This window comes from Sipha flava, unplaced genomic scaffold, assembly GCF_003268045.1.
Source record: "Sipha flava isolate LNK unplaced genomic scaffold, YSA_version1 225_pilon_pilon, whole genome shotgun sequence".
NCBI classification, from domain to species: domain Eukaryota; kingdom Metazoa; phylum Arthropoda; class Insecta; order Hemiptera; family Aphididae; genus Sipha; species Sipha flava.
Window position 1 is genome coordinate 728,762 of NW_020272859.1, and position 72,089 is coordinate 800,850.

The 72,089-nt window shown below is 28.5% G+C and overlaps 5 protein-coding genes across 6 annotated transcripts in view; 4 read left to right on the forward strand and 1 right to left on the reverse strand.

Annotated features, from left to right (window-relative positions):
• Positions 1-9,097: 9,097 nt before the first annotated feature.
• On the forward strand, positions 9,098-20,752 carry LOC112683432 (glucose-6-phosphate 1-dehydrogenase). Of its 2 annotated transcripts, XM_025554479.1 has the most exons (11): positions 9,098-9,743; positions 10,017-10,231; positions 17,632-17,750; positions 17,812-17,958; positions 18,045-18,262; positions 18,332-18,490; positions 19,018-19,237; positions 19,311-19,530; positions 19,594-19,799; positions 19,877-20,037; positions 20,103-20,199. In XM_025554479.1, exons 2-11 carry the CDS (start codon positions 10,180-10,182, stop codon positions 20,197-20,199), a joined length of 1,599 nt encoding a protein of 532 aa, XP_025410264.1. In that variant the 5' UTR covers positions 9,098-9,743; positions 10,017-10,179. The 2 variants fall into 2 exon arrangements, with proteins under 2 accessions (XP_025410264.1, XP_025410265.1); XM_025554480.1 differs by lacking the exon at positions 9,098-9,743 and having other exon boundaries at positions 10,180-10,231; positions 20,103-20,752.
• Positions 20,753-21,001: 249 nt separating this feature from the next.
• Positions 21,002-37,268, reverse strand: LOC112683433. Its single transcript, XM_025554481.1, has 6 exons — positions 36,866-37,268; positions 29,320-29,444; positions 28,272-28,496; positions 26,029-26,164; positions 24,668-24,800; positions 21,002-21,226 (listed from the first exon to the last, which is right to left on the reverse strand). Exons 1-6 carry the CDS (start codon positions 37,166-37,168, stop codon positions 21,141-21,143), a joined length of 1,008 nt encoding a protein of 335 aa, XP_025410266.1. The 5' UTR covers positions 37,169-37,268; the 3' UTR covers positions 21,002-21,140.
• Positions 37,269-43,038: 5,770 nt separating this feature from the next.
• Positions 43,039-45,336, forward strand: LOC112683385. Its single transcript, XM_025554409.1, has 2 exons — positions 43,039-43,632; positions 44,940-45,336. Exons 1-2 carry the CDS (start codon positions 43,158-43,160, stop codon positions 45,212-45,214), a joined length of 750 nt encoding a protein of 249 aa, XP_025410194.1. The 5' UTR covers positions 43,039-43,157; the 3' UTR covers positions 45,215-45,336.
• A 7,135-nt stretch (positions 45,337-52,471) lies between these two features.
• Positions 52,472-63,632, forward strand: LOC112683409. Its single transcript, XM_025554445.1, has 4 exons — positions 52,472-53,067; positions 55,947-56,224; positions 60,170-60,674; positions 63,256-63,632. Exons 1-4 carry the CDS (start codon positions 52,629-52,631, stop codon positions 63,549-63,551), a joined length of 1,518 nt encoding a protein of 505 aa, XP_025410230.1. The 5' UTR covers positions 52,472-52,628; the 3' UTR covers positions 63,552-63,632.
• A 6,325-nt stretch (positions 63,633-69,957) lies between these two features.
• LOC112683386 overlaps positions 69,958-72,089 on the forward strand; it is a 4,491-nt gene continuing 2,359 nt past the window's right edge. The window contains exon 1 of the mRNA XM_025554410.1: positions 69,958-70,597. Coding sequence (XP_025410195.1) covers positions 70,132-70,597 — 466 coding nt within the window. The 5' untranslated portion in view covers positions 69,958-70,131. The remainder of the gene's footprint in view (positions 70,598-72,089) is intronic.

Sequence of the window (72,089 nt, forward strand, 5' to 3'; positions counted from 1 at the left end):
GTCGGAGCTCGATTATTTGATTTACTTACAAGTACGATCATGTAGTTATCATATACTGTACTGTATCATGGCATTGCCTTATTAATAAATTAATAAATAGTGTATATTGATCAAATATATATCACTATCATAATAAATGTACCTAATTATGAAATTATGAACTCAATAATAATTAAAAACTATAAAATCATAATTATTTAGTCACTAAAGTAATATTACTAATTATTCGTAATTTCTAGCAACTGATAGGCAAAATACATTCGTTCATTATCAGTTATTATGAAGGAATACGTAATAGAATGAATACATTTTTACTTTACTGTAAAACAATTTGTTCGAAAAATTTCTATAAATTATAATTGAAAAGTTATTTTCAAAACAGTTAATTTTCAAAAAATATAAATCGATAGAACATTAAATGTCGCTTATTTAAAAACTAGGTTTTATATAAAACTATAGTCGTCTGTACAAGGTGAAATTTATGGTGATGATTGATGACTAATGCATTCGGCAATAAACTCACAAGATTTCTCGGTATAAATTTAAATCAATATAATTTACGTGTATAGGTTCTCACATAAAAATGAAATTAGGCCTTGGGTGAGTACGTTATAATAAGTCATGGACGAACTAAGGAAAAATTGTAAAAATATAAAAAGTAAGACGTTAATAAATTGCATGTTTATTATTATTACTTATGTTATACATGTATGTATTATTTGTATGTATTATTAGGTACTTATGTTTATTTATTATTACTCATTGTATATATATATATATATATATATATATAAAATCTAATCTTTAAAATAAGTGCATGTAAGTACATACAAGTGTATTACATATATATTAAATATTACATTTTTTTTTTGTATTTCGGGGGGAGGGTGTTTGAACCTCTAAAACTCCCCCTGCGTTGACACCTGCTATAAGTTATAACTATTTCCAAAGGAGGTAAACCTATTTATAATTGAAAGACTCTCTTACTTTGTTTAGTTAAAATAACTATAATAACTCAACTATGTTTTAGTAAATCTGACTAACATTATAGATTATTATCCCTATAGCAATTATAAAATACCGTCAAACCTACTATTTTTAGCTAATATATCCCTATAGCAATTATAAAATACCATGTCCTACTATTTTTAATGTGCAAATAAATGTTTTTTCGGTTTATATCAAATGGATATTATCATTCAATCATCTCTAATATCTAATGGATATTCAAATCAAAGGCGAGGTTAGAAATTTCATCAGGGGGGCACCAATTATCAAAACATGTTTAATGCTATTTATTAAGTATATTTTTATATTTTTTTACATGTCAAAATTTTTATCTTATTCTATGATCAACTTAAATTAATTAAATTATCAAGTAAACAGAAAAAAAAGTATCAATAAAATATATCAAAATACATTAAAAATATTTATGTAAAATTGTATTGTTAAAAAAAAAAAAAATAAAATTTGTGTTTAATAAAAAAATCGTATCATTAGAAAATTATTATTTTAATACTAAGAATATACATAGTTAAAAAAAAAAAAATAGAAAAATTAAAGTTTGGAAAAATTTAAACATTGGGTTATGTATGGGTCAAATTAAAATTCCATTAAAAATTAATATTTGTTGCAATTGCACCTCCCTGCCCCTTTAGCTACATTCTTGATCCAAGTGGATGTCCATTAACTAATAAAAAAAGGGCCAATTAGATATATAGTAGATGTAAAACACTCGTAAATATACAGTCATATCTAATAGATGGTATGAATATCTATAAATCATATCTATTATAAATCTTTATGTTGTACTTGTGTTAGTAATTGTGGGTAGTATATCATGTATATGCTTATAGAATCTACACTATATTATCTAAGCTCCAGAAATGTAAAATTTAATATATTCTATATATATTCTAAATTGATTGCCATAGATATTTATTTTAGAAACAATTTCTTATAAACTTAAATGTGTCATTATGTTAAAATTAAAATTAATGAACCTGTCTGTTCAACAAAACTATGCTTCTATTTATTAAATGTTAATGTATATTAAAGATAGGAATAACATTTCAAGGACTAGAGAGTGATATTGTTATAATAATTATAACATATAAGATTACTCATGAGCAGAGCTCGGGGCTTTATGTGCTTAAAATCTTAAAAATATACGCTTAAATATGCATTCATTTTTAATTAAAAAGGACGTACTAATACAAATTTAATTTAAAAAAAAATATATCTTGCAGATATTTACTACTACCAGTGCCGTCTTAAGGCATGGGCTCGTAGGGCCCCGAAATTTTAAGGGCCTCAAATTCACATAGATAACATTATTTACAAAATATCATAATTTTACATTTTCTTTTTCTTAAAATGTTTTTAATATTTATCTCGTAGACTCGAACGAAAAAATATTAAAATTAGCTTTGTATCAAAATACTAATAATACAATTTGATTTATTTCTAGTACACACGTATATAATTTTGACATGCACTATGTTATCGTTATTTCGATTTTTTTACCTAGAAGTATTTTCGTGTGAAGTATTAAACTGTTGCTAGAGAAAAATTTCCAGATTCTGATTATAGAGGTTTACATCAATGAACTAAGGAGTATATATTTAATATTCCCCGGTGAACAGACTAACGAAAGTATTACGTTTTCAAGTAGTGAAGAATTCAAAATAGAAACTTACTTTCCAATAATAGACACATTAATAACTCAGTTAAAAATTCGTGGTAAATCATACCAATCAATAAATAATCTGTTTGGATTTTTCTCTAATTTAAAAAAATTAGATACAAAAGAAATACAAGTCCATTGTAAAACATTTGCGAAATTTTATCATATAGGTAGATATTAATGAAAATTAATTGATTTTAGAATGTATACACTTAAAAGCGTATCAATCGGAACTTAATATTTCTGAATTTAGTATTTCTACTACATACATATATTTAAAATCAAATAGACTAGAAAAAACATTTTCAAACATAATAATTTCTTTCCGAATTTTTTTATCAATGATGATTACCAACTGTAGTGGGGAACGTTCATTTTCTAAGTTAAATTTAATTAAAGAAGAGCTTAGAATGACCATGAGCCAGAAACGGTTAAACTCTTTATCTTTAATGAGTATTGAACATGAACTACTATCAAGTTTAGATTATGAAAATATTATAGAAGACTTTGCGAATGAAAAAGCTAGGAAGAAACCATTAAAGAGTATTTAATAACTGACAAATTTATATCAATACTTATATTTTTTTTTTATGACGATTATTTTAGTTTTTGTTTAATGAATTACATTTATTTTTTAACTATATAACATATTAATGTATAAATAATTAATATCTTGACGTTTTAATTAATAGGAAAATATTTTTTGACGTATAGGCATATATTTTGAAATTATAATAAACACTAAAGTAACGGAGATTTACACAAAAATTCACTTTTTACTAATAAAGTATGATATTTATTAAATAATAATAGATTATGTGTTAAAATATGTATCATAATTTAGTATTATAAGGCCTCCGAAATATGTTGGGCCCGGGGCCCCATAAAACCTTAAGACGGCTCTGACTACTACTACCAAATTCCGAAATGAAACTTCTCAAGCAACTAATTTTTGATTGTTTTTTTTTCGGCATAATTATTTATTAATTTAAGAAAATTATACCACGAATGCGAGCACTAATAAATCAACAGACACAAACCACAAAAACAAATACGAACACGAAGACAAACACGACAAAATACGCAGTAACGCATTAACAAGAAAACGATCATCGTTCGTAGTTCGTCGATTACTGAGTACTGCAAATAAAATAATACTTTGAAAGACAGATAAATAAAAATAAAATTGTCTTCAGAGCTAAAAACAAAATAGGTTCCCCGAATAAAATAGGCGGAATAACGTTATTGAGTATCGCCCTATCGGCATTATTGCAGACGAATTCATATAGATAAAATTGATTTAGAATCAATAATGCATCAGCGCGTTTAGTTATCTAAATAACATTTTTATAACGTGTCAAAAATAAAAATTTTACATTAATATTTTTGATTTACGAGTAAATTATCAACAATTATTTCAAAATATGCAGTTTAAATCAATAAATCTCAAAAATATGAAATTGAAGAAAAAAAATTAAAAATATGCACAATAAACTTTTAAACTTCAACTCCAAACACCATAATACAAATTTGTACCATATCAAATTTATTCTATTTACTTCCTGAACAAATATACAAATGCATAAATTCCCGAGCCCTACTCATGAGAGATTTGCTCAATTCGATAATCATTAGTTCTACGCTTCTAAAAAAAATTAAAGACATTGAACATGATTATAAAACGAGTAAAATATGTATGTATCTATACTATATGGAAATACTTATTATAATTGTGCAACAGATGAAAATAGTACACATAATTTCTCATGATTTTTCAACAATAGTGGAGGTCAAATATTTTGTCATGGGGGGGATGTAGCTGATTTTTTAACAAACACTATATATAAAAATCTTTATTTTTAAACATGATAATTATATATTAAAGATATTATTAATTATTATTAATGATATTTATATTATTAAATCTATTTTTCTGGTTTTTTCGCCAATTCGTCCAGTATTTCGTCTGCAGTTATATTGACAACCCCACGGATGAACAGCCATAGTGGCTAAACCATTGAGACGACTCTAAAATATTATAATTACATAACTCGTATAATAATATAATATATTATGTTAAGCATTAAATACTAAATTTAAATTGCATACATTCTTATAATTTAACTATAAAAGAAATGAAAAAAACCTAAAAAGTTTGTTTCAATTAATATTTTAGTGTTTTATGTTTGAACTGTTAATTTTATTCCAGCCTAGAGACTGTATAATAACTAATAAGTACAGTTTATTTATTTTTTTAAATAGAAAATAAATGAATACCTATATTATATTATGTATAATATAGATGAAATATAAATATTTAAAAAAGATTATGAGGGGGTCTATCCCCCCTCCGTTTTACCTACACTGTCCAACAATAATAATAAGGAAAAACAATTTTAATTGAAATACTAAACGACTGTAAATGTTTATATATATATTTATCAAAATTTAATTTTTTACAAAATTATTGACATTTGTTTTGTAAAATTAATTAGAAAAAAAATTATTGAATACATCAGAATAATTTTTATTATAATAAACTTCTAGCGTATAGTCACCTTCTATAGTGGCACATTAAAATTTAGTAACTTCTTTTTAAACTGATAAATAACTATTTTTCTTTTATTATTTTTTATCCAATCGGTTTTAATGATAGAGGGGAGATATTGCAGTATAAATATTAAGGATGGGCCGATATCACTTTTTACCGACACCTAATATACTGCCGATATAAAACAGATACCCGATATTATAATCACAAGTAAAAACTAAGTTGATTTTTAATATATTACATAAAAAAATCAACTCTTTGGCAAAACCATGAACCGATATTAAAATTAATCCGATACCACAAACCGATAAAACCGATATGACATAATATTAGCATTGAATTATTTTACTGTGGCCTACCACAGTACTATCGATATTTAGTGATTAAAATATTGGTATTAATGTATTTTATGCTGGTGGTTCTTTTTTTTTGCGGTATTGATTCAAATATCGGTTTTGAAAATAAACCGATACCACCAATATCGGTTTTGAAAATAAACCGATACCACCGATATTGGTTCTAGGATCAGCCCACCACTAATAAATATTATAGTAATTTACTATCACCATTTATCGGGTTTTTCGTGCTCATACTATATTTAATGTTATTATTGACCACTAATCAGGGTTATAATTTATTTATACATACAAATATATTTTTTCTGAATTTAGTATTTAAATAAAAAATAATACTAAAAAAACATTTTCAAAATACGTTTTTGAATATATTTTTTTAATGTATTTAAAATAGTATTCAAATCTTTTGTTCAAATATTTTACAAGACTAGTAGTAAACCTACCTATAGGCACTTTTCAATACTAGTTCCATATCTTTACAGTGAAGGTTGTACCATTTATTATAAATACTATTTATACTACTATTTACTATTTACTAGTATTTATAATCAATGGTTGTATCCTACAGATACCTACCAAACTTAACATGGCGATAAGCATCTACCAAACTGCGGTTTTAATTGCGATCGTATTTCGTATAATAGCGTTCGGGCTTGTTTGATATGTGTACACGTTGTAGTTAGTTAACCTAACCTATCTTTCGATGGTACACAAAAAGATCGATGAACAATTAAATACACTATTTTGAATAACTTCATTAAATTCAATAAATTTAAAAGTAAAAATATAAAATAAAATTGCGGTTCTGTTAGTTTTGTCTAATAGCATGAATCATATTAGTTATCTGTTTCCGATTACACTAAACAAGAAGTACCTATGTCATTGCGCTAAATAATAGTCCTATAGAGGCTATAGTACTAGCCAACTGGCATTAGTCATTTTAGGCAAATGCAATGGTTTCATATGTTATCATAGAATTTTAATCAATATGTACTAGACTACAAATATGATTCTATTTCTATAATATAGATGCCAATTTTCAATGTTTTCGTAATCACTTAGCACACATTTTTTAAACAAGGTGAAAATTTTCTGAATACGAAATTATTCGAGAAAAAATATATTGCGTTTAGATAAGTTTCGTACTTATATTATAATGAGATAATATCCATAATAGGTACCAGTAGCGTGCCGAGATAAAAAATTTTTTTAATGCCAATTACAAAGTCTAGATTAGCCCCCATATTTAAATTCATCTTATTCAGAATTAATAAATCAATATTTCTCTACCTAAATATATACGATAATTATGTGATTTACAAATTATTATCCAACAACCACCCACCCCTTTTTAACTTGATGCCTGGGCTTCATTTAGACCTATATTCGGCATGCCACTGATAGGTACATTTATGGCGAGACCAATTTTAATTTCCATGTGGGACGGAATTATCTGAGACAAAAAAAAAAAAAGAATTCTGTTTCAAACAAATTTCTGCAGGCATTGGTATATGATTCGATTTAATATCTACATGATACAGTTTGTGATGTGACCTATTCAAAATTATACCGAAAACGTATCTTAGTACTTTTCACCTTCATCACATTTTACTGCATAATCGCGTACACAATGCTTATAATATTATTATAAAATATAAATTAATTGGTTATATCTACACTACTCGTAAGTTGATAGATTTCATTCAGCTACATTCTGCTACGTCCGCAATCACGTACATATTCATACATGTAACGTACAATTTTTTTCGGCTTAACAATACTGTATGTAATTAAGTCACAAGAGATTAGACAGGTGCATACACGTTTTATTTTATTATTAAAAAGTAAAGTTCATATTTCTAGATAATCATAAACAGAACGTCGATTTGGAAAATGTTTGAATGACTACGTAAGATCGTATTGAAAAATTGTTAATCATTGTGTATTTATGTTATTCAAAGTACTCGGACAGTGTACAGAGAGGTCGGATTTCGGTACAAACGAAAAATATACCAGATGAGAAAAGTAAAGTATTTTTGTCGCACTTGAATATGTAGATTTTGTTTAATGTGTACCAGTGGCGGATCCAAAAATTCATCAAGGGGGGGGGGGAGTAATTTAAATGTATTTATCAGATACTATTCATATTTAATAACATAATTTTTAATATCACAATTTTTAATTGATACTTACAAATTGGTATCAATGACAACATTTTTATACTTAAAAAAAAACTCAAATTTTATAAATCTGGTACAGCAAAAATAAAAAAATATCAAAATAATGAAAATACATATTTAAAAATTACAAATATAATAAGGTTACATATATTTACATTCTACACAATAGTATATAATACTTAGGTCAAAAAATAATAAAAATAAAATATTAAATTCAAATTTAAAGAATTAATTCTAGCTTTCTATTTTTGGTCTTGACAAACTGGTCAATGATTTCATCAGGCTTAATTTCGACATCATTATGTACATTTAACTAATCTCTCTTTATTCATTCTATTTCTTAACCAGATTTTTAACCTTTTCAGGGCAGAAAAACTTCTCTATGTCGATGACACTGTTACAGGTAATACAACCAAAATAATTAAGTAATATAACTCAAACTTTATAGGTAGAACAAATCATGTAGACAATAACGTATCATACTAAACCGGTATAATTAATTAACAAATCAAATTTATTCGATTGCATAAAAAATAACTTACCTTTAAATAGTTGCCGATGAAAAATAATTAGGTACCTATCTATACAACTTTTGCGTTAATGAACTATGATGTGAACATTATCGTGACATATGGACGGGTTCAAAATAAAACTGGTTCAAGTCGACATTCGTTTACGTCATTAAAGTTATTAAAATGAATTATACCAAGTAACAATAATAATTGAGTATAAATGGTATATTATTGTTAATTTGTTATTGATGACGTTGTTATTTCAGGAAAAAAATAAATACCAATGCTAAAAATAAGCTATCAATACCGTCGATCAGACAATGTAAACGATTTCGCCTACACGTCGAGACCATAACGTTGAACGTGTTAAACATTACGAGTCAAATAATATGATTAACTTTCAGTAGTATTACTTTGATTATGAAAAAGCTTTTGGCATTCGGTGCACACCCCCCTCCCCCTTAGCCACGGCCTTGGGCTCAGGACTCTTATAGCACCAAGTACACTTCAAATGACCCGGGACTCGATTCGTTCTAAAACGTCATACCGGGGCGGCTTTAATCGGTATGCATCCTAGTAATCGTATTTAGATCCGCGTGCGGATTGGACCGATGGGAACGCGGGGAGGAGCAGAGGGGATAAACGGAAAATCGCTGGAGCGTTAAAATTATGGAAAACTCTTCGGCGGACTAGCAGATGGCGCGGCTGCGGCGCACGTGCGGTTCTTGGCGCCGGAATCCCGATCGTCGGCTACGTGATAACGCGGCGACGGTTGGAGGTTATGTCCGGTGCGACGCGCAATACGACCGATCGCTGCGCCACGCACATCCCCGCGCGGCGCGGAATAATGTTGAAGACGATCGCCTCGACGAATACCGGTTTCCCCGTCGGATCGCCGCCACCGTGATCGAACACCGCTGTTTTGCGAAATCGTTACCGTGTCGCAGGCATTGCGCAGTCGCAACGTTTCGGAAACATTGACAACGGCAATTGTCGCGGCGGCACGATAATAACGCGAATCTTTTCGCTCGAGACCGTCCGGCCCTATCCGCGTTCCTGTTGTCCGCGTCGATGCGATAAGATTGGAATATTGCTACGCGAGCGCCGTCGACCGGCTTCTGGACTTTAGGCCCGTGGCACCGTGATAAGGTTCCGGCGTGCGACCGAGGAGGGGAACGTAGAATATAAATAATTATTGCAACACGACCGTCCGTGGGCGAAATCGGTGTTTAGTCCACGATCGCACGCCATCGCTGCTCAACTCCCGTCCAGGCAGCCGTCTCCGTACATTCGCCGCCGCACCAATACCAGTACCGACAGCGCCAACAGATTTTTTTGTCGACGACGGTTGAACTTGACCGGTCGGCCGGCGAAGGGGGAAAGAAACGAAACCGAGAGTGACTCTGTCGCCGTCGTCGGTGGTGGCAAAGCGAACCGCTCTGCACGCGGTAAAAGTAGGTCAGTACCAGTAAGCCATAGTCGAGCCGCGTGAGCCGGTACCAATCGCCTCGACACCGTCGTCCACGATACATCCGACTTAATATTATCGATCATTTCTTTATTTTTCCTCACTTTCTGACGCATTGCCCTTGTTCACCTCTACCACCACCACGTCCTACCACGTCTCCCGTGTCCGTCGTCCGTAGTACTATCGCTTCGACCCGTTCCGATTTATTCGTTTGGATTTCGTTCTCGTCTTAACTGTTGTTCTTTTCGTTTTGCATTGCTCAGTCGATCCATTGACGCGCGACTGCATCACTTGTCGTGACGTACGTACAACCGCTCGGCGAAAGGGAAGAAAAAAAAAACACCCTGATCATCATCTAAAATCATTCGTTCTGATCGTGCTTTCGCAGAAGTTGCTCAATCGTCCAACGGTTGTGGCTATTAGTCGATGTTTTTTAAAGAAAAAGGACACTACGATCTAGTCGACCAGTCCAAAATGAGTAAGTCTACCGTGATTAAATTGTTTGATTAAACAGCGCTTTGTATGATAGTACATAGCTTTTTATGTAGTTGTAACTTTATTACTACTATTCTTATAGTTTTAATATATATCAAACTAGGCATACAGACTTAAACTATTAAACACTAAATTCAATGCTTGAAAATAGAGCCCCCATAAGGGGCTGCTGAACCTTAAGTACAGAGGCCTGGCTATTTTAAGGACCTGTAAGCCCGTTAAAATAAATTGTAATTTTTAAAATTATAATAGAAATACTTATTTTATATTAAATAATATTATAAAATAAATTTTATATATTTATTATATAGGTATATTAAGTTATTTTGATAGTTTGAGGTGCGGGTTAACCATTGATTACCTAGAAATTATTGTGTTTGTGTTAACTCACTTGCTCTTTTATCTATGGAAAATGTATTGGCTTTGACAATACATTTTGATGATATAATTATTGATGATATAATAATTGAATTTGCTGATCTCAAAGCCCATAAAATAAAATTAAAACTTCAAAAAAAAATGTATTAAATATAAATTAAAATATACTTTTTTTCTTTCTTTTTCAGATAATATTGTAATAAAAAATAAAGACATTAATATTGTTAAAATATTTACGAATCTTGATTTTTTTTTAATTAATGGTAAATTTAATAATTGGAAGTTTTGTAAGGGGCCCGGACAAACCTTTGGTACAGGGGCCCAGAATTTGATGTGGGGTCTCTGCTTGTAAACATAAATCTTTAAATTGGAACACCTTTAATTATTTATAAATAAGAATATATCTATTAATCAGTATCTAATATGTATTATATATTAATTGTTTTTGAATTTTTATGTAAAAAGAATAGGAAAGAACTAGGTAAATCTCATAATTAAGAATATATTAGTATAAAGGTAATTTGAAGAGAAATTTAATGATTTTTCTATAAAATATTATTATTAGTATAGTTTATAATTAATCTATAAAATTGAATGTTAAGCTTGTATTAAAGATAATTAAATTAAAAATTGGAAATAAAGAAATTAATTAGTTGTGTTAATATAGAAAAAAACAAGTAATACATAGAATTAACTTATTTCTTAAAGGCTTATGCAAAAAACAAAATTATACATTTATTAGTATATAATACAAAGTATTTTTACTTGACATGTTATCTGAAGAGATTTTGTCTGCTTTCCAACGTTGCAGTAAAAATGTATTTGCATTGTAACTATAGTTTAGAACTCTGTAATTTTTTTTTTAAGATTTATAGTATTGTAGACAAGTATTTACAAAAGTAAATATTTAAAAAAATTATCTTATCTAGGATAAAGTGCTTTTTTTAATTTAACTTATATAATGAAGTATGACTTTCAATGATGTTCAGAAATATACTTTGATATTATGCACAAGTTAACATAGTAAACTATTTCTACATTTTATATTAACAGAATTCATAGTTTTAATTTTACTCATATTTGCCTATTTATAATTCTATTATTGAGTAGGTACCTAGTGGCTACAAATAAATAAATTGTTTAATATTCATTTAAAGGAAAATTAAGGATCTCATCAAACAAAGGTAATGTTCTATATTTAGTTACAATCTTATGACCACTAAACTACAGTTTGTTATAAAATGCTTTTTATTCATAATATATTTTACCATTATTGTTTATCATACTTTCTTTTTGAATTCATATAGATTTTGATGTATCAAAAACTATATTTACTATACAATTTATAAATGTATTAATTACAAATATATAAAAACCTATATAATAAATAATTTGTCAAATTACTATAGTTTTTCCTTACTTTTTTTTTTTATACATTGATGCAATTGTAATTTTATTATTAAAAAGTTAAATACTCTGTTAATAGTTTATTACCTATTATCAAATTAATATAAATGTTCCTTTATTATGTACAAAAGAATAATCAAATCTTTTATTATCATAATTTGGTATTAAGAAAGTTAAAAATTTCAAATATGTTTTTTTAGTTATTAAGTTTTAGGTTTTTATCGGAGATTTTATTAAGTTAAATTAAACATATCAAATTATGTTAAGTTTTATAAAAATATTTATTTATATTGAATAATAATAAGAATACAAGTACCTTGGCACAATAACATGCTATTTTAATATTAAAACAAATGATAAATTATTGCATTTAAAATACAATTCTAATGTAAAAGGTTTCAGTCTTTAATTCTAAAAATTTATATATATTGTAACCTGGATAAAATATTCTATCTGCTCAATACTTTTATATCATGTTAGCTATTTAAAGAAGTATTTTTCAAATGATAAGACTGGATTATAAGCAAAGGTTAATATAAAATAGTATTATATACTTAATGAGATACCTTGAAAAAAAAAAAAATTAGAAAAAAACAAATCATTAAAATTCGTAAAAATATTTAATCATATTTCTTAATTTTATACATTTATAAAGAAAATTGATTTAGTTGAATCTTTAGATTTTTACAAATATGTAAATTTATATTTAAAATGATCAATGTTCTAATACTTAGTAACTCAGCATAAGAATACTAGCTTTAACTAAACAATTATAAATCATTAATCGTCTAAATACCAGTTTATTGAATTTTCCTTCACATTATAAAAAAGGTCTTACTAATTTATAATTATTTCTAAAAGCAGAGGTTCCAAACCATTCAAATATGATTAGTTTTAGGAAAATTAAATATTTTTAATTTATAGCTAATGATTTTTTATTTTTACCTTTAGCTCAATAATTTGTATTATTATAATATTATAATATATTGTACTATTATAATATATCTATATTATTCTATAGTTAATTTTATATTTTATTATCGAACCACTCAAATTGACTTCAAATTGGAAACATCAGTGGTAAAAATCTGTAAGTGTCCAAATTTTAATCTTAAAATTAACAACATAAAGTTTTGATTTGGATCGAGGTACTGCTAATAATTTTGATTAGTTGATTTATTATTTATTTATTTAATTTTGGTTTCATACAATGAAATACTGGGCCCCACTGAGAAGACTTGTGTGGGGGCCCAGAATAAAGAAATAGCATTTTTATTTTACCAGTTAATTTACCTCAAATTAAAATGCTACAATTGTAAAATTAAAATATATGTTATTTTATACTTGTTTTATAAAAACGTTACCTTCAAATTGTTGAAATAATCTAACACATATGCACACATATATATAGGTATATAGTATATAAAACAACTTCTATGAATTTTTTAATAAGTATTTAAACAATTAAAAGTGTATTTAATTAAAAAAATAGTTTGATCATATTATCATTTATAACAGTTATAAAATAAATTATATTTTATTATTTTTATATCAGTGAACTAGTATTAGTTATTTTTATTTCCAATTAGTTATTATAATATAATATTTTACTTATGATACTTACTTAATATTAAAAAAGGTATTCCATGTGTTAATTTTATCCAGATATATCTATATTTAACCAGGAAATTTCAGTAGTAATTGAATTAATCAATTCAAATGTACATTGTACCCAATTAAATAAAGTAAATTATTAAAATTTTATATACAATTGAATATTTATTAGACTATATCTGGTTAAAAGTAATTTTTATATTTCTTCAAAATACGTAAATTTAATAGTATAACACAATTTTTGTTTTATGGACTTATCATTACATTATATTACATTTATAAATATGAAGTCTGGAAACTCAGAAAATATTATAAATGTTTAGTTTATAATTCCTTGATGTAAATTTTTCAATTTAGTATCTTAAATTATTATAAATGCATTTTGAATTCAAATATTTTATAACTGTTTCTTTTAAGAATTCAAAATAGAGACTCAAATTTATTTTGTCGAAATAGATTATAATTCAAATAAATTGTTGATAATTATTTATTAATCATTAAAGTTTTGCATTATTTGGTATTTTTGATAAGATATAATTTATCTATTAAATTGTTAAAAAAGATAATTACATAGGTATGTACACATTATAAATTTATAATTAGCATATCAAAATGCACTGTTATTTAAAATTATTAAATTTGCTAGTTTTTTTTTTTCATATCTATTTTTGTAATATTTTTCTATTTTTAAAATTGACCAAATTGAAGTAAATTAAAATTCAAAGTTTTTCATATTTGATTTTTTTTACAAAGTTTTACTTAAAGCACTTAATAGTAGTGTACTAAATAATAGTGTCAAATATTTGAATTTTATATTTAGTGATTTTTTTGTAATCAAAATAATAACTAACTAATTATAATAATAATAACAGTCATTTGTAACACAAAAATATACATTATATTTAATAAATGTATCTAATTGTAAAAATTGTTCCCGTTATGTTTTTTTTAAACATATCAAAATATCGATTGACGTATTCCTTTTGATTTGGTTTTTTTTAAGGGGCCTCGCTATAGCATTTATTTAAGGAACAACATTTAGGCAATTTCTAATCTCATCGTCACCACCTGAGATCTATGTATTAGTTGTAAATGATTATTAGTGTGTGTGGTGTTAATGCGGGTACCACTTCTTTCCGTATCATCATCCAGGTACTCGTTCATCGTAATCGTTATCGCAGTTAACCATATTTTTGTTGAATTATAGTTTATCTAAAATTAAGTACTCATGTTTTTTTATGTATAACAGTAATTAATAATAATAAAAAAAAAGCTGTAAATAGTTTGCAGAGCAAAGTAATTTGTATTATTTTTGTTTAGGTATTCAAATTTAGTCATCATATCAATAGGCAAAATTCATCTTGTCTGTTAGAGTATAAAATATATAAATCGTTGAATCTAGGTTACCTATACGACAAAAATACATGGAACCTAACGTAAAGGCTGTAATATAAAAAAAAAAGTAGGTATAAAAGGGAAAACAACAAATTCAGTTTAAATCTTACATTGCTTCGTTTTAGCCTAATAGGAAAAAAAAAATTCCTACAAAATACGAACTCTGATAATCATAATCGGTAAAGGTTATAATAACGAAATGTTCCGTTATTGCACTGCATAGTATGGGTTTGAAATGCTGTAAGAACTTTACTAAAAATATGAACATTCGGTTGACTTTTATAAAATTAATTTCTTAGATTTTATGAAAGGATACACAGGCACAACACAAAAAAAACTGGCGGAGTTTACAATAGACCTTTTATTACCTTTTTATTCTAGTGGACTTAACAGTCGCCCAGGTATATAATATTATGATTAGGTCACGGAAATATAACTATTTGCTAACATTATTATAGGATACTACGAAATAACGTATCTAATTATATTACACTGTATAGGTTCATTATCTTGACGCGGCGTGATAGCGGTACGGAGGGCTCTCGTACGCACATGTCAGATCTTTAATAGAGATCGCGAAAAAATGTTTACTTTTCATTCTATACGATTCTAATTCAAAAAATATGTTGCAACGATTATCTCGATTTGCATTCTGAAAAAAACATTCTTTTTTTCCACAACATATACGAAGGATCGATCGAGGCACATTTTAAAAATTGTATTTAGTTAATTAAATATTTAAGCTTGAAATTCTGTATTTTTTTGAATTTTCTACAATATTTATTGCAATTCAAATTAAAAAAATTTAAAATGTGGCTCGATTGTTCCCTTGTACATATTATGGAGAATTCTTATATTTTTTCAGAATGAAAATCGTAATAATTGTCGACACGTAGTATTGAAATTAGAAATAGTAGTTTTTGTTAATAAAAGACGTGGTGGTGAGGCCCTTTAAGAACGTCATTCTGTCTGCATTTTTTTTTTATGTCCTGGAGACTGACAGGTGAATCTGCGTAAACTGCAGTTTTTAAAAGTCCCCATAAAAAAAAAAAAATGTATTAAATTAAAATCTGGGGACCGTGCTGGTCAAGGAACAACGTCTTTAGTACGTCTTCAGCGTTTTGGAAACAATTTATCTAAATATTGTCCTACAACTATTGAATGGGCTAGTTCGTTATCTTGTTATAAGAACATATTGTAATGTTGTCGACATGCTGTTGCGTGTCTAATGGAACATCATCTAACACATTATTGGTAGTTTCATCTACCTTTCAGCTTTCTATCATAAAAGTACAGTCCTGCAAACTTGTTATTGATAAGTTCCCACCATTTTATTCCCAAACCGTGTGAAAATTAGTTTCACGTGACTAGTGGGGTTCGTTTCATATTCAGTATTTAGTTGGTTCATTTTATCATTGTTAGTAATTTGTGATTCATTTGTTCAAGGAATGTAATTAATAGTAAAAAGATAAATTCTAACTTATAACAGAATCTTTTGCACACAAAATCTACTTTATATTGTAAACAATTGGGTGAATTTTATTTATTTTTAGATTTTTTTTTTTTGGAAAAAACCATAAGAAACCCCAACTTCGCGAGGAATTTGTCCAATTAATTTGCTATAAATAATTTGTTTATTATTATTTTAACTACAAAAATATCACGTACTAAAAATAAAGTTCAATTATTTGTTAGTATTTTTAAAAATGTTCTACTTTAAATAAAAGTGTCGTAAAAACCAACTATGCACGACTTAAAAAATTTGATTTAATTTTATTTGGTTTATTTTAAAAATAAAAAAAACTTTTATACAAAAATTGTTTGAAAAAAAAATTAAGGTTAAAAATGAAAAAATTGTAAAAAATGTGTATTTCAATACCTCCTAAGCCCTCCAAAATATTAATTTCAATATAAGATCACCCAGCTGAGATATTTAGTGATATCTGAAATCGTGATCACATTGTATAAAATATCCATGAACTTTATAAGAATTATATGTATCTAATTTTTTATTCATTAAAAAAATCTTATGTATGAAATTTAAATGTTTTATGATTCATTCCTTAACGTAATCATGGACTTGAACAAATAAAGCAATACATTTAATTACTGTGTTAGAACCTACGAACCTCGTATATGATAATATATCACATATAATGTATTAAAAACCGTAACTGTATTATGCATTATTATGAATAGTAATGAATATTTGGTTTTTGTTTATAATACCTATAGTTTTAAAGCTAAATTTATTTGTATTTTACATTTTACTATGTTTAACTATAGTTCGTATTTAATATATCCATAGTATATATATATATATATATATATATATTCATAGTTATCTTTTAATATAGTCATTTATATCTGTTATACTACTATAACATTTATAAATAATTTGTGTGGTTTTTTTAAAAAACTTTTATTTTAACCTACTACTTTATATTAATTATTTATTATTTATTATTATTATTATTATTATAAACGGGTTGATACCCTTTGAAAGTAGTAGTACTGTAAAATCTTAACATAACAAAAATCAGAAAAATTATTGCTGCTTTTGTTTTTAATTAAATATTTAATATATAGGTACTCTAGAAGAAGCTCTTCGTCTAATAAGGACGTCCTTAAATTCTCCCCAAATGGACGTAGAAGGTGCCCACTATGATCAAAACATAACGCATCTTATCGTCGTGATGGGCGCTTCGGTAACATATTATTTCTGTTTCTGTTAAATTGGTCTTGTTATAATCTTATTTTACATTACAGGGAGATTTAGCAAAAAAGAAAATCTATCCTACTCTTTGGATGTTATTTCGTGACAAACTGATTCCAGAAAAGACATTTATTTATGGATATTCACGATCTAAACTAACCATGGAACAACTGAAAAGTAACGTTGCTCCATATTTAAAAGTACGCAAAAAAAAGAAATTTACCGATGTTTACGAAATTATTTTTTTTTTAATTTAATTTTTGAACGGTTTGATTTAATTATTAAGTGCAACGAAAATGAGAAAAAACGCCTAGCAGAATTTTGGTCTTATAATTTTTATATTGCTGGATCTTATAGCGAATCCGCTGATTATCGCTCTCTAAACTCGAAACTCGCTAAACATGAAATATCCGGGATTTCCAATAGGTTATTCTATTTAGCAATACCACCTTCGTTGTTCGAAGTAACTACTACTCATATCTACGAAACATGCATGGATCATAAGTTAGTATAATTGTAGATATATCTAAATATATAACAAGTGATGAGATTGTTAATAAAATTGTTTTATAGAGGTTGGACTCGTGTTATCGTCGAAAAGCCTTTTGGTCGAGATGCAGCTAGTTCATTGCAATTGAGCGAACATTTGGCCAAGTTGTTTACTGAAGATCAAGTGTACCGTATTGATCATTACCTAGGAAAAGAAATGGTCCAAAATCTCATGACGCTCAGGTATTGAATAATGCACGAAGAAGTTTCGACCAACGTTTTGATATACACCTAAATGAATAACTCTTATAACTAACTCTAACTCTCATAACTATCGTTATGACGAATCTCAAAGGGGAACAGGAAAAAAAAGTTCAAGATATCGAGATCTATTAAAATAAAAATAAATTTAAAATTATTAGTAATATAAATATAAAAACTTAAAATACGTACTAATACTTAAAATTACTTACTATAATATTTCATAAATTATTTATTTTTTTTTAAAAAAAATCTCATTAAAGTTTGTTTTTTATTCCGTATTCCATGACGTCATCTCAATTAAATGACGTAGAAAAATTTTTATTTTCAACTTCCAACATTTTGCCTTTTTTTTTAATAATTAATGATAATGTATTTGGTGGGATATTTAATTTATTTCAGATTTCCTATTTTTTACAGTGATATTTTTCGACTAACCTAACCCAACTTTACCCAAAATTGTAAAGATGTTTAATTTTTCATCTTACTAAATTATATTAATTGTTTAGGTTCGGAAACAGAATATTGAATACTGGGTGGAATAGGGATAATATTGCACAAGTGCAAATTACTTTTAAAGAACCGTTTGGCACAGAAGGCCGTGGTGGGTATTTTGATAATTTTGGCATAATCCGAGATGTTATGCAAAACCATTTGCTCCAGATTCTTAGTTTGTTAGCTATGGAGAAGCCGGCGACCATACATCCTGATGACGTACGAAATGAAAAGGTCAGGTTTACTGAAAAGATATTAAAAAATGTTGAATTGTAGTTGTTTAATAATTAGTATTTGTTTTATTTAGGTTAAAGTTCTTAAGTGTATACCTGACGTGAAAATATCGGACGTAATATTAGGACAGTATATTGGTGATCAAGAGGCTACAGAAGAACATAAGAAATTTGGATATTGTGATGACAAGACTGTGCCAAGTGGTTCAAAGACTGCAACGTTTGCGTCCGCTGTTTTGAAAATTAATAACGAACGTTGGGATGGCGTTCCTTTTATACTAAAATGTGGAAAAGGTAAAGTGTGTTACTTTTATAATTGTCACGTTTTGAATGTATATTTTATTGTTATTTACATAGCTTTAAACGAACGTAAAGCTGAGATTCGAATTCAATATCATGATGTACCTGGTGATATATTCGGCGGAGTTTTAAAAAGAAACGAACTCGTTATTCGAGTTCAACCAGACGAAGCCGTGTACATTAAAATGATGACCAAAAGGCCTGGTATAGGATTCGAAATGGAAGAAACCGAACTTGATTTGACCTACAATCATCGTTATAAGGTAAGTTAATTATTGTCATCTAAACAAAAATGTATGTTTTGATGCATGTTCTAAAAATTATAAATTTTTCTTTTTAGAATGTCAAGTTACCCGACGCTTATGAACGATTAATATTGGATGTATTTTGTGGTTCTCAAATGCATTTTGTACGTGCTGATGAACTCTCTGAGGCTTGGCGTATTTTCACTCCTCTTCTTCACGAAATTGAATTGACTCAACCCGAACCAGCATTATACAAGTATGTTGGATATTTCTAAAGAATTTTATGGCTTAATTGAATTTATGATTTTTGTTCTAAAATAGATATGGTTCTCGTGGTCCTGAGGAAGCTGACGAACTTTCACTTGCTCACAATTTCAAGTACTATGGGTCTTACAAATGGGTTAAACCTCATACATAAATCACCTAAAATGTATTGTTTTTTTTTTTTTTTTTTTTTTTTTGACCTGATTTTTCATTATGGTTACCTATAATATGTATTTATCTAAATTATATTATTAAAAGATCTGCCATTTAAACATTCCGTTAATGATTTGAATTTATAATACATTTATCATTTAAATTTCTATTAATTTTGTATTATCATACATTTAGGAGATGGTAGTGATGTAAGTTTGTTTTATCTGAAAATTATTTTTGTATAATTTTATTCTCATATCTACTTATATATAGGTTATAATAATACTTCTATTGTATTTGTTAAATTTATACATTTTAGCAATAATGTTGAATAATAATATTCATATATTGAATTACACGACTTTATGAGTTGGCTGTTTTAAGTTTAAATTTTTTTTGTAAATAATTATTTACAATCCGTTATCTAAAAAAATAAGTAAATTATATGTACATGAAATGTAGTTCATATAATTTGGATGCGGAAGAAGTAGTTCATTAACAGCACCTTAAATTCAAGTTCAAATTTAAGGCAATATATTATTTCAAAACTTATATTATTTTTTCTGGAGATTATTTTTAGATATATTTCAAATACCATAACAGGGTTTTTGGTTAAAATATTATGATTTAATTTTCATTCTACATATTTTTAGTTAATATGATGTAATATTTTTAAATTTATAGCAAATACAGGGTATCATCACTTATATCTAATATTGTAAATTAACATATTACACGTTTATGTAATCTTAATTTAATTTTGTTAAATCAAAAATTTAATATAGAAAAGTATGAGAATAAAATAAAACAAACGTTTTGGATTTATTCTTATGGTTGGTGTATGTATATTTATTTAAAATAATAAAAAAAAAGCACTTGATTTGGGGCTTGAATGATTTGTAATTATTAAGCAACTAAGAAACTCTGTGTGTATCTTGTACTTCAATCGTATTCGCCTCCCACTGTTACACTGATATCTTGTCCGATGGTTTCCGTTTTATGATACCAAATGTTGGTGTCCATAATAACTAAAATAATTTTAAATATTTATTTCATTACGTAAATTGGATTGAATTAATAATTAATACATATTTTCTCATAAATATTATTATTAATATAAATTAATAAAATTAATTAATATTAATAAATATCAAGTTTTATTAATTTAATTAATTAATAAGTTAAAGCTCTACTTACAACAGAAACATAAACAAATAGTCACATGGGAAAACGACTAATTGTCTGCTGAAAATGGTGATAAATATTATAATATTTTATAAATCTGCATTCGCTATATCAGATAAAACGAATTCAGAAATGACCCGAGCTACTGGTTCCATGAAAAAGTCTAAACCTACGTGGGTTTCAAAATCTATTAGGTGGGTTACTAACAGAGTTATTTTGAAACAAATGCACTTTTAAGTTTATTAATTCATTTTAGTAGTATTTTCACAAACATGTTTTCAAAATAAAATAAGGTAATGTATCTCATGAATGCAGGTTGAAAATACTTTTAAATTTTTACTTTACCAAGACACTCGGATTTTAATATTTATTCTGAGTACGTTATTAATTGTTTACTATTGTTAACTTAACGGAAATGTAATACTGCATAACATTTATGTTTAGGTCATAAACAAATTCACTCATTTAGTGTGAATTAATTTTCTAAATTAACAAAAATTAAAATTGAAACCTGAATGAAGCATACATAATACGCGTAATGTTACAATTGATACCGAAATACCAGACATTGTCGGTCATTTAAATTTAAATAATTATTAGATACGGCCTTAATGATGTCTAATTTTCTAAACAACAATGCTGTTAAATAAATTTGAGTGGGTGTTTAGTAAAAACGACGTTATTGAAACAAGACGTATGTAAATTTTTCTAGACAAATTGTGATGGTGTTGTTTTACTGAAGGTACTAGTCTATAAGGTGCGACATGTGGTTAATATCTGTACCGAAATCATATAATCTGGTCTGCAAGACGCGACAGGTCGTCGCGGCCGACAACACTATTGTTGCAAGAGCAGTATACGCGCGACACCATGTCGAAATTAGTAGGTATTTACACCATTAGAAAATTATATTTTGGGTCAAGAGGGAAAAAATAATCCTATATTATACAATGTAGCAAATTCTGATTGAAAAAAAAAAAAAATGTTAAAAGACTATGTCTAGATTTCTCTGCACTATATGTGGAGAAAAATAGGTATTGACCAAAATTAAAAAAAACCCTGGTAAATAAAATAATATAATAAATCATTACACTGTGTAAATATAATGGGTTTGAAATTGATTTTATTATGTATACACTTGAACAGATTTTAAACTGAACAGAAAAGAGACCACATTTCTGTTTTAAATAACGGGTCGAAGAAAATTTTATCATCGCGACATGTCGTGTCCTAACTTATTACTTCCACATTCGACTAAAATGATCGCGACGACAGATTATATCTGATCATAAATGCACCTTGCAGACTTTAAGCGTCAATTATTTTTCCTTCTAATTACAAAATTGACCTTTTTTTTTTATTACCATAGAGTACTAATATTTAGATACTTTTTCATAGTTATAGAATTTTTACACGTGAAAAACGTATAAGACTATCACGCGTATCTAGTAATATGACCGCATATTTCATATTTTTAATTCGTTTATTTATTTTTTCAACTTGCGTCATTTTTCCTTAAGGCTGGTTCACACGTATCAGTTAAAATGTTCATTATGACTGTTTCATTTGTAACTGACGATGCTTTTCATTGAACAAATTGTTCACACGGTTCATTATAAATGAAATCAGTTGACTGCGAATTCCTAATAAATAGTACCTACTAACTTATTAGTGTATTTCCTTTCTGTAAGTGCTCACGTCTCTTTTTGCCAATTGTAATTATTTTCGATGACGAATTCACAAAAATCTTTAATACGATCTAGTATTATGTTAATATGTTGTCAAATATCAAATGAAAAAAAAAATGATATCAAAATATCAAAGTATATCAAACTAAATTTAAAAATAAGAAGAAACAAAGATGGTGGATTAGGAAATAGATTTTAAGAAGCGATACATTTGGTGCTAACATTAGGTATGTTAATTAAAATTAATATCGAAAGTGGTTCAATAAAGTCATCATGCTACTTAAAAATCATTTTAATAAAAAATTTAGGGTAGGGCAGTAGTTTTATAATTTATAAGTACTGCAATCGTGAATTACTCTAATTTAGTTACAATGTGTTCTCGAAATGAAAAAAATATGAAAATGTATAAAATTAATGAACTATCGATACCGGCATGAGGTTCACACACGTTTTGCTCGCCATTCATGACGCGATACTGATCATCAGGGCTCGGGACTTATTGCATTTGCTTATTTTTAAGATTTGACATAAAATATGGCAGAATGATATGGAAGTGTGTGTGTCATGTTATGACACATTCAATTATGAAATGTGAAAGTACTTTTTTTTGCTTTTTTTGACGATTTTTACTTTTCTGCATATCTCTGCTTCATTATAAACGATCACGTATGCCGCTGATCTAACTCAGATTTTTCAACTATTATTAAATATCGTTTACATTTTATTTTTCAGAAAATTTCTCGGAAAATCTATAAAAAATAAGGCAAAATATCTCGAAAGTCAAAGTTAGACTTTTTTTAAAATGTGTAAAGATTTATTTATTTTTTAATTTTTTAATTAAAAATTATATTATAGACAATATTTTTTTGTTTTAATATTTTTGTAATCTTTAATTAAACCACCTATTTGAAAAATGATTTAAGTCACAAAATATCACAAATTGAGTTAATGCAGCAGATGTGTTAACAAATGATAGAACGTATTATTTGTAAGTTATAAATATATATAATTTATATTTTTTTTAATGGTTGTAAATTATAACTATTTAAAAAAAAATTGTACGATGACTGTAAATAATCAGTATAAAAAAAAAAAACAACGCAAGTTCATGGACTTAAGCATTTTCCCTTTTACATTACGTATTCGACTGATAACTAATATAATTATTACGTATTATTTATTATTATGTATGTATTCAGCACAGTTAAAAAGTTAATCTACTACTATGTTCATGTAAAAAAGAAAAAATAGAAATTGTTGTTAATTTTTTTCTATTTTGGGTCATTATTTTAATTGAATACTTTTGTTTTAATTTAAGTTTTTTTAAATGCTTGTTTGAGTGCTTATAATAATGTTTTTAAGTGCTTTTATAAGCGCTTAATTTAATGATTTTAAGTGCTATAAGTCCCGAGCCTTACTGATAATTATAGATTGAGCAAAGTAGAAATAGTTTCTAAACGGTTAGAAACTATAATTTAAATCATGCCGAAACCGGTGTTTACGCGTTCATAACTTGTTCGGTTTTGATGAAACGGTCATAATGTCAATTGCAACTGACTCGTGTAAGCCCGTCGTCTCTAGCCGTGCAGTACTCACTCGTTGAGCCCGGTTCCATGAGCACCTCAAACTGCCGTCTGCACGTGAACAAACATTCGACCGGCGTGCGCAAAGTCCACTTTTTGTATCCACTGATTTGCGTTTGCCACGACGGGTGTCCCACCTTGTCCACCTGCGGTTGCGCGTGCGATTCGAACAAACGGAACGACGACATTTTAACAATTGGTTGTGATTTTTTTTTTTTTTTTATATATATATTTAAACAAAATTTCAACAATCAATATTCTACTAAACAGTTCACGAAGAAGAAAAAATCAGTCAACTTCGAAGTGATCTCATCGGTGTTTAGTTCGAACTTTAATCTAAGACAATGTGCGACATGTCTTAAAATAGTAACACTGAAGTTGTGGATACAGTTTTCGGTAATAATCCACGGTGAAATGTGCAAGAGCCAGTGGCACGTAGCCAGAAGTGGCCCGAGTAAATCCCCTTTGGATTCACTATGTTCCAGGGTTGCCCCTCTCCCCAAATGTATACACAAATTTTTTTCACTGATTATCAAAAACATGCTACGCTCGTAGCTTATGCACGATAAATGTAATAACTGTTTAATAACACAATTTATTATGATTTTGAATATCATATAACATACACATAGATGTATTATTATAATTAATTTTATATTCGTAGAAAACGTTATCTAAAAGTTAAATATAAGGTTTATTCATAATAGTTAGATATAATATTAAACGAGAACTAGTGTAAAATAGTGACTTATATAAAATCATCCAGTTTCTTCTTGGAAACAAATTATACTAGGGCCCAAAATTGTTGGCACTCCTAAAAGAAATTTTTCAATTACGCGCTTGGTAGGCACAGTTGCCGTTAGATATTATGATAGATCCGAGATAATTGTAGGTTTGTAAACCGTAACCGCAACCGACGGCATTTCTGGGCAGAGGGAAGGGTTACAAACTGGTGACTCATCGTGTCCGTTGCACATTACTTTGTGATTGTTAGTTTTATGTGTGTAATCAATAAATATTTATACGATTTTCTTATATTATTTCTACTAACAGGAAACGATTGATTATTCTACACAATCCTCGTTGAATAGGTCACGTGTATGAAGCTTACGAAACATTTCACAGCGTTCCGTTTAATTTTTTTTCTGCATGACGACTAACCGTCGCATTTATTGAGTTATTGAATACAAACAAGAAAAGGAATTCCCGAAATTCAAAACATTTGCTTCAATCCCTCGCCTACTTGAAAATTTTTTTCTTTCTGTCGTCACTTTCGATAACGTAAACAAATCACATTAAATTAATTAATGTGTGTAAATGTAAGGTTGAATTTATGAATCGGTAAAAGTCTAGTTTATACAAATCATTACTTACGTGCATGGGAGCTCCGTGTCCAGGCGTTCCCATAAAAATCCAAAGGGTTTGCTTGCTGTCCGATAGGGTCGGTAAAAAATTTGGTAGGGTTATATGTTTTTTCAGGTGATTGATCGATTTGGTTTCGCAGTTACTCCTGAAACACGATCAAAACGATTAATTAGGTGCAAGTATAGACGTGTGCAAATTTCAATTTGGGGGGTGCCTACAGTATTTTTGGGCCTTTTTCTTCTTAACTTATGTCCTCTCTTAACAAGACATATACGTATTTTAATAAATTATAATATACAAATAAATATTACTTAAATTTCTTACTTAATATTCTAACCCAATAATTATTCATTCATAATAACATTTGTATATTACTTAAATTATTAAACACATTAATAACTAACTTCAATATAGAGGCCATTTCTTTTTCTGTGAAAAGTAAAATAAATTATACCAAATGGTCTGGGCCATGATACTTCTAAATTTACTTTTCACAATATTTGATTTTGAATATACCCGTTTATCCGAATTAGTAACGGGTAAAATGCTCAATATCTGTAGTATTTAAAAGAAAATGTCTTAAAATATTGGGCAACATTGTTCGCCCAAAAATGACCTTTCGCCTTTCGCCTTTCGCTCACGTCTCTTTTAGCCCAAATATTTTAAATCTACTTCCCCTTTTTGCCCAATAATATTATATAGCACTTTTCAACCACATTTTTTTAATACACACTTTGGGTAACACTGACTTTAAATTATTTTTGTTTAACATTATAATACGTTTGTCATATTTAAATTATTTATTTGTGTAAATTAGTTTTATAAAGCCATTTAGCATTACCCAAAGAGTATCACGAGGAGGCTGTTTCTATTACTCTCCAAAAATGTAATGTGTTTTTGTACATTAATATAATTTTTATATAATGTATGTAAGTTTTTATCAAAAATATAAATCAATTTGACGATGAATATTTGTTAGATCGTAAGATATGTGATTATGGTCTCCAGTTGTTGAAAGAAAAAAATCATTCTTGTCTGAGTATATTAGTACACTACTAGTTCTCGTAACACATCTCCAACGAGTAGAGCCGTATTTTTTACTTGTCGATCCAAAGTTATATTTAAAATTATTATACACCGCCATACGATATCCTCTTTTACTTTTTATGATTTTGAATTCCAGGATTTTACTTAAATTTACAAAAATAGAAAAATCTTCAACAATATTTAAAACAAAATTACTGTCGAAAAACGCACTCGAAAACTTCGACTGAAAAGTAAAACGAAAGTGCACTGAAGCAGTTGTCCAATTATCAAATATTATTACGGCTAGTATACAATTATTATCTTATCTTTATAAAATAATAAACGAACCACACTGGGATAGATATATTTAGATGGCGGACCATTTTAGAAATTATATACTTATAGTTTCCTAATATTATAAATATAAGATTAAGATATTGTAAATTTATGATGTAGATATAGTATTTCCCAAAGTGTGTATTATAAAAATATGGTCGAAGAGAACTATATAATATTCTTGGGTGAAAAGAGTACCGCCCAAAAATATTATATCTATTGGAGTATTTTAACTTTTAATAATAATTCAAAAAAATTTACCAGACAATATTTATAATAAACATTCAAACAACATTAATAATATTTTTAATTACTTTTTAATTACATAGTAAATTAGAATTAGTTATGTATGTTTTAGTAGACAACCTTACAAAAGATATGGATGAAGAGCTTGTAGAAGTAATTAATAGTGAATCATATTTTTTTACAATTGTTGTATCATATTTTGTTTTAAAAATTATAATTTATATGTTTTAATTTAATTATCTTTATTTTCATGTTTTAGTGTTTTTATTTTAATTCTATACTTTGTTTATAATGTAAAAAATATTGCAATAATTTGGTATAACGGAAAAATGTCTCAATGACGTATTTAATCTAGTCTTCTAATGAAAAAATGATGATTATAGTTTTATAGTTATTAAATAGTTACGAATCAACACATCTTTAGTAGGTACCTACAAATGTATACGTTTTAAAGGTTAAACCGTAATATTTCTTTTTCTATTAGTTATAAACGTATATCATTACAATATATATAATCACTTTATTTTTAAAATCTTCATCTTAAAAATCTTAGACTTAAGCGTATATTTTTAATCATAATGTCCTTTATAGAAATATTTTACAATATTTCTTTTAATCAGACATATTTATTATCTGTGACTCACCATCCTATGTACCATGGTGCATAGCCAGGTGCCATTACAGCCCTCTGTTCATCCATGTCTAGAGCTTCTTCGAGCGTGTTGAATTCTGTTTTGTATGGAAAAAACTGACATGCTTTCAACAGTTTGGAATCAGATAGGTTTTTGAAAAGTCTAAATCCAAAATCTCCAGATTTTTTGTTATTTGATGCGTCGACGGCCACTACCGGTCGTCCAGTGTAAGCATAGCTACAAATATTCAACAAATACAATCAAAAATATTAATACACAATAAACACTACTTTAACATCTAATTTAAATCACTTAAAAATCAGAATATTTTTAATTAACCGATATTTTATTTAACATATAATTCATGTTTGATTAGAAAGCATCAGGATTCGTTTCGGATTCACGTTAAATTGTATAAAATAAGGAAAAAGTAAAAACTCATTAGAGTATGGTGTTATAGTTTAATTTATTTATTCTGTCAAATTATTGAAAACGATTACAATTAGATGATATACCTATAGTGTATTTAAAGGAACTTTTACAAAAATATGCCTAATCCTGCATAAAATGATTTATAGTTAAACTAACCACAAACAATTTATATAACTTTGTATATTATAAATAAATAATAGTATTTTATAATAATTAATCATTATTATTATTCTCATCATATTAATTTTCAACTCTTAATTATTGTGGACTAGACATTTTTCTGTTTAAAGTTTTGAAAAATTCTTAATGATTATTAAGCAAATGTCTAATTTTATTGAACAAATATGCAATTGTATACTAATTCAAGTCTTATTTATAACAGCTGATATATTATTATATTATTACATAATATTTTAATAATTAAATTTACTATTTTCAAAAGTATAGAATAATTAAATTATTTCGAAGGTAATATATTAATATTATTATACCATTATATTATAACTTATAAATAATCAAAAATATAGAAATATAATTTATTATTTTTGGAATTGGTTATATGAATATCGTATTAAAAAATATATTTCATAAATCAACCGTGTTATGAATGTCTTAAATTCTAACTTACTGCTTTTCAAATGTTTTTGGTGACAAGTTAATTACTTTCTCAATAGAATCCATTCCCATGCAATAGGAGCAATTTATTGGTGGCCGTAGTACATCTTCTAAGAATTCTGGTAATATTATTGCGCACTAAAGTAAAAATAAATTGGATCATAGACGTTAATAATTAAAAGATACCGAGTAATAATTGTATTTAATAGTTATAATTTGGCTTGGGGACTTATAGCTCTATAAAATACATAAATATGCATGCAAATATGCTTCTAAAATCATTAAAATATGCATAATAATATGCATTTATTTACATTATAAAAATAAAATGACCATAAAGTACACAAAATAAAACAAGTCCATCGCAGGGGCGTATTTTAGAGGGGGGGCGATTGCCCCCCCCCCTGAATCCATATTTAATGAATCGATTTTATGTGAGATATACATTTCAAAATTTTTTAATGTGAATCATTTTATAATGAAATCAAATTACACGTAGCTGTGAATATTGAATTGGGCGACTCCATACTTAGTGAAAAATCAAATAAAACACAAGCGTAACTTTCAAAACACAGACAGGTGTTAAAAAAAACTACACAAAAGTCGATTCTAAGTGAATTCCGTATTAAATTAAAAAAAAAAAAACTACAATTATTAAGGATTCACCTGATTTAAATATTACCAAACATTTTATTTGTACATTTTGAGCCTGAATTAAAGAAAAAATTTGAGCCCCCCCCCTTAGAAGTAAGTCTAAATACGCCCCTGGTCCACCGGATGTAAATGTATCTTTAAACTCCGAAACAAAACTTTGTAGTCGGCTACTCATAGACTGTTATACTTTCGACCTTACACAATGTTACAAAATATATTCGTACGACGTTTTATATATGATTCGACGTTGTGTGGTTGCGAGACTCAAGAACAATGACGGATAATAATCAACTGAACTGAACACTAAACAAATAATCTATAATTCTATATCAATATCCGGTCGATATCCAGCGGGTTAGATCGATAGATTAGATAGATTAGAACGGTCGATACGGGTCTATAGTATTATTTATACTTACACAAAAATTATAACCAGATATGAGAGGTAGTTTGCATGTAGCATATTACTGGAAGTATGAAGTCTTCTTAGTACATTTATTTTTTTGATTGGTTGAAATATATATATATATAGTTATATGTATCTATAGTTTTTAATTTTAAATTTAAAAAATTTATCAAAATATACAAAATAAGCATAAAAATTTTAAAATATGCATTCTCCTGCAAAATCTATCAAGTATGCAAAAATATGCACATTCAAATTTTAGATTTGATATCATGACACTGAGAAACAAATTTATTTCGCACTCTGCTATATTTAACAATAATTAAGAAAAGTATGCAAATACTAGAAGTCCCTAAGCCTAGTTATAATTATAAGTTTTAACAATTTCATAGTCAAAATAAAATCGTTTATTCGTATTAGAAAATATAAATGATGTCCAGATAGTGATAATATAAGATAATAGAATCATAAATTCACAACTTAAATTCACAAACTTAAGGGCCCAATATATATCAGGTATCTTTAAATAAATACGAGTAAATTATGATACATGTATTTTTTAAACACACCAATCATTATTATTAGCTATTAACTTGGTAACTTGTAATATAAAACTGTTTTGTAAATATAATGTAATTTTTATAAATTTAGAGCCCTTTAAAACCGAGGCCTCTGACCCTAACCTTCGGGCCCGTGGCTTAAGACACTGCATGTGTTGATTATAAGATTATCATACTATATTTTATAACAAATCAAAATATATTATTGATTTATGAAGTGTTTCAACTATTGTGATGGTCGAGGTTCCAGAAGTTAACTACGGAAAGGGCGGAGAAAGTGATTTAAAATGCTCAAAAAAAAAAAAAAAGGAGAAAAATACATATTGTATTATATTATAATAATATTAAATTAAACATTTTAATACACTTAATATGTATAAGATGTATATAAAAAAAAATCTTGGATGGATATTGCGTATTGGTTTAGCCATGATTACTTCGTAGATCGTGGAGAGGGCTAATTTTTGCTGGTATACTACTACTATCAACTTATTAACTTCACTTCACGAATTCAAACGATGATCTTCCTTTAAAAACAATTTGATATTAAAGCAGAGCAACATGTGGAAAAAACCTAAGTTCTCTCTATAAAGTTACCTCGCTAATATATAGCACCATAGTGAAACTCACATTAATTGATGTACCGATCTGGTTTATTTAAATACATGATGAATTTTGAGTTTTAAAGAAAAAAAAAATGTGACACCTTATGGTTTCTACATTAGGATGGAATAAAATATGATGCCTTTCAATGAAATTAATGATTTTTCTTTCCGTTTCAATGGTTTTAATGGGATTCTTTGCACATTATTTACCGTTGTGTATATTTGTAGCATCGACGAAGTGGTTTTTATCACATGCACTGCCTGACTGAGTAAACAATACGATTAATAGCTTATGGTAACTTTATGGTACATATAAATCATATTTAATAAACATAAATATAACCAATTTTTAAGGTTATTTATCAATAATTTGTGAATGTGATGAGTTGTGCATACAATTAGATTTACAATGTAATCAATATCTTCAATCACTAGTTATAACTATTTAAAAAAAAAAATAATAAAAATAACGTAATATCTATCAATAATTTAACATAAATATTAATATATATTTAAGAGTTCATATTATATTGTTCAGGTAAGTTATTTCCATTATATAGATAAAATCATCGAGCAATTATAATTGAAATAGATTAATCAACAAATAATTGTATATACTCGTAGTACATTAATTCTATAAATAATAATGAGGTTAGGTCAATATAAATTGCCATACTAACTACTACGCTAAACTGCAATGGAATCTATTAGTTAACTTGCTAATATATTTTGATTAATTAAATAAATATAATCTATTAGCAGCAATTGTGTAACGGTGCACTATTTTGGTAAAATTTAGGTTATAAATACATAGTGGGAAATAATTGTCTAGATTAATGCTACACAAATTATACACAGTTTGATTTATTTAATTGTGATTATTAGAAGTTGGGTTTGTGGTTAAATTATTACTATTAATATAATAATACTAAGCCGCGACTTTTTGAACGTACGTTGTGTATACAAAATAAAGATTATTTGTATATTATACATTTTATGTTTCAAAAGCACCGATACGAATTTTAAACTACATTGAAAGTAAAAAAGCAAAAATACAAATAGAAATTAAAAAATGTTAATATAAATTTGTAATTCAAAATGGTTGGATTACGATTTTCATTAGATGTATCCATTAATTTGTCCACCGTATAGTTAATTTAAACAAAAAAATAGGTTTTAAAAAGAATGTGTTACGTTAAGAAAACAAATGTAATGAACATGATATAAATGAAAAATAAAATTTATTTATCGAAATAACCTAAAATAGTTCATAAAAAAAAGGTAGGCCCGCCCCTGACATTAAGTATTGAAATATTACACCATATTTTTGATAAGATTCTTCTTATAATTTTAAACTTATTAATTACTGTGAATAAGCAACAGCATTGAAATATACTACAAGCAATGTATTGAATTCACAACAATATATTTTTCTTTTTCTGAGATCAACTTTTCAAGTAAAACATTTACCTATAATAAAAGTATTGTATGATACTTCATACAACAGATTTTTATAAGTTGAAAAAAAATGCATTAATTTTGTACGATTTTGTCTAGTAACAATTTATATATTTTTTCGATAAAATTATTACATTTTGGTTTATTTGCTTGATATTTACATTCGAAGCTAACTTTGAGATATTTTACATAGTCTTAAAATGCTTAGAGTTTTAATTTGTTAGTTCTGTTATGGGTGTCTTAAATTTTTCACGCAGCAGATTTAATTTCAATTAAAAAAAAAAAAAAAAATCCCCTTAAGATATATTTACATTAATAATTATTTCTTTAACAGTACCCGTATTTTATAGCTTTTGTTTTGAAATAAATTTCGATAAAAATATACTTACGTCTTTATTCAATTATGACAAAACATTTTCTTACAAACAATTTGGGTAGCTTTCTCTTTCCAATTTACGTCAACAACAGACTTTTTCCCAAACTTAAATTATTAAGAGAGGATCGCAGTTGTAGATTTTTTTGTTTTAAAAACATTTAAAAACTCATTAAATATTATTTTAAGCTAAATACACTATCGTAAATGATGAAAATACTCAGTGAGCCTTAAAAATAAATTATTTATTTTGATTACTATGATATAATAAATTAATTTTATCATTTTTGAATATTATAACCCGAATTATAAGTGCATCACATATTATTTGTTTTTGTGTATATAATTTATTATTTTTATTTTCTAGTAGGTCACACACTTTACCAGTTAATGTTAAAAAGTATTTTATTTTAAAATATATATACGAATTGAATATGATTTTTAGAAGTATAATTTTAATCTTAATTATTTATAATTATATTGTGTCCGAGAATTAATATTAATGCATGTTTTTGGCGGTGTTGAGATTTATTGCTCTGTTAGGTACGCTTTTTAATATTTTATCTTTATTATAAAGCTAGAAATTTGGAGTATATTGTTGAATATTTCATGGTTTATTCTTTTTTGGAGCACATTTAATCATTATTTCTTTAAGCATACTTCATACGGTTGAATTATATTTTTGAAATAAGTAATAATATTTTATTTTCGTATCAACAATATTTATGCGAACTGCAACATTTATATTTTGACTATATTTGGACACTTATTTTTTGTATATTTTAAAAGAAAAAAACGAATATTTCGAATTAGATTTAAAGACAAATTACATTATATTGTATAAAAATTAAAAATCAATACCTTAGTTTTAAATACTAAGATATTAAATTTCAATAAGTACAGTGTTAATTGAAAATTGTTCTCATTATATTTGGTTTTATTTATCAAGTCTAAAATATACAGATATAGATGATAATAATTTTTGTTTTAAATAATTATTCGAAATTAAAAAAAAAAAAAAGAAATCTATTTTTTTATATAGATGGTAAACTATTTTATACTTAGAATATTGTTCCGAGGGTTCTGATAAATATTCGTAAATATGTAACGTTTTATTATTAATATAATTTAATAAAATATTTTCAAAACAATGACTTCTATCCGACTAGAGTAGAACTAAAATTGTTTTATATTTTTTTTTGTATGGGATTTGTTTTGGTATGCTAGAAAATAATACTTCATAAAAAACTATGATCTAGGTAACTTTAGAAAGGCTATAATATAATAAATGAAAAATAATCCCATAATAACGTACGGTATAAGTATATGTAAAACAAAATATTTTTATTATCCCGAACGACACGACTTCACATATTTAGATTATACAGTGGGAAAAATACTAAATTGGTCAGGTTATATATGTTAATTTTTTGTTATGCTTTTTTTTTTAAATAAATATGCTTCATTTTTACTTTTTTTTAAACAATTTTGTGCCTTTTTTGTTATTTATTATGCTTTAAAATCCGAACCCTACATATCTCTGACAAAAGAGGTGATAAAGATTTTTGATCAAGGCTTTCTCATAGTAAAGTGTACATGAGGCATAAAAATAATTTTTTTAGCCTAAATGAGGCTTGTATTTCCTTATATTTCCGACATTGATTGAATGACTTTAATTATAACAGCTTAAAAGTAAAATTCTTATACCCGTATTGAATAAAATTGTTAAAAATGTTAACTCACTATCTTCAACTTAAGAAATGCTTACAAAAGGTAAATAAATTTAAATCAATTCATGTATATAATAGAGTAATATTTTATGGTATTAATTTTTTTGTCAGTGATTTTTATTATTTTAATTAGCAACGAAAAATAATTTATATTATGCCTTTATCGATTTGTGAAAATTGTGTTTATATTAATCATATTCACAGTGATTACGGATAACAATAAAGCTAAGTCATATTGTAACTAATTACAATACATTTAATAACGTCTCAGATGTATTTTTCAGGTACACTAAAGATATTATACCCACCTTCTGAAAAACTCAAAACTAATAGAGTTATTTTTGTTTTATTATTTTTTAACATTATAGGCATTATACAAATAATACTGCAGAAATAATACGAATTATAAATAATACAATATTATCATTATTAATATTATCAATATTAAATAATATGTTTCAAGTAAAATTATTTTAACTTATATGTATCTACTCGTCTCTTATTTCCTAGTTATAGCGGCCACCTTTGAATACATTTATACTATAAGTATATCTTTTAATTTAAATATGTTTTTTTGGTGCGATTTTATTATATTATTTTTAAATACGATGTTTGAACACGTTTATATTATTTTTGGTGTATAATAAGTGATGATAAGAAGTCACTAATCGTAGTTGGAGGTATGCTTCACGTATGGAAAACGTGATAATGTGCTAAAATATTCAAAGTAGCTCGTATTCAATAATTTTCGGATTTAAATTATTATTATAATTTCAAGGTACCGAATATATAATTAATTATTATCCGACCACTTCGCTATTAGGTGTTAATTATCTTGTTACTAGTACACCGGTGGAAATACTTTGAAAATAAAATAAATGTAGGCATCTGGGTAGAAATCTGTTTTACGGGTAGCGGAAGCAGTTCCTCCTCGTTGCTTGCCGATTTAATCCAGAAGGATTGGACGAGAGAAAAAAAAGAGAACATACTGTTCGCTCATATTACTAACAACATGGTTTTCGTGCACGGTTCGACGGTCCTCATACTTACATGATTCGTGCATACAACACATTAATCTTTTTTTTTCTTTTGTTTTTTACTGCAAAACATGATTTCTACAATAAAAAAAAAAACGATGTAGTATACGTTAATTTTTTTAAACGGTTGGTACACGAATACTACCTAAGTTTTTGAATAATTCATGATGGAATTTAAAAAATATACATATACGCTAGTTATAAAATATACGTATAAGTATTTTAATCGCTGTACACGTAAAATGTACTACAGATCATATAGCCATAGACGTACTTCATACGGTTTTCACCTCCGAACTTCTTTGTAACCATGTATTATTATTGTTGTTTTAAATTTAACCCCTGGTTAGTTATCTTTGCCTTTCAGTTTATTATACCCACCAATTTTCTGCAGTACCTACAGCATAATTATTTATCCAAACACTTTTAATTTTCCTTGTATAACCCACAGAAGGAAAGAATACAAAAACGGTCCAAACAGTTATACTGTTATAATGTCTCGAGTGACGCCCTTTTAGCACTAGAAAATGTTAAATGTTCATTTCACAAAAATGTGATCTACAGCGCGGTGCCTTTGAATTCGTTACAAGATTTTAAAACGATTACGAAAACATTTATCGTCCACGTTAACCGACTTAAAAAGGTCCGAAACGTGGGAGGAAAAAAAATACAAATCGTAACCCGCGAATGTCGACTCTTCGACTTGAAAACATTTTGTCTCGTGAGTGAACGGTACCTTTTGGTCTGCAACAGACACAAGTTCCACGGCCATGGATATCCAGTAACGGCAAACATCGGTCGTTTGTTCCCAGTCAATGGCCGCTGCGCAGACGACCATGGCGATAGACAGGACGACTGCGGACAGCGCGGAACGTTGCCGTTTGTCTGTCTGCCGGTGACAGCCTACCACCGTTTGCCTTCTGTCCGTAGCATTGACCAACGGCTCGTCCGCCGAAGCCACAATTATTTGACCGACCGTTTCACGTGGTTTCTCGCTATCGGCCGCCGTTGCCGCTGGTTTTCCCGTTGTCTTCGCCATCTGTTACGGCACACGGAAAAACGACGATTGACGCGCGTCAAAAAAAAAAAAACACAGCCCTTGCCTTGCCGGCAGCCACCCTCTCGGTTGTAACCCTCGCTGGTGCCGAAAGCTGCCGAATGCGGACGACGATCGAAGAGCCCCGAACCAATGACTCTTCCATAGTTTTTCCCTAATAAAAGTATTTGTAGAGTGCGTTTTTTATACCCGACGATGACTGTTTGAATTAAAGCCATTCATAAAATGTTCGCCTTCGTTACGCAATGAAAAATACTTCAGGCAAGAATTTTTAATGATTTTTTTTATGTTTTATATTTTATCTCTACTGATATTATTAGATAAGTTATTAATCATTTACATGTTAATAATATTCCGACAGTAAATTTTGTGGTTAATTTTCATTATTACCTATTATTATTATTAATATTGTTAGTCTATGAAATATTGTAATAATGTTTTACGCGTATTTTATTCACTGTGTATTATAGTAATGCGTGCGTTTCTTCCGAGACGAACACAACAAATATACGTAGTAAAGATCACCATTGAAATAAAAAAATCAAATATGGAATCAATGTAGAGAATATGTTAATCTAATTTTGAAATTTACATTTTTCAGAAGTATTGATATTCAGAGAAGAAAAAATTAAATAAAACGGATAATAAAATTTGATTTTAATTATTTAAAGCTCTTCGACAGTTTGATTTACGAAACTACTACCTTTAACATTGAAGAATATAATAAGTGTATTAATAAAATAATATGCATTATAAATACAAAAACCAACTCCGTTTATTTGACATTTATAGAATTGAAAAACTTAAAAAATTCGTCTTTTATAAATCACTATAATATTATTATGGATAATACTATGATTATATACTATAATACTGTATTGCGCTGTTCAATAACAGACGATTTCATATTAATTTATTAGCATTAACTCTACTGAAAATAAACATGTATTATTATTTTAATGTTATAAACTACTTTCCTCGTTTAATTTTGTATAAACATCTAAACTTTCTCTCGTTATATGGACTTAAAACAATGTGTTTCGTTGGCTATAATCATATATTTTTTATCTAGATCTATATGATATAATTATATTATAATGACAGTGTAATTAAGGCAATCATTTTATAGTATTTAATATAATACTAGCCAATTTTTTATTTTTATATGATTGATGTAAACGCAAGTAAGGCTCAAATACAGTTTAGTAATATAATAAAGTTAACAATACAACATTATGTGAAAATAATATAATAAGTACAATTTTAAATAACGATGATAAATAACAATTCAATTTAATACAAATCAATAGTATTGCCTATGGAAAAAATAATTACAACATACTAAGGAAACTTAGCTTATTGACTACAAATTAGGTGTATAAAATAGATCCACATTTCTCAGTTCATTACATTCTCGAGCAATACGATGTAGGGGATTGTTGTATCCATATGAAGTAATATGAAATGGTATTGAAAATGTAGGAGGGTGCCGTAAATTATATTGGGAAACATTAAAATTTAATGAATGCAATAAATCCGGACAAGATATTTTATTAATTAATTAAATTTATTAATTTTAACATAAAATAAATATTTATATAATTACGCCTAGTATTCTAAAATAATACTGTCTTGGATTGACAATAGAGGCATAGATATTTATTGATTTACGTGACCATTTCTTCATACACCCAATTAGACACAAAAACTTTCTTTGGACACGCTCAAGGGATTCAACAAGCCCAATTTATTTAGGGCTCCATATACCTGAAAATAATTCAAAAATAAATCTTATTAGTGAGGAATATATAGTTATAAAGCAAATTTCATTATTGAATTCTTTCGTATTACGAATATGAAAACCAATACTTCTGAGTGCTTTTGAGCATAAATATTCAATATTAGAAGAGAATAATAAGTTAGTCTGGAGGTATTCTACCTCCAGATCAAGTCATGTATCGACTTCAACAAGTTTGTAACCATTAATATGATAGCCAAAGTTTACTATAAAACTAGTACGGAAAAATTACATTTTAAAACATTTAGCTATATTTAATTAATGACCATTCGAACGGCACCAATCACTAACTGTTTAGATAATTTCAAATTATAGTCATTGAATGAAGAAACATTAGATAGTAAACATTTTTAGTTCATCGGCAAACAGTAAATATTTACAACATTTAAACCATTTACTCAAATCCATTATAAAGGTAACCAACAACAACGGAGATAGGTGGCTCCTCTAGGGAACAACTAAAGAGCCTGGAAATGTATCAGATAAAAATCTATTAATTTTTACTTATTGAGATTTAAGTAAGGACTACACCAAGATAATAAAGGATCATGTATACCAAACAGGCGTAATTTGGTAATAAGGACAGAGTGATTTCCAGAGTCGAAAGTCATGCTGAAGTCCATATAAATAATATTGACTTGACCATCAGACTCCATAGTATGTATAAGAGTATTAAAAAAACACAATAAATTAATTTTTACTCTTCTAAAATCATGTTGATTATTATCTATTAAAAGTGACTATATTATTAAAAGTGAAAGTTAATATGGATATCATTAATTTTCCCAAAAGTTTGAGCAAGGCACCAAAATCCTTTTTTTCGACTCTAATTCATGTAAATTATTAGAAGTATCATTTTTATTTTATTGTAAAACTTATTATTTTTAGAAAAGGTTTGTTCTAGAAAAGAAACGATTAGAAATAATAACATATTTTATTTTGGTACTAATTCTTACTTTTGACGTAGCTTAGTTGTTACATTATTATAATTTGATCAGGATGATTTATATTTTATAGTTTATTCAAGTACTTATGTTAATTTACTCTACATTTAAATCGTTATATTTTATAATGTTATTGGTGTATTTTAATATAATAAATATATCAGCAACCAGGCGCGGATCCAGCCTATTATAATGTGAGGGGTGGATTATAAATAAGTATACTCTATGAGTCGGCTGAGGTTGGCCGACTAACGGTTGTCGTTGATCCTACGGTTACAATAATATTGTTCTTATCGACTGTTCATTAATTTATGTTATAAAAATAAAAGACAAAAATGTGTGATAATAACAATACATTGGAATGTTATTACGCAAGATAATGCAATTTTTTATTTTTTGTTGAACGAATCATCATTAGTCTATATTGACACTAAGACAATTAGTACTTATTGACTCACCAATAAAAATAATAAATTTGGAAAAAAATATATAGAAATAAAACTTAACCATGTTAAATATCCACATGTTCATAATTTAATAATGACATAATTGGATACTAGGATTTTAATTATTATACTCTTATGTTTTAAATAATATATAATTTGTAATTTAATTTTTTTTACCATCCACAATAGGTAGGTAAGAAAAGTACCGGTCCATCGAGTTCCAGTGTTCAGTACAAAAAAATATTATGAAGATACTAAATATATAAACAATATTATTCCACAACACATAATCATAAATATTAAATATCCACGATTATCTAATACGATAACTCACCTGGTCAGTTTAGACTAATATAAATCGTGTATAATAATAATAATAATAATAATATGTTTTATTTGATTTAGATTATTTTAAAATATAATTTCATGTACATTTTAAACCAAAATATTTAGCACTTCAAACTGTATTTTTTACAGATCATTTGAGTGATATCTATTTATATGCGACAAGTCTTCCTTTGTTGACACTTTTTTATATTTATAATGTAAAAGGTTTTTCGGTATGGGTATGTACAGTTAATATTTTAATACATCCAAATATATTAAAATAAATAATTATTCGAACATTGATTTTCGCAATATTCGTTTAACATCGTATTAGAACAAGTGTAGTTTACATGGTTGTTAATTTTTATACAGACCCGATGAGTTATTCGAAAATCGACGTGCATACGAATTACTATAATATGAGAGAAATTTAATGTATTACCTACGTAGTTTGGTGAAAACGACATTAGCCGAATAATCTTGACATTGGTCACAGTCACTGAATGAGAACCGAAATACCTGTTGTTTTCATTGTATTCCTTTATATTCTATACGACCTGCTCATGTGGCCAAGAGCAAAATATATCCCACCTACTTGCATGCCCAGACTCCACGTACACATGCACCGAAGAAGATCTTAAACTGGCTATTGATATATCCCAATACTGGACGAAGACTATTTAACAATCATACGCCACTACCCACGACATTATCAGAACAAACTGTGATTATGAATTACTATTTATACAACATTACATTAATACTTGTTAGTATTTATTATTATTATTATTTGATATTTATACTTTGACTGACATGAATGTATGTATTATATTCCGTACAAGCAAGATATTTGATGATGTATTTTTACTTCCATGTGTTTGTCATTTTCGTCGTTTATTCGAATGACGATGTTTATAGTTTACAAAATCTCGGAAAAGATGGCAGATTTCGCCCAATGCCCTGACGAGCGGGAGTTTGTAATTCTCTATTCCCTCGTTAACGTGGTTATGGTTTGCAATAGACTTGAATACAATAAAATATTACGCTGCAGTGGTTTATTATTTATTAGTAACACGAAAATAAATTTATGCCAAAGATTCGTTTATCATACCAGGTACTATAATCACAATATCGTGTACAATATCCTATGGCTTTTGAAATCAATACCGACGTATTATTTAAAACGATGTGAATAGGTTAGCGAAATAAACGAATAACCGATTATAAACGGAGTACCTGTTTTGTGCTATAAACTTCTCGTATCACAATATTTTGCACGTTACTATCGAAACAACAATCAATACATAGGGGATGGACAAAATAATATGAATACCGTGCAATATGGTTGCATATTGTTTGTACTGTATCTCTGAACGTCACTGAAGCAATTGGCGGATATTTTGGTAGAAGAATGGGACAAAATCCCGTTGGAAACCACTCAGGTCCTTTACGAATCTACTCCATGAGGGATTGAAGCTGTTTTAAAAGCAGACGGTGGCCCAACACCTTATTAATAAATCAACAAGTTAACGTAAATAAATAAATTGCGTATACGTCAGGTGTTCGTATTATTCTGTTCCCCCCCCCTCCCCATATACATTTTATTGCGAATTACGAATATTCGTATACGCAGCTAGTTGAGATGATGCGAATTGCACGTCTGTTATTACGGTGCGAATTGCTTACGGCCCAACGAGCGTATTGTAATCGAATGGTGTGCGATACAGAACCGCGATAACAGCAACGACAACAACAACAGTAACTCACGTTAGTAATTATAATAACAATAGCGTTGCCGTGTACGGCGACCGGGAACAATGAAACCGGACGCGGCGGAAAGTCGCAAATTACGCGTTCTCAGCGGCTCGGACGTATTGGCGAAAGACACCGCGCGGTTGATCATGACGCGCGTTATGATGCCTAACGCGATACAGGCGAGATTTCCGTACGAGTTTCCGGTAAGGTGCGCCCGATGTAAAAATCATCATGCGTGTGGATACCGCGGTGATACTTAATGCGCCAAGGTATAATGTACGTGCGCGGCCACCGCACGGTCTGATAATTCGAAATGCAAATAATTACGATCGGGACGGTTGCGCGCCGGTTAAGGGGGTTGAGCTTATCGCCGCGGTCGGCGAAAAACGGTTTCACTCGCGTTTATTACTGTGTCAGTTGGTCACACGTCGTGCGTCCCCCCCACCCCGACCCCACCCCATCATAGCGTCACCAGTTGTCGCCGACCACATTTCCCGCCGCCGTCGTCGCGCAGGGACTGTTGTTTTCACGTCGTTCCGGTTGCGCACGTGCCCGGACACGGTACGCGCTTATATACTTAAGGCGATCCGATCGCAGTCACCAGATCCACGTCGCAGTCGGTAAAGTAAACAACACACGCATCACTCATACGCAAATACCGAACCCCAGGCAACCCGAAGTCCAACCAGCTCGCACGTGCCATGTCACCACACACAGTCGCAATGAAGTCGCTGGTTTGCACGTTCGCCTTCGCTCTAGTCGGTCTCGCATCTTCCGTGCCCGTGCAGCAGCGAGAGGATGGCGGTGGAGGCAGCGTTGATACCGCTGTCGGCGGAGGGTTTGCCACGGTTCTGTGGTCGGTGCTGGAAGACTGTTTGGGCGGCGACGACTTGGACGAACCGACCGCGGTGTGCCTCAAGTACAGAGCGATGACCGCCCTGGACCGGGCCCTTAGCAAACCGACCTTGGTTATCGCCGACGGGCTGGTACTGGCCGCCCGGGCTGGCAAGTCCCTGACGATCGATCCGCATGCGGAGAAGGCCGATCGCGCAGCTCTGGACGCCGTCAAGGATTCGAATCGTAAGAGCGCCATGTTGGACGACATGCTGGCTACCCGAATGGAAACACTCATGTCTTCCAGGACCATCGTGTTGGACGGCGCCGTTGGCCAAGAAGGTGAGTACCGTTTTAAAATATTTACTAAATGGGCTATTTTTTGTGGCTTTGAATAAGCTCTATAGGTTTTCAGAAATTAACATACCGTAATACAAAACAAGAGAGAAACTTTCTTTAAAATAATTTTTACCGCAATAAATTAAAAGTTATTAACAAAATATTATTTCACCGCACCTACTACATAAACGTACTTATTGAATTCATACATCTCCAAATTTCGTTTGAAAATAAGTTAAAAGATAATCTAATCGTTAAATGACAATTGATCGAAACACGATTATGTCTACGGATCCACCATCGATGATATTTGTACATTGTGTGTTGTGCGTTTCTCGTTAACATACTTTAATAATGATTCGCAATGTTTCGGTCGTATCGGTATCCGTAGTTTCCAGTAATTTTTTTTTACAGTGCTTGGTACGATCTATAAGCTTATTCGTCGAGTTGATCAAATCTATTCGAGACTAGGTCCGCGAGAAATATTGTTGTTTACACGGTCGTAGGATTTCATTGGCAGACGTATGCCATGTGGCACTTGCGAACTCGGCCATATCCTTTTACCGAACCATTAATCGAATCACCTGTTTCTGCGTTTTCGTCGCAGTTTAGTTGATGACATTAAATCATACAACACATATTATATATTTATGGAAAAAAAAATTCTCGTCGGAATCCACGCTATCGTGCGGTTATACCCGTGTCGTGCGCAGAATAACGGGTGCGTGACGCATCGATGGACCGCGACCGCTGGCAGGCGCCGCCGCAACGTCTGCGATTACCATTGTCAACTGCGCCCACACGCAGACGATGGCCACCATGGTTTGGTGCAACGTGTAAACACTTTTTTGCGCATTTCAGCACACGGTTTGACAAGTGTATGTGTGTGTGTGTGTGTGTGTGTGTGTGTGTTTGTTTGTACTAGTTGTGTCATTTAATCGTTGCGGCTTCAAGTCTCCTCCGTTCGCGCTGCCCCTAACACACGACGATCGTGCGAAATAATAGTGTTTCGATATTATTATTCTTCAATTTTTTTTTCAAACGTTTGGATTACCAAGAGCCGAGAGACCTGGTGATAATTTACGGCGTTGCATAATAATGTCTCGTTTACTGATCTCCATACACACCAATCATCCGTAATATGTACCCGAATACAGCACCTTTCGTACACAAGAAAAAAAAAAAACACTTCCCGTTGGAAATAAGGGACAAACAATTCTCAGTGCGCGTGCAAAAACTTTTTTGTATTGACCATTTGTGTAAGTGTAAATAATATGATGTTAATAACGCGTCGTTCGTTCGACTTGCAGGTCGCAAGAAGAAGGACAAAGCCATGCAACAAGCCATGATGATGGCCGGTATGATGGCCGCTGCGGTGATGGGTCCGATGGCGTTGAAAATCATCATGTTGATGGCCGGCAAAGCCCTTTTGTTGAGCAAAATCGCTCTAGTCCTGTCCGGTATTATTGCGCTCAAGAAACTACTTCAACCGCAACAAAGCGGTCATGAATCTGAGTCCCATCATTACGGCCGTAGCTTGCAACTCGACGCCCACGACATGGCGTACTCGGGTCAGAGGCAATAAACATGATTGGATTGTATTTATTATTTATTTTTTTAACTAAAATTCAGCTTGGTTTCGTCGTGCGATATGAACTGACGACATTTCAAAACCTCTAGCATAATTAATATACAATGATTGTTTGTATTTTTTATCTTATATTACAAATAATCATTTTATTTATTTTATTTTTATGATTATATTAATTGTAGAAATACAATTTTGTTTTAAAAATAAATTATTGTTCATACATATTATGATATATTGTACATGGATTTATAAACGCTTAATGCTTAGTTTTACTCAGTCTTGTGATGTGCAGAAAAGTTAACTAACAATTATTTTTTGAACATAATACTTTTGTTCTTTAAATAATTTATTTCTCACATATTATTTTTCTCGTAAGCAGGTAATCAATTGTAGTGGACGATAAAAATTGTATCCGCTCTTATCTTTACCGCATACAAATCAAGTTGTTGTACTCTTACCTTTGTTCTTTACCTGTTATGAGAGGCAATTATATACTTCAAAAAACATATGACTATGATTCGTATGATATCCGAAAGAAGAAATTTCTGGTACTTTGTTTTGTCGCAAGAAAACATATACACGTATTGTTTGATTTAAATAAATATTTAAGTCACGTGCATTTTTATGAAATAGAAATTTCCTCTAAATTAATGTTCACATATAATTTTTCGTGATACAAACACTTATTTTCATTATAAATATGCATTATACCTTTCACTGAACACCCGTACTTCCAAACGAATCTAGGTATAATATCAGTGAGAATGCATGTATGGTAAATGTACACGGCGATACCAATTAAAATCTAGTAAATTGCATTTGTTGTACACACGACGCGATTAAAAAAAAAAAAAAACGTAAATAGTATAATAACGTTAATCCAACGAGCCTAGGTAATATATCATAAGCTGGTAACAACTCATAATGTAGGTCTTAGAATCTGCTTGCCGTGACGGCGTAGGCGGCGACCGTGCAGTTCTAATAAGCCGTGGTTATCATTTTAACATCTAACTCGCGTATCGAAGAAAAAACGTTTAATTAAACAACATAATTTTATTCACATTGAACATAAATATTAGTATTAATTTTAACATATTTTGGAATGTTGGTATAGTTTTATACGAGTTAAAATCACTTGAAATCAAATTAATAACTATTTAATTAACCAAGTACTAGTCCTTGTGAAATACATTTCGTACTGCAGCATTTTTAGATTTTTACTTAGTTTTGCATTACACCATTTGCATGTTCATGTCGTTCGCAAGTAAATATGATGTACGAATCATGTTGTGCGAGAATGATTCAAGTATTTTATCAACGTATACATGGGTAGCTTATATGTATTGTACATATATTATAAGAAAGTATAAATATTTCTGTTCGTGCATTTCACGAAAGAGAACTTGACAACAAGGATTTGAATGAGGTTGGTGAACAGGAAGTTCATTTCGTGAGACGTCGATGTCGTGGAATAAATGAGGCGTGATACGTAAACGCGTAGATAGTATTATGATGCTGTTAATCGTGACATATACCCAGTGCCATGTAAGGTTTTAATGTCACCTCGAACAGCACGAACTATTGTTATTTTTATGTGAACGCTTGTTCATAAGGTGATATTACAAGTGGCAAGGCAATACTATTTGTATGATCCGATTGTAAGATCAAAGTTTTGAACTTGAGTTTGTGATATTGTATATTTTTTTAAATTAATTTTATTGAATAATAATTAATTAATAATACTAATAAATACTTATCTCGATGAAGTGATAATTACCGGTGCATCCTAAACGGCTCCCATCCATTATTTGCTTATTTCCAAACGGCTCCCACTGAAAAAGGATTCACAAATATATAAATTCCTTAACGGATCATATAGTTGACAAAAAAATTGAAAAAATGAAATACCTTAAAAATCGACATTCTAAATCTATAGATTTGTATTTATAAATATTAGAATTTATAAATTCAATCTCACATAACTGTGAACTTGGCGAGCATCGAAATCACCCATTGCTTGCGTGTATTAGGTATTTATATCTAATGAATAGCGTGTGTTCTGTTGACGGCTAATGATCAATATATACAGTATTAAGTGATTTAAATAGGTACATATAAGTTTAAATTATTTATTTATTTATTGTTAAATACGTGGCGTGTCCAATTACATTGTATAGTAATTGTATTATAATCTATAACAATTTTGACGTTTATATATTTTATATATACATTTTTATATTTTTATATTTTTTATCATTAAAATTTTATTTCATTTTATTATAATTTAATTTACATCAAATAAACGATTTTTATATAAGTTTTATAATTTACATTAAATTATAACTTATAACTAACACCAGTAAATTTTTAACCACACTCTTTTGAGACAAACCTAAGTCTTTATGAAGTAAAAAGGAATTTATATGGTAATAAATCGAAATCATTTTGGAATTTTCCTTTTTGTAAAACAGGATTCGTCATTGTACTTCAGTTTAAAAAATTGGGAAATAATTTATTTACAAATATTTATATAGTTTTTATTAGTACTTTATCATCACCCATAAGATATTTTATTCAGTGATCAGATGAGCTATTTAATTGTATTCCGTATTATAGCATTAATAATAATAATACAAATAATATTTATTCAATTCATATATAAGTGAATAAAATCGGACAAGGCCCAATGGTACAAGTTAATGTGCACTATGTCAAATATTAACAATCGTATGTAAATATTATAGTAATAACAAATATGTATAAAATATACGTTTATTATTATATACGAGTATATATAAATAAAAATAAAACACAATGTAAATAAACTTAATTTATCATATAATTTATCAATGAAATAAATTAAATTAAACATTGATGATTTAGATATAATAAGAATTGAAAATCTTAAATAAAATCGAAAAGAAAAATTTATTGTTAGGATACTTGTTGCATAGAGATAAGGCTTTAGAAAATAGGAAGTTAGTGAGATAGTTTGTGCTGAAAGATGGAATATAAAAAAGCGGAATAGAACGGCTACTATAAGATGGGATATTAATGAGAACGAAGTTTAAAAGAGAAGGAGAATATATGTGAACATTAATTGATTTGTATATAAAAGTTATATCCGATAATTCATGACGTAATAATAAGGTGTGAATATTCAAAACTGATCTAGTTAGATTGTAGTCATGGTTTTCTATGGGAATATTAAGTTTAAATGCTACATTTTAAGAATTGATTTTTAACTCGTTAAATGCTTTAAATAACCAATTTGATGTATGAACTCCATTTAATTGATCCATAATTCAAAATTGATTTTACTAATGTATTATGTAATTGTACATTATTGTTGTAATCGGGGGCGTATTTAGGTAGGGGCTATGGTTCCCGTTGCCCCGAGCGGAAAATTTTTAAAGATTTAGGAGAGCGGGCAATTTTTATTTCATACTTTACACACCGTCACAACTTACCCAAATGATTTGGCAACATGTTATGTAAATGAGTGTGTACAATTTCAAAGCTATATAAAAAACATTAAAGTTTAGTTTACAACAATACAGATGTTACGGTTCATAAGAGAACATAATTTTATTAGTGTTCATCCCTATGTTGAAGTAGCTTTACGTATTTTGTTGTGTACACAATCTACAAATTGTACTGTAGAGCATTCTTTTTCCACATTAAAAATAATAAAAGCTACTGACGGTCTACAATGGCTAAAAACCGCTGCTCGGCTTTACCAGTATTAATAACTGCAGCTGAAATAACCACTTCATTGGATTTTGAATAAATAATTAATGATTTTGCTGGTTCTGAATCAAGGAAGAAAAATATTTTAATTTTGTATTTATATTTTATATCTAGCAATCAATAGAAGTTTTAATAAATAATAATAATTAGTAGGTAACAACATTTTCTTTTTAGTGGGGGAAAATATGTGTTGCCTCTATCCTGAAATTCCTAAATACGCCACTGGTTGTAATTACTTATTGGTCAATAAATGTATTATATTATTACTATAGTAATAATAGTATACTATTATTATTATATAGTTAAAATGTTTGACTAATTTTAAAAATATAACATATCTTAATTAATATTTATTTTTATGACTTTCCACTCTTCTGATGTACATTTTATGTCAGTTTCACTTAATGTATGTTTTGTTTAATTTCTATCCAGTCTTATGAATTATTTATTTTACGTTCTTATATTACATTAATATTTATATCTTACCATAAGAAGTTGAAAAAAAATCAATGTTTGTATTGAAACTCTGTACATTTACAAATGGTATTAAAGATTGTTGGTCAACATAATACATTGGTAAAAAACGAAGACCTAGAAAACAAAAAAAATATTAAATTAAAATAAAAATTGTTTTGATAGAGTAAGGAAAATAGAAAAACATTAAACAATGTTTAATTTAAGGATATACTAAATTTGGTTTATAGGTACTTTATATAAGAATTATGCTAAAACATAGTACGTCTCTAATCCATTTAAAGAAATGCATTGGGAAATGAAAAGTAATCTTCAGTTTTTTAAACACATTTTGTTTTCAAAATCGATAAAAACTACATCAACAATCAATAACATATCAATAAGTGATCAAATTGATTTATAAAAATTTAAACATAAAACTTTTTTAATTTAAATAGATCACGCTGAGACGAGTTATACATTGAAGTTTATCTTTTTTTAAACATTTCTAATAAAGTGTTGATAAAATCGAGGATGAAAGCATTTTAATTAAAAAATAATGTTATTTTATTACTCGACCATTACAAAGTCTGGTTGATTTCAAATTGAAATGTGCATCTCAGCACCAAGTCTAGGACTATGTGATTCATTAATAATGATATATAATTATTATAAATGTAGGTTGTATTAGATAATTTCATTTTTCTACTTCTCATATTTTCTATTAACAGTTTCACTAGACTGTTTCATTGTTACCTTAATAATTTACACCTTCGTAGACATTTTAAGTGACTATCGAACTATTTATGAACTCGTGGTCTTCAATTATCATATTTTAACAAAACAATTTTCTCAGAGATAAGTATACTAAGATGATATCTCAAATTCAATTTTTCATAAATATTTTCTATTTTTACTGTTGATTTGTTTTTCAGTACATTACTTTATTAAATTTAACTTATATATTTATTATATTTATATAATACTGAATTAAATTTTATACGTTTTAAAAGTTTTCAAATTAATATTTTTTGTTTTCTTTCTATTAATTGTGATCATAGATTTTTATTAAATTTTTATTTCTTTTTTTACTTTTAAAACTATTAATTAAAATATCATTTAAAATCGTAAAAGTAAAAATTCTACTATATTTGATCATTCTCAAGTCTAAACATTAAATAATATTTATAAATGAATTAATCAAAAATAATATTTTATTATAAAATTATACATATAAATTTATGAATAGATTCATTATTACATAATTTTGTATAAGTTTAAAATTTTGTTTTTATCTTTCAGAGAAATTAGGTCTATATTATTAAAAAAATGTGTGACTATTTAATAATTTATAAAATTAATTTTATTCATTCTACATAAATTTTTTTAATTTATAGAATATGATAAATTTAAAATGAAACTAATTAATACTGCATGCCGAATTATTTTAGTTATATTAGTTATAATTGTTTTGTATTGTAATTAATTACATTTTTAATTTTAAAAATGTACGTTTGAAATCATAATTAGAAAGATAGTGATTCAGAAAATGCTCTAACAACAGCAATAAAATAATCACTAATTAAAACAATTTTATGATCTAAGTTGATATAAATGAAAAAACTTGAACAACTAATAAATTGATTTTATTTAATATTTTGAAAATTTTTCCTAGGTAGAAAATTATTTTAGGTAAGAATAACTTTTATGAAACAGGACTTGAAATTACATCAGTACTTAAAACTTTTTTCTAATTCCTTTAAAATTTCAACATCATCTACAAAGACTTAGTTATTTTATGTAGTATCTGTCTTAAGATTTTCTTTTTATTTATTATTAAGACTATGAAAAAGTTGTTAATACATTTTAAACTATTTTTACCAATTCTGGGAATTAATACTAATGGTATCGTTTTTTTGAAAAATACGATTACAATTTTACAGATGTAAAAGTTTTGTTTATTTTTTGGAAAAAAAGATTTTGTTTAGAGTTTTAAATTTTCATTTAGAATTAAGTTTCACGCGTAACAAAAAAAAAAAAAAAAATTAAAATCACTCGACCAAAATAATACGTGTTTTTACGTTTGGAATTTAAGCTATTAAACCAAGTGGTTATTAGTTGTTCTTAATTTGACAGGATACTACTGAAAGGATTTCAAGAAAAATAAAATACTCTTCGAATAGTGTACGTTTCATTATGGATATTATTAAAAGCATGAGTAGAAAGGAATAGCGGATGTATAGTGAAAATTGAAATTCGGAATTATATATTTTCATAAATATATAATATTATTGTATTTTATAGCTTAAGATGTTAAGTTTCGAATATTAGAGATGGATTTTAGTAATATTTAAAATCCATTATAATTTTATTATGTTACGAAATACCGAAAACCGAAACAACGCTATGTTTATAAAGATTAAATCATAACAAACTAATAATCACCGAATAAAAATAAACTAATACCTATGTTGAGAATTTAATTAATTAATTTATTTTAGTATTATTATAATTATTATTGTTGTATAAATCAGTGGTCAGCCATTGCGTAAGGCCTTTTTTTCGATAAGAGCTTAAGAAATAGCAACACTGCAGTTTATTATTATACATAAAATTATTTTTGTGACTTCCTATGAGATAGATATAAATTCTAAATTTATAACAAAGACAATTTTATCTTTAAAAACTGAAAACTCGGTAAATAATTTGTAAGTGACCGTAGTGTAAAATACTTCAAGTATTTTTTATTTGTACACTAGACCGTAGATTTTTTTCGATGAACAAATTAAATAAATGTAAAAAAAAGAAAAAGTAAAATATTTTCAGTTGTACCATGAACGGCGTATAATTCTCGGACCGCATAGCTTTCCGAAAATCATTATTCCGTATTCGTTTTACGGTCTATATTTTCGCGCGGTCGATCAAAAGGTGGTCCATGTATGCGTGCTAAGGGCACAGATGTGTCGCTAAAGACGGTCGCGGCGCCGGAAGACGCCCATCAAACGTCCGCAGTGCTCCGGTCACGCAGCGGCGGCACGCGTGTATATAAGCGACCGGCGACTGGTCGAGAACATCACATTCACGCCGATGACGGTCGAGTCTACACTCACGGTCCAACGCCACATACCTGCGTAACATCGCGTTCACCGGCAGCCGTGTGCACTACCACGGTAACAGGAGATCCGAGTTCGCAGTATCAACAACCATGTGTTCAGCAACGTCTTTGGTCCGCGTCTTCGGCCTGGCCGCCGTTTTCGGTGGTGCTGCGTCCGCCGTGCAGCAGCAGCGGGAAGACATCGCGGTTGGAGGGCTCGGCACGGTTCTGTGGACGGTGCTGGACGATTGTTTCGGTGACGGTGGCGACGAGACGGCCGTGGTGTGCCTCAAGTCTAAAGCGCTGACCGCCCTGGACCGAGCTCTCAGCAAGCCCACCGTGACGGTCGCCGACGGTCTGGTGCTGTCGGCCCGTGCCGGAAAGTCCCTGACGATCGACCCGCAGGCGGAGAAGGCCGACCGTGAAGCGTTGGCCGCCGTCAAGGATTCAGACCGCAAGAGCGCTATGTTGGACGACATGCTGGCCGTCCGAATGGAAAGGCTCATGTCCTCCAGAAGCATCGTACTGGACGGACCGACCGATCAGGAAGGTGAGCATCAACTGCGCTCAGTAACTATCGTTGACGATCATTAATATTATTAAAACTTTGTGAAAAATCGTGTGCGAAATGATCGGTCTGCGATAATTCGTTTTGAGAACCGCAGCCGTGATCGTTTCTAGGGCTAGGTCTTGGTGCTAGAGAGATTTACTAGAGTTAACCGTTCTTCTGCAGATCCCTTGACATCCGTATGTACATTTCACGTGTACTGCTCGGGACTCGGTTCGTTGACGTGCCGTAGGTTGGTTATGCACACTGTTCACACGGACCTATATACGTTAGAATATATAATTATACCGTGGCACGTATACTACGGTCTCGGAGTGAACAGTCGAGTGATTAGCTTAGATGTTTCTTTTCGCGCCGAAAGATCATTATTATCATGCGGTACGGGATTTATTCAGAGAGCCAGTTCCGGTAATAATGATCGGTGTTTTAATGCTGAGTTTGAAATTTTTTTTTCTTTCTCGTAGCTATCGAATGATCTTTTCAATACGATTTAAAAACATTTTTTCACTCCGTTCTTGTATGTGCGCGAAAAGTATTTATTTATTTATTTATTAATTTTTTTTTTATAATCGTCACTAGATATAAAAAGAAAGTTCGTATTCTTGTGCTTTTCAGTTCTTTAAACGAAAAAAAATATTTCTTGAACAATTTACCGAAATAAAGCAATATAAAGATTTAATAGAAAATCGTAGGATTAAAAATGACTATATCATTCATCTGCATTTCTTTTATCTTAATGAGTAATGGTACCAAAAACCAATATGTAACATAATCGTTAATTTAGTAAATTATTGATGTTTTTGTATACGATAATGTATGATTCAAGAATCACAAATTACAACTAAAAAAGTGATAATAATACGAAGTATATGATAAATTATAGGTTTGATGATTCCAAGCGCGTACACAACGGGAGGATTTAGGGGTTCAAACCCCTGCCGAAATGTAGGGAAATTTTTAAATATTTTTATATTTAATAAAAGTGGTAAATACGAGTAGAATATATAATTATAAAAATGTAAAACCTAAAATCTCTATTAAAATATTTTTTTGTGTACGCATTAGAATGATTCTGTTGATTTGTGAAACAATTTAAAAATGTATTCCATTATACAATGAATATATTTTTCTTCAAATACTTTATTAAGTTTTTGATTTTATATAAGTAGGAAAAAATGTTAATATAATAAAGAAGGCATGATGTTTGCTTCTTAAAAATTATTCACAAAATCTATTTTATAAAAATGCGTGATATCTCGATAGAAATTGATACTCGAAATGAACTCAAAATCGACTGTACATAATATATATATTTAGATGTTGACAGTATTTTTGATATCATATTTCAATTTATACGTACTAATGCTTAGTTCTCAATTTGGATGACTACGACAGGGAAAATGTACGATATTTGATTTAATGAAATCTTTGATGAGCGGAAAATTAATTTTTTTAAACTTATTTGTGATCTCCACATTTATAATAAAATAGTTTTCTGTAGAATTTTCATCACTTATCTTTTATATTTACATATCATATTATATGTATACATGTTCACGTGTTGAATTCGGACCTAAGGAGCGCGACCAACCAAAACCGTATCATACGTGTAACAGGCGCGTAGCTAGGTATTTTAAAAGGATTTTAAAAGGGGGGTGTTATTTAAAATTAATTGACAAAATGGTATACAAAAAAAAAATAATAACTTTACGTATACTTTATTGTACAAATATACAAGTACTTTAGTATTTTATACATTAATATCTGTTCATGTGTATTATATTAATGTATGAGAAAGTGTTTAAAAATTGTATTAAAATTTCAAATGGACATTTTGTTTTTTATACTCGTATATATTTTATATCGTGTATGAAACGATAAAAAATCACGACTTTAGTTTATTATATAAAACAGTGTAATCGCGCCTAACGTGTAATACTATTTAAGACCGTTTCATCTGAAAGTGATCTGTGATAACACATAATTAGACTCGATTGCCGCAATATTAGTGTAAGGTTTTACGTTATAATTTTTGATGTTTGTGATTTATTACTATTGTAACTTTTGCGATCAAACTATTGTAACGTAAGACCAATAAACTACATTATATATTAAAGTATAGGAGTGTAGATTTATCAATGAAAAAATGCAGATTATTTGTAGAAGTACAGGGATGTTTATTATTTAACAGTTTTATCAAAGAATAATGATTTAACGTGAAAAATCATAATATATAACATTATTTTGAGGCAAAATTCATCTAATGCGTGGATGATATTTAAGCGATGATTAGTAATGCTCAGTAGCTAGGAAGAGAAGTAATATTTTCGCTAATCATGTACCTAGTTAAATTAGATATTAATTACACACTCATCGTATACTAAAAATTATACTTTGGTTTTTAAATCTATCGTACCGTAACTCACGTTTAAATGGCGTACCTAATTATAATTTCATTATTTAGTTGGAAATTGGGCGTGTCTTGTTAATTTATTTTTAGACTGGAGTCTAAATCATAATTATGACCTTTGGTGGAGTTACAATTGAGGTTCAAAGAGAACGCAAGTTTTAGTCTACTATTTTTCGAACATTTATCTTCGAGCTATACGGAACTTTTTCTGTTGTAATCTTTATAATTATAATTAGTTTGGTAATAGGTTAAATAGAATCCTAAGTTCAAAATTGAATAAATTTTATTCCATTCGATTTATAAATTACAAGATGTTAGTGAAACTGACGAACAATACTAGTGAACAATGGTTGTATTGTGTAATAGAATAGAGTAAACAAAATGCTTAGGCATTATTTCATCTATATGTTACAAAAGTTTTTACTAATAACCATAATTATTTTTGTTTTAGGCCGTAAGAAGAAAGATAAAGGTATGCAACAAGCTATGATGATGGCTGGTATGGCAGCGGCTGCGGTCATGGGTCCGATGATGATAAAATTGATCATGTTGTTGAGCGTTAAAGCTTTGCTGCTCAGCAAAATCGCTCTGCTTTTGTCGGGTATCATAGCGCTCAAGAAACTTTTCCAACCACAAAAAGGCGGTGGTAAAGAATCCGAGTCTCATGAACACTGGGGCCGCAGTATGAAACTTGATGCTCACGACATGGCGTACTCAAGTCAAAAGCAATAAACGTTTATGCTACTACCTCCAAAATCGTAGCTGTATTTAATTTATTATAATTTGTAATTGTAATTATAAGTCATTTTCGTCATTGTCGAACAATTTGTTTACGAGTCAACAACGGATTGTTCAATCTATGAGTAATTATTTATGATGTCTATTTTTTTATTATTTTTTTTATCACTTATAAAATAACTGCATGTATTTTGATTAATATAAATTATTATTATTTTTGTACACAACTGATCAAAATTTTACATTTGATGTTCTTCCAATGGTTATCATTTATTTATATAGAATTTTTAACATGAATTAACTCATTTATGGTTTCATAATATATCTAAAGTTATATTTATTTCCCGTTCAAATCATTTACAAAAATTGTTATTTAATATCTATAAGTATCATATATGTAGTTAACCATTGTATTAATATTTATTTTCATGCATTATTTAAATAATATACTTGTATGCTTACAATTAATTTCTTCAATATGTTCTTGTTTGACGCTTTTTTTTGTGTTTCCATTAAAATATCCACGTAGTTGGCGATTATAAATTACAAATTATATTTAACATAGGTTTTTTAATTTAAGTTTGAACAGTTTAAAAATATATAGATAATGTTTTGAAGCAATCAAAGTGTAATTAATTAGAATAATCTTGCACTAACAAAGGTAAGTTTTAATAGTTGAGTAGTTTAATAATAAGTTATTGAGAAAAATTAATATTATAGTTTCTTAAATTAAATAAATAATTAAAGATTCGAAAAGGCTATAAGACTATTCATATCGATCCAGTGCAGTGGTTGCCACCCTATTAAGTCTCACGGACCAGTATATCTATAGCTCTAAATATATGGACCTCTATAGAGTTAGTGTTTATAGTATTTATTATTACAAGGTCTTAGGTTTTTATTCAGAGATTTTTAATTTACAGCTTTTTTTTTATCAATGCTTTCGGCTGATAATTCTTCTATTAATAATAAAAATACATTTATAAAATAATAGTAAATGATTTTTTTTTCTTAATGGTTTTTTCCATTGCGTTAATAATTATTACATTATTATATAATATTGGTATCGATTATCATATTTCTATGATCGTCGATCGGAAAAACATAGATTTATAGAATTTCAAATGAAGTTCAACATTTTATCGCGGACTATCAGTTGGCGATCACTGATCTAGAGTGTAATGTTGCAAGTATACGAGTATATTAGTGAGCTGAATAATAATAATGAGTTGACATAAGTGTTCTAAATTACGACTTACCTTATTTAGATTTGATATACTCGTATTTTAGATTCTACTACGTCATAAGGATTATTTTATTTTCTGACATCGAAAATTGGTATAATAATCTAAATCAAAAATTCAAGTAGTATATTTTATATGTATAGGAAATTAGACCCTATAGATCACAATGAATAAATAAATAAATAAATATTAAATGTTTTCTAATTTTAATTTTATGATACACAGAAAAATTTTCTCGGTAAAACACATGATTTGCATTTTGTGGTTTGAAAATTCCATGTCATAAACTATGAGTAAATTACATTTGTAGGGTTAACTTTTGTTAGACTTACTATTTTAAAAACAACTTGGATATTTACCCTAGCTAATATTATTTTCCAATTTTACCAACATTTATATAAATGTATTGTTTATTGAACATTTTTTTTGTTTCTTTTGATGTTTGAGACGATGAGAATCTTCTGTAATTGTATTGTAATTGAATACTTGCTTCAACAGTAGATATACTAAAATTGGAACGGAGTAGATAGGTTTTTTTTAGATGACCTTTACTGGTGAAGTCAATACTGGCGGAATCGACAGTTTTCCATTGAAATACTCTGCTCATTAATACCATATAAAGTAGATATTAACCAAAATATATTAATTTGATTCTTCGATAGTTATAGATTTTAATCCAATGCCTTATAATTGCCTGTATTGAATGTATTTGTAAAATACACATTTGTACCAGTTACTTACTAATGGCATTAGTTTATTAATTAATTAATTCAAAACCCAATATTTTTCTTTTTTTTCAATTATCAATAGTTGTGTATAATATTATAAGTGTTATAAAGTAATATAAATTTACTTACATCACAAATGTTATTTCAATTGAAAGCAAATAAATATAGTGAGCAATATATAAATTTTTGTTTTCTTTTAATAAAATATTATTTATACTAAATCATCCATGTTTCTTTTCTTCTTGTTAAAATATTTAGTAAATAAATAACATAATATGCTTGAAATAATAAGAAATTGCTAAATTATTTATACCAGTTTGTTTTTACCTTTGTTTAAAATCGGAACACACTTTGGTATTGGGATGCATCCTTTTTGGTTCTTAAACTAATTTATACTAAAAGCAAACTTCAATAAATGAGCCGTTTTATTTATGATTACAAATTAGTTCATTTGAGTATACCATGTATCACTGCTTACGTATTTTTTATATTTATTTTTTATGCTCAAGTAGTAAGTATATAAAAATAAAAAACAATTATCACATAAAAATGTCACATATCTGTTTGTTTAAATGTATTTTAAAATTGATAAAATTACTGATGAATCAGTAAGGGAAAAGAGAAAAAATTTTTTTTTAAAACTGTTCAAGATATTATTAAAATGGCTATAAACATAAAAAGCATAAAATAATTGTAATTAAATGAAATAGAACAATTGAAATAAATCATTTTAATTTTAGTGTAGAATTATTCTTGTAATTAAACAAATGGTTGTAATATATGTATACAATCATTCGAACTGAAAAACAATAATACTATATTATTTTACGGTAGAAAATCTATGGCATGCCTGAAGTAAACAGGATTTTTCAAGGGGAAAAGACTAGACTATTTTTATTTTTATTTTATTTTTTTATATCTATTATTAAAATTATTATTTTTGTTTTATGACCTTCAAATAATATTTATGCAGAGTACTCTCTTATCGATTTTATATAATTAAAATATCATTCATTAGTTCACTGATCAGCCTATAGCCAAAAAAACAATATCGATTCATATGAAATTTCGATGGAATTCACTTATAACTATGTGTGTAGACACATTAAGAAATTATTTTTGAAAATCGTATTTTTATGTGTCTAAAAAGTTTTGACCTCTGGGCTAAATATCTAAATTTTTTTAATTTTTAGTCATCTTCCAACGAAATTTTTATTTAGTTTAGTATATTGATTTTAAATAGCGATTTAGGTATATTATTTAAATGACGTATAGACATATCAACTTAAGATAAAAGTCATTAGAATACATTGTGATTGTGCCTTTTTTCGACCTAGAATTTTATTTACATTAATTAACATTTTTACTGTCCAAATCTAAAACAGATAAAATATATCCCATACTATTAATTCAGCTAGAAACAAGTATAATAAAATATTATTATACATATTCTATTAACATCAATCGTCGTACACATATAAATGTTATAACTTCTGATAATGAATAGTATAAAATGTTTATACGTCGTCTGAAATGTTTAATAAATGGAAATAGAACATTTCATTTGGAAGCTCGTAAGATTTTCATGCTACCGATTATAATTGAACGTATCCAAAAAAAAAAAAAAAAACTGTGTTTTCTCCGATAGATATTGTACGTTTTGAGGTTTCTATAGGAATACATGTTTAAATGCATTTCGTCTAGAACGTAACCCAACCATCGGGCTTAGCCAGTGGTAATATATACAATTCAATATAACACGTCTAAGAGGTCATGGTTTTTGCGCGCACAGGTATGGGGCACAGGGACAAAGAAATACCGTAGTCTCGAGTGAAAACGGTCAATTAATTTCACGGTTTTCTGGTCGCACGCATCCACGTCCGCGTATATAAATCGTCGGACGCCGGACTGGAAACATCACTATCACACGTACATTCGGTCAAGTTAGCAACCAACGGTGTTAGGAACTTACCCGATCGAGCACACGTTCAACAGCACCAGCCATGTATTCGTCAGTAGTTTATTTTCAACGCGCCTTCGTTCTCGTCGCCATTTCCGGTCTCGCGTCTTCTATACCCTTACAGCTGCAGCAGCACTCAGAAGATGGAGGTGGTGCCGCTACGGCTGGAGGACTGGGTACGGTCCTGTGGTCGGTGTTGGAAGACTGCTTGGCCGGCGACGAATCGGCCGAACCAGCCGCTGTGTGCCTCAAGTCCAAAGCGTTGACAGCTCTGGACCGAGCCCTTAGCAAGCCCACCGTGACGGTCGCCGACGGTCTGGTGTTATCGGCCCGCGCCGGCAAGTCTCTGATGTTCGACTCGCAAGCAGAGAAGGCCGACCGTGCGGCTCTAGATGCGGCCAAGGATTCGGACCACAAGAATGCCATGTTGGACGACATGCTGGCCTCCCGGATTGACAGGCTCATGTCCTCCAGGAGCATCGTACTAGAAGAACCTGCTGGCGAAGAAGGTAATGTTCATCTTCTGTACGATATAGCAATTTAAAGTTATAGTTTTTCTTCGACCTTCAATTCGACCAAATATATAGGCTCTTTTTTAATATTAGAACGCGATGCAATATAATACCTGATTGGGCCGAGAAAACTAGATAGATAATTTTAATATAAATACTAAATCGAATGTATTGGTATTCGTCATTCACCTAGGAACATTATATCGAAATCGTTAAAATATTAGTACGTCAGAGCCGGATTTAAGAAGGGCTTCCAAAATTTGTAACAAATAATACATTTTTTAAAAAAAAAAAAATTTAAATAAAAAGAATCATGGTAATTTTTAAATATCTTACGAAAATATTTATGTAGTATGCAATAATTTTTCATTACATTAAGATTTCATAAATAATAATCATAATAACCATTAATTACTGGAGCATACAATTTTGTGTTGTATATATTTTTATGTATTTTATATTTGAAATATTACTGGTATCTACACAATTTTACCATTATTAGCAATGTGTCACCGTTTAAAAATGTAAAATATAAATGGCCTCTAAAATAAAATAATTGATCAAAATAGTTTAATTTTTCGCGTCCCTTGTGCAGCGCATTTTTTAAATTTAGTTAGAAAAACTGAAGCAGAATGTTGTTATACAGCTAAAGTTCCGTAATTAAATAAAAATATGGCCAACGTATATATTCCGAAAAGAATCTTTATCAATAAATGATCATGCCGAGCTGATACTACTAAAATTGTACTTCAAGGATATTTCCGAATAAAAATTGTTCTTCTTAATATTTCTGAAGACGTCGATCAATTGCTAAAAACATGTCCGTAGCAAAAGGAGTGTAATAAAACATTTGCAAATTATAAATAGGTATATACTATACATTTTATATTTAGAACATTTTAGATCGTTTTAATGTAACTTACAACATTTTTCAGTATCCTAAACTGGATTTTAATAATAATTAATAATAATAACTACTGTTAAAATATTTCTTCGAAACTTAATGACAGGAGTTATCAGTATTTGAATGAAGATACTTAAAGACACGTTGAATATACTATAAACTAATTTTAATACAAAGCATGGGCCTTCAATTATTGTTTGCCTCGAGTCCCAAAAGTATAAATCTGAGTGCGTAATATATTTAACGTTATATAGCTCATTGTTTACACTAACGTACGTTTTTGAACACTTATTTATGGCACGTACGTATTGCGGTAAAACGAATAAAAAAACGAATGTTATTTCTTTGTTTTTCTGTAAACTAAAATCGTAGTATTATAATTATTGTTTTATTGGTAATTCTATTATGTCACTAAAAATTATTGGTAAATATTACAATGTGTATACGAAGATATGTTTTTGATTTGTCACAAAAAAATTGAAGTATAATAGTTTCCAATATTTAAATCGGTTTTTCGTCAATATTTTACCAGAAAAATATGACTAATGTTTTAAGTATTTTTTAATACTACAGACAAAATATATTATTGGACCAGTTAACTTATGGTAATATAATATCCTTTCTGTAGGATTCCTAGAAGCTCTTTATTTAAACAAGGGTCTTTACCGTATTTTTATTTTTATTTTATTTAGCATTAAACTAGTTATCCATTAATTAGTCGTTGTTCATACCTATAGCTGATTAGATATTATTTTTTCGTAAGAATCGCTCTACAAAGTTTCAATTCACATACGTGTTATGTGTATCAGAGAGCGTGAACTGGACCCACCGACCGCGACAATACTGATCATGCCTGATGCTCCATGTAATTGTTTTGACCACTCACCGGATAGTTATAAAATTGATTACGATACCAGTAATAATTTCTTTGCCGTCTACAATATACCCTGGTTATTTTACAATTTTATTAAAAAAAAAAAAAAAAAAAAAAATCAATAATGAAAAGCGATCCACACTTTAGACGACTATGTTTAGAAATCCCAGTAGAAATGTATATACTGTTTGTAATTAATATCATATATGATAGGATTGGGTCCCCTTAGTATATGTAATGATCATCAAGTGGATATAGTTTCGGAGTAAGTCCCTGAAACTAGTCTTGAAACTTTCTAGTACCTGGAGAATTACTCGTGATAAATTATAGTAATATTTGACAGCCGTAACCGGTTTTCATTAATTACATCGCATCCGTGATAAATAAAAAATTAATAAAGCAGCAATTTTTTATTACTTTCTTAACACGAAAACCGATTTGCACCACGTAGGAAATACAAAAAATGATAAATTCTTGTGCAAAGAAATGAACTCTTTTCTTCAAAAACAATATTTTTTTATTTTATTTTGCTTTTGTCATAAAAATTACAGCAAATAATAATTTTATTACTACTGCATATTTTGTATACATTGTTTTTATTGTTACCAAAACCCACCATTTAATATCGTGTGAACATTTATCACAGATAGTCATTTCAACTTTTATATTTTTAAAACAACATACTTATTAATCGTATGCAATACAAATGCACGTACTATTATATCAGTTATAATTATTTCACTTGTGTAATCCATGTACCTTTAGCCGTACTCGTTATAAATTATTTGTCTATCTCGCAGGTCGTGGTAAGAAGAAAGACAAGGGCATGAAACAAGCAATGATGATGGCTGGTATGATGGCTGCTGCAGTTATGGGACCGATGGCGATGAAAATGATTGGTTTGATCGCCATGAAAGCACTAATAGTCGCAAAAATTGCTCTGGTCCTGTCCGGTATTATAGCACTAAAGAAACTCCTTCAGTCACAACAAAGCAGTGGAGACAGTGGTCACGAGTCCGAGACAGTGTCTCATCATTATGCACGAAGCATGTCACTTGAAGCTCACGACATGGCTTACTCGGGCCAAAAGCAATAAACTTTCATTAAATGAAAATATTATTATTTATTTATTTAAGTCATATAATGACTACCGTCTTGTCATTAAATTATTGTTCGAATAAACTTTAAAATTAAATTAAATGTTATTAATATTACAATTACATAATTAATTTTAAACTATTAATTTATTATTATTATTATTATTATTATTATTATTTTTGTAATAATATTAACTAATTTGTACACTTATATGAAAAAAAAATATTGCTTACAAATCTAAAATATTTAAATTGTATTAATTGTTATTAAATTACTTTATCTAAAATAGTGCTCTTTTACCTTTATATCACCTATTAACTTTCACCGACTTAAAAATGACATTGTATCACGAATGACAGTGTTGTTATGTAAATTAGAAATATTCATCTTAGAACAATATATTGACACTAAAAAATTAACAAATCGAAATGCTAATATAATTGTGTTTTTTTTAACTTAGATGACAAGAGGTTTGAATACTTATGCTGAGTACAAGTAAAAATTAAAGTACATATTATACTCAGGAAAACCTAAAATATTGTAAAATTCAAAGTTTTCAGTTGGTTATATTTTTTAATAGGAGGATTTTTTTAATATTATCCTAATTAAAGGAAAAATAAGTAATCATAAATTGAATTTACCTTCTTTATTGGATCTGAGCGTAAACACTCTTGTAAATAAATATACATTGGTAGACATTTGTCTACGCAAGTTGTAAGAAATATTATTCATTACAATCAGGCTTTGAAAATCATATCATTGAATGTTAATCATGTAATAAATTAATTGTCTCGGGAGAAAACTATAGGTAAAAAAAAAAAAAAAGCTTATGAATACGATTAATCATTACATATAAAGTTCAGTATGAATTTATTGTCGTATTTCACTATTAATCCCTTTGGGACGTTATATAAATAAAAATAAAAATAAAGGCATCATAATGTTACATTTGATTATTCATTATAATGAATTAAGTTTGTCAAAACAAACAATATTTTAAGTACATACGAGTAGATCTCTTATTTTAGAGTTGTGACTGGAGATGATGATGAACAAATGACGAATGTTGTTATTCCACACAACACGTACAGACTATATTGCTATTTTTCCCTTGGGTCTAGTGCATATACATGTGATAAAGACAATAATTATGATATGGCTTACAGTGGTCACTCGGCCGTGGACCTCGCACTGGATGTATAACAACGTATAACTTATTCTATACTATACGTTCTAATAAAACATTACATATAATCGCGAATTAAGACTATAACATTGCATTCGTAGAGTTAATTATTAATTAATGCATTCGCAGTGAACATTTAATTTTAACAATATGTTTAGTAACTGTTGAAGATGTCTTTCGCTAAATAATTTTGGTGAAAATTTTTAGTTTTCTAATAAACATTTTAGCCGAGAGATAGAACAACGTAAAATGCGAGTACATTTTTTACTATCACTAATTGACTGTTTTTTTATTTTTATTTTTATTTAATAATACACTTTGGCGATTTTTATAGCTACTCGTATTTACAAACTTTAGAAGAAAAAAATGAATACACATTGTTTGTACTCAAAAATACAGCAGGCTGTTACACATCGAACTAATTCTATTAATTTTATAAGGCGTCTATAATTTTTATCATATCAGTTGTATTCAAAACTTTCAAAAAATTGGATATCAAATTTTAATTCTTAATTTCATAATAATAATGTTACAAATACACATATTCAATCAAGGAAATACATTTTCAAATGTTTTCGTTTTAATTAGATGTAATAAATCAATACCATAATTTTTCAATAGCTGGTATAGATTGTATTCCTAAATGGCTTTCCTTAAACAAAGATATACGTAAATAATCCACATCATATCGTTTACATCGCTCACCACGCTTCACCACTTTTTCTTTTATTTAATTTTTGGTTATTACAAATATTATATAAAAATATGCAATTACAAAGTAATGAAATAAAAACTTTTAAGAAATACAGTTTAATATCTAGTATATTGTATGTTTAGCATGTTTAGTATCATGTAGTGTCTATTCGATTTTATTGAGCTGAACGTTCTACTCGTAATATCTATAAAAGTTTGTTCTAATAAAATAAGACTGTTGAAGCGATTGACATAATAATGTTAGATATTATATTACTTTTCTTTTATTATCAAATTATAAAAGGTAACATTTAAATACTAAGTATTTTATGAGACTGCTAATATTAGGATAATTTTTTTTTTTTTTTTAGTAAATTTTTAATTTAAATTAAAAATCTATCAAGTAACTTATATGTAAATATTGTTTTTAAATCGTTTAATTAGCTCTAGCTAAACAAAGTTATACATCTATTTGAAAAAAGTTTAATTTATTTTTAAAAAGGATTCTTTATTAATGTATCATAATGTTTTGCTACATTTAATATAAATATGTAAACTATGATTATATGATATACTCATATTATGTCCGAATTCTGATTATATTACATATTATGAACAGAATCAACGATAAATCATCATTTATGAATTAGATTTAATAGATTTATTAATTAATCCAAATTAAACGAAACTTGTATTTTATACAAAAAAATAATGAGAAAAAATGACTTGATTATTGCTATGAACTCCAAAGAGAAGATCTATTTTTTTTTTTACTATAATAATAATAATAATAATAATAATAATAATGTTTATTGAAATAAATAAATATTTTAACATCCCAAAGGGTAAGAGTACAGTGAGTGTATACTACTTTATACTGATATTATAGAATTCATATTATGTAGAAATGTTTATAATTCCATGTCATTAACACATTCCACCATAGTTAAAATTTTTAATGATAAAAAAATATGTTTAATAACCTATTGTTTAAATTATAGAAATAAATTGAATGAATTTAAATTAAAAATACTACTTTTGAAGAAAAATAAAAAAATCATAAACTTTTAGTTTAACAAAATAATTAATATTATTTAATATGATTTCTTTTTTGCTTTTTTGTTTTATATTTATCATATTTATTTTATAATCCAATATATACAAATATGCATTTTATCTTGAGGCATGCCTAATATTTTGAATTGGAAATGGTTTTCATTTTTTAACGTTAGTTTAAATTTCTTTGTGATTTCCGAAACGGACAGTCAGATGAGTTAATGTACAAGTATGATCAAAAAATGTTATGAATATTATTGTTTTAAATAAAGCTTGGATGTTAATAACCCAAATTTCATTAAAATATGCATTTAAAAATTTAAAAATATGTAAATATATGCCTTCAAATATATCGAATATACCTATTTTTCAACAAAAATATATAAAAAAATATACGCAAAAAAAGGGGTTATTATTAATTCAAAATAAATTATAAAAAAATGCATGATAGAAATAAATTACTATAAATATAAATATATATTCGGATGCGCTATACGCACAGGTTTGCTGGAACGTAACCTTTGCGGATAACGAGGGATTATTACTGTACTGTTATACTTACTTATACCTATAATATTAATCTATCAACGATAGACGATAAGATAATGGTCGTCGACAGGCGATTCCGACATTCATGTATACATATAGTGATATAAATACATGAGTTTTTAACCGTATAAAGTGTTATGTTTATATTATATTTAAAATATTATAAATAAGCCATTAAATCTATAAATTATCAATATATGCATTTATATGATGAAAAATTTCAAAATATTTGTAATTTGCATATTTGTAATATAGACTTCATGAATTAAATTTGTATCTTACTCCGGTGTAATTCTGGCTGCGCGAAAAAAATATGCTGTCTAAAACATCCGAGCTCTAGTTCTAAATATTATAGATATTTTATAATATTAATATTATAAAGGGGAATTTGATGGTACGTTTCTTCGATTATTTTGTTTTATTTTTTTATTTTGTTGTTACGTGGTATTTTAATGTCACATCCAAGCTCATCAAGTTTTGTTCGACTATCATCTAATATAATTTTAAGTTCATAATTTGAATTCTTACTTTAAAGGAAATTAAACTTTAGTTTAGCATTTTTCCACCGATTAAAAATATTTGAAATCAAAAAACCAACATGCTTATGATTTTATTAACTAATTTGATAATTTGAAAACAAAACGCAATATATTTATATGATAATAGTTTAGTAAAATATTGATAAAAACAATTATATTTCATTGTAATATTATATAATAAATGTATTTTTATTTTATAAAAAATAATGTTAAAAAATTAATAAAATTAATTTTGAGGTATTTTGAACCCTCAAAACCATTCCCTGGCCACGCTCCTGATCCTATCCTTATTGCATTTAAAATGTTTGCTCGTTAGGTGTAGACTATATAATCGTACCACAAAAAATTTCTATACTGCTTGCATCGTTCAGAATCCTAAAAAGTAGTTTATTTAATGTTTAATAAATTAATATCACTCTACTAACTACTAACTAGAAAAAATATATCATCGGTAATTGAGCCTATAGAGCAGTGTTAAAATATTCCTATTGATCCGATATACAATTTTAGAAATTTAAAAGAAAACTTATAAAATCAATAAGAACCTACTAGTAGTACTTACGTGAATAGAATGTTATATAAATAGTTCATATTATTATTTATAATTTTTCAATATTAAGAAAATTTAGTTATAAGATTTTAAATTTAAATTAATCCAAAAAATGGTATGTCTATTATTCGTATACAGTTTTAACCTATAGACAGTGCCGTAAGTAGATTATTCGAGTCCCGTGTGCGAATCAAAATCTTGAGGTCCCTAATCATCAAACTTTTTGAGTATTTAATCTTTTGAGGCCCTGTAATACATAGTTCAGGGCCCGGGGCCTGTGTGCAATGCACCCTCTACACACCCGGTTTTTACTGTATTGCCTATAGTCTATTAATATCAATAATATCACACTTTAAATTTTATTATCATACATCAATATTTTATAATCTTAATATTGAGCAGTAAAATTTTCTAAAACTATTTTAATAAAAATAAAATGTATATGATCATTGCTTAATAATTTTTTAAAAATATTTTTATTTAATTAAAATAAAAAAATCAAACATTTAAGTGAATTGTAGTATGAAAAGTAAAAAATTACATTATTGTGTTCCTAATATCTGACAACTTTCATAATGACTTGTAAAAACAAATATTTAAGCAGTTATAATTTACTATAAATATATACATAGAAAAAAATTTAATATCCGGTAAAATAAAGAAACGCCCAACATTACCTGTGATAAAATTTTGAAAAGCGCAAAACTATCATTATGTTTTCTTTTTCTTAAAGACATGTCCATTTGTATAAAAACATTTGATCATACTTCTATTAGATTACCTTACAGTGTGTTTCATATAAATTCTTTAAATTATCAAAATTCATTGAATGAGAATATCATATTATATTATTTATTTTATTTAATCATATTCATTATTATATTATAATAGCATAAAGTTTAACAAGAGATGTAGCGAATAAATAAAATTGTCAAATAAGTATAATATGGGTAGGTATTTGTCACTTGTCACAGTTTACAACAATAGAAAATATAATGAATTAATATTTATAAATATTAAAAGAGAATATCTCTTATTATATTAGTATAAACGAAAATGTTCATGAAATTTATTTTCGCTGAACATAATTATTGTCATGTGAAAAATATTGGCCATCTAATATAAGAGTGATATTCTAAGCAATGTTATCAAATTAAAAAATATATTATTGATTGTAGACCGAGGAATAACTAATACCAAACCTTACCGACATTAAACGAGTAAATAACAATTACGACGTGATTAAAAGTCTAAAAACCTTGATTGTTAAGATTTTTAACGTTTACTTTAAATAAAATTATAGGTGTGGTAATAATTGATTTTTGAACGCGCATGGTGCACATTTGAAAAATCAATGAATGAAAGTTGAATTATGGAATAATTCAACTCATTTTTATTTTTTGTGATTTTGATCGTACTTCGAAAAATGTCATTGAAGAAAAGTCGAGTTCTGCGCAAGAAGAATCACCGCGTGCAAAAAAAAAAAAAATTAAAAAAAAAACCATATATTTTTCATATTTTCGCAAAAACATCATACATTAAATGCAACAATAACGAGTGAAGCTTATCGTAAAAGAAAATGCAATTATAAAAAATTAAAAACAGAAAAAAAAACCCGACAAAAGTTCACCGAGAAAACGAGTGTAGCGCGTGAAAACGGAACACCGGTGGTACATGCATAATGCAACGGGTACGATATAATTGTAGGAACACGTGTACTACGTACCACGTAAAGTGCTGCACACTTCAATATAGTGCCGTTCCCGGCGGCGCTGCGGAGAAACTCACGCGGAGCCCGTCCATTATTTCCACGGTCTTCTGGTCGCGTACAACATGAATAATACACACAAATCGGCACATCGCACGTTCATATATAAGCTCCCGAACACCGGACGTTGCACCACTCTGTACACGCCGGCGATCGCGCGCTCGCACCGGTTTTGCTAACAGTATTAGTATTATTATATAGTTCCTGTACGTACGGATCAACTTCCAACAGCAAACCATGTCTCCGTCCGTCATAGCAATCTCGTTTACCTTCGCTCTCGCCTTCGCCGTGTTCGGTCTCGCGTCGTCCGCCCCCGACTTGCAGCAGCAGCAGCACCGAGCCGAAGAAGGATCATCGTCGGCCGGAGGACTAGGCATGGTCCTGTGGTCCGTGCTGGACGACTGTTTCGGCGACGAATCCGATGGATCTGCCGCTATATGCCTCAAGTCCAAAGCGCTGACCGCCCTAGATCGGGCCCTTAGCAAACCCACCGTGGTGGTCGCGGAAGGCGTGTCGTTGTCGGCTCGCGCCGGCAAATCCCTGCTGGTCGACCCGCAGACAGAGAAAGCCGACCGTGCAGCCTTAGACGCCGTCAAGGACTCAGATCGTAAAAGCGCCATGTTGAACGATATGCTAATCGACCGGATGGACAGGCTCATGTCCTCCAGGACCATCGTGTTAGATGGATCGGTCGATCAAGAAGGTGAGTAATCTCAAAGCACATCGAGTAACAATAGTATTAACTGTTATGTCATGTTGATACTCCGGTGAAGTACTGTGAACTGCATAGAATTCAAAAATATTACTTGCTGTGAGTAGATAGCAAGAAATTAATTTAAATTCGTTATAAACAGTAATATGGCGACAAAAAAGTGTTTCAAATTCGGTATTTCTGACCAGGATATGTTTTGAACATTTTTCAACAGCCTTAAAATTTATTTTTCCGTAATAAAAAGTATTATTACACTCTTTTGGCAAGGATTTTTCTACAGAAAACATAATAATTTCTATAATCATTGTTACCTTAGAAAAAAGTAAAGGTATATTAAAAAAATTTAAAGCGTTCATAAGTACAACGAAAAAAAAAAATACACAATTTCGGCTCTATATTTTTCATATAGTTTATATATGTATATAGGTATTAGTATTAAAATATAGCCTGTAGGGCATCGGATATATAAGGTACATGTAAGTGTTTACAATAACCTTCAATAATGACAGTTGAATGCACACTTGGCTAATACAAATTATACGATTTACAATAATAAGCTAGTAGCAACGGTGTAAACTTTTTGGGTTAATATGTGTTATGTATATGTGTTGAACATCGAATGACTGTCATATATTACTCAGTGGATATATTATTATAAAATTTGGGATTTTAATACCATAAAAAACCTCAAAAAATGCATTAGAAATTTAACTTAAATTAATTAAAAATTAATCTAAAAAAATGTAATTCACATGGTGGTTACGAAATTAAAACTCGTATTAAACGATAATATCGTTCGTCGATTTTACTGATTCTAAATAGTCGATTAACGATTCTGAATTTATCCTAATATTATAAACCATAATTAACGCCACCACTTTTAATCTAAGTTTTGATGTCAACTATTTTTTAATAATAAAATATAAATTACGAGTTCCTACCTATAGTAAAATTTGTTAATTTATATAAAAAGCATGTTGGTGTGTATAAATCTAAATATAAATTTTCAAATTCAAATTAAGAATTTATAAACTCAAAAAAATTCCCTAAAAACACTGAAATACCTTGAACTTTAAAAAAGTTCAATATTTTGAATAAAATAACCTAATTAATGGCATTCACAGTCTTACTCGTTAACACGGTGTGTTCACATACAACCGTACTGGCTGGAATATCAAATCATTATCGGCCATAAATATAAAACTTAATCTACAATAATAATGTTTTCTAATATGCTACAATACAATAGCAAATAAAGTGCTAAAAATATTTAAATTTATCCATTAATCACTGATATCACCAACTTAATTATAATTCAATCATGAATAGAGTTGCCAGATTTTAAAATTCAAAATACGGGACTAAAAATGTCTACTTCAAATGTCACAACGACAACGATAGACATTTTTTATGAAAGTGTCTCGAATTTAACTACAGGACAATCTTTATTTACATGAGAGGTGAGTTAATTTTAATAAAGGTT

Bases quoted from the DNA above. Each gene is read 5' to 3' on its own strand.
- LOC112683385 (XM_025554409.1), top strand. From the start codon at position 43,158: ATGTCACCACACACAGTCGCAATGAAGTCGCTGGTTTGCACGTTCGCC. The intron at 43,633-44,939 runs GTGAGTACCGTT...TTCGACTTGCAG, and splicing joins CGGCGCCGTTGGCCAAGAAG to GTCGCAAGAAGAAGGACAAA.
- LOC112683433 (XM_025554481.1), bottom strand. From the start codon at position 37,168: ATGGCGAAGACAACGGGAAAACCAGCGGCAACGGCGGCCGATAGCGAG. The intron at 29,445-36,865 runs GTACCGTTCACT...TTTTTACTTTAG, and splicing joins TGTCTGTTGCAGACCAAAAG to TGCGCAATAATATTACCAGA. The intron at 24,801-26,028 runs GTAAGTAATGAT...GCGCAACCGCAG, and splicing joins GACACGGAGCTCCCATGCAC to GTGGACAAGGTGGGACACCC.
- LOC112683409 (XM_025554445.1), top strand. From the start codon at position 52,629: ATGTGTTCAGCAACGTCTTTGGTCCGCGTCTTCGGCCTGGCCGCCGTT. The intron at 56,225-60,169 runs TAAACGTTTATG...CAACGGTGTTAG, and splicing joins CGTACTCAAGTCAAAAGCAA to GAACTTACCCGATCGAGCAC. The intron at 60,675-63,255 runs GTAATGTTCATC...TCTATCTCGCAG, and splicing joins AGAACCTGCTGGCGAAGAAG to GTCGTGGTAAGAAGAAAGAC.
- LOC112683432 (XM_025554479.1), top strand. From the start codon at position 10,180: ATGTTTTTTAAAGAAAAAGGACACTACGATCTAGTCGACCAGTCCAAA. The intron at 17,751-17,811 runs GTAACATATTAT...TTTACATTACAG, and splicing joins TCGTCGTGATGGGCGCTTCG to GGAGATTTAGCAAAAAAGAA. The intron at 19,238-19,310 runs GTCAGGTTTACT...TGTTTTATTTAG, and splicing joins ATGACGTACGAAATGAAAAG to GTTAAAGTTCTTAAGTGTAT.